We start from the raw sequence: 72,089 nt of genomic DNA on the forward strand, positions 1-72,089 counted from the left end.
ACATTTTCCCACCTATTTGCGGGCTCAGTGTGGCTTACAATACATTGTAAATGATGGGAATACAGTTTCTTACATTACATTACATTTCGATTATGGGTTACATTGTGAGCAGATTAAGAATGACAAGATCAGATCAGTCGCCTTAGGGGCGTGGAAACTAAAGGATGTGGTGTGGGGAGTTACTACGCTGATCGAATAAAAACAAGTGAGCGATGGGGTAGACAGTTTTTATCTGTGGGTAGATATTGAATGGGAGAGTACGGGGACGTGGAGTACGTGGGGTAATATCTTGAGGCATTGTTATGATGTATATGGGATTTATATGTTTTGCTCCTTGCGGTATGTTTTGTCAAAGAGATGGGTCTTCAATCGTTTGCGGAAGTCTGTCAACTCGTAAACCGCTCTCAGGCCGCGTGGTAGTGCGTTCCAGAGTTGCGTGCTCTTGTAGGAGAAGGTTGAAGCATGTAGTCCTTTATATTTTATGCCTTTGCACTTAGGGAAGTGGAGGCTGAGGAAAGTTCTGGATGATTTTTTGGCGTTTCTGGGTGGCAGGTCTACCAAGTCGGACATGTATGCTGGGGCTTCACCGTGAATGATTTTATGCACTAATGTGCATATTTTAAAGGTGACACGTTCCTTAAGTGGGAGCCAGTGTAGTTTCTTGCGTAGTGGTGCTGCACTTTCGTATTTTGGTTTTCCGAAGATGAGTCTGGCCGCTGTATTCTGAGCTGTCTGAAGTTTTCTCATTATTTGTTCTTTGCAGCCTGCGTATAATGAGTTGCAGTAATCCAGATGGCTTAATACGAGTGATTGTACCAAGTTGTGGAAGACAAATCTTGGAAAGAATGGTTTTATTCTTTTCAGCTTCCACATGGAGAAGAACATCTTTTTTACTGTGTTGTTCGCGTGAGTTTCAAGTGTAAGGTGGCGGTCGATTGTTACTCCGAGGATTTTTAAATTTTCTGAAATTGGCAAGTTTAATTTAGGTGTGTTGATAGTAGTAAATTTTGTTGTATTGTATTGGGAGGTTAGTATGAGGCATTGAGTTTTTTCTGCGTTCAATTTCAGTCGGAATGCATCTGCCCAGGTGTTCATAATGTGTAGACTTTGGTTGATTTCATTAGAGATTTCGCTGATGTTTTGTTTAAAAGGGATAGATATCGTTACATCATCGGCATATATGTAAGGGTTAAGGTTGTGGTTTGATAGAAGTTTTGCTAGTGGGGTCATCAGTAGGTTGAAAATTGTTGGTGAGAGGGGAGATCCCTGCGGTACTCCGCACTCAGGTGTCCATGCAGCAGATGTGGTTGAATTTGATGTGACTTGGTATGAGCGTGAAGTTAAGAATCCCTTGAACCAATTTAGGACATTGCCTCCGATGCCGAAATATTCAAGAATGTGTAATAGGATTCCGTGGTCAACCATGTCGAAGGCACTTGACATGTCAAATTGTAGGAGGAGTATATTGGAGCCAGTTGCTATCCGTTGCTTAAATTTGGTCAGTAGGGTAGTTAGTACTGTCTCTGTGCTGTGATTCGAGCGGAATCCTGATTGGGCATCATGCAGTATTGAGAACTTGTCGAGATAACTTGTGAGTTGCTTGGTTACCACTCCTTCTGTTATTTTAGTTATTAGTGGTATGGATGCAACTGGTCTGTAGTTAGTTAATTCACTAGCGTTTTTCTTTGTGTCTTTGGGTATTGGGGTGAGTAAGATTTTTCCTTTTTCCTTTGGGAAAAGACCGTTTTGTAGCATGAAATTCAGGTGGTTCGTTAAGTCTAATATGAATTGATGAGGAGCTGATTTCATGAGGTTACTTGGGCAGATGTCTAGTTTGCATTGGGATTTGGCGAATCTTTTAATCGTTCTAACGATAAGGTCTTCTGACAGTACTTCGAATTCGGTCCAGATCCTGTCTGCTGGGTGTATTCCGTCTTCAGGGTCTAGACAGTTCAGGAGTGTTGAGTATTCGGTGGGGCTGGTGGGTATTCTAAGTCGTAGTTGTGTGATTTTCTCTTTGAAGTATTTCGCGAGGTCATCGACCCCTGGTATTGCTTTGTTATTGTTTGTGACAGGTGAAGCTTATTTACAAGGTGGAAGAGTTTGTGCGTGTCTTTGTAGTTTGGTCCAATCATAGTTTTGTAGTGTAGTCTTTTAGTCTGTTTTATGGTGTATTTGTATTTCCTCCTAAGTGATTTCCATGCATTCAGTGTGTGTTCATCTTTCTTTTTGTTCCATGCGCGTTCTAGTTTTCTGACTTGCGTTTTCAGTACTTTCAGCTCTTCGGTGAACCATGGATTTGATTTTTTCCTGTGCGATGTTCTGGTTTGGATTGGGGCAATTGTGTCTAATGTTGTTTTACATATGTTATCCCATTCTAGGAGGAATTGTACAGTGTCGGTGTTTAGTGGTCGTTCATTTTGGTAGACCTGTTGCCAGAATGATGTAGGGTCTATCTTTCCTCTCGTAGTGTATGTTGTTCGTTCGTTTTTGTTGACTGCGTTTCTGTGTGTTTTTTGCCAGAGGAGGGAGATATGTGCTTTGTAGTGGTCTGTCCATGGTGTGGGTATCCATCTTGTGTCTGTGAGTCGGATAGTTGAATTTTGGTCGAATTTGTGTGTGATGATGTCCAGTGTGTGTCCTTTTTTGTGTGTTGGTTGGGTGTTTGGAGTGTGTAAGTCCCAGAGTTTCAGGAATTCTTTACATTCTAGTGTGTTTTTTGAAGTGTCGTCTTCAAGATGTAGGTTGATGTCTCCTATAATGAAGATATTGGAGGCCGAGACACATGTGTTCGAGATGAAGTCCATGAGTTGCGCTTGGGAGTCTTTCCATTTTCCTGGTGGTCTGTAGAATAAAATTGTGTTGAGGTGTCCTTGTAGGTTCGGATGATTGATTCTTGTCGAGGCTATTTCGAGTTGTGGTGAGGTGGATTCCCCAGTAGTTGTGATGGTGAACTCGGATTTGTAAATTATGGCTATTCCGCCACCTCTTTTTCCATTTCTTGTCCAGTGGGTGATTTTGTAATCTGTTGGGCATATGTTTTTGATGGCGGGGTCTGTGGGGCCGTGAAACCATGTTTCTGTGATGAATAGAATGTCTAGTTTTTCTGTGGTGGTCCAGTCTAGTATGTCTATGGAATTACTTACCGCTGATCTTGCGTTGATGTATCCTATTCGGATTGAGCGGTATGGTTCTGTGGGGAGGTTCGATGTGTTTATTTTTATTAATTGTCTGTTTCCTCGATTGTTGGATTTGTTGTTGTTGGTTTTCTTCTCTTTCTGTTGGTGGTGTTCATAGGTGGAAACGTTGCCTTTTGGTTGGTTATTGGTTTTTTGGTTTGGTGAGTTGTTGGTGGGTTGTATATATAGTTGGTGTGTTGTGGTTGGGTTGCTGTAGAAGTTAGGGGTGGTCCATGCGTAGTGGATTATAGGAATGAGATAGATTACTATCAGTAAATTATTAGTGTTCATGTTGGGTTTATGTGGACGGTGTTCGGGAGAGTGTGGGTAGTGTTGGTGGTGTCAGTAATAATTGTGAGGGTGTTGGTTGATATTGGTGATATTTGTAGCATGTACTGGGAGGTGGGACTTGGGTGTGCCTAACACATGGACGTCCTCGACGAGCACTTGGACGACTTTACCTGGTTGTGTTTTTCTTATGACGAAGGCACAAAAAGGTGGCTGAAATGACCAGATGGCCACTGGAGAGAATCGGGGATGACCTCCTTTTTCTCCCCCAGTGGTCACTAACCCCCTCCCACCCTCAAAAAACATCTGTAAAAATATTTTTTGCCAGCCTCAGAATTCATACTCAGGTCCATCACAGCAGCATGCAGGTCCCTGGAGCAGTTTTAGTGAGTGCAGCGCACTTCAGGCAGGCGGACCCAGGCCCATCCCCCTCCCTACCTGTTACTGTTATGATTCTGTTTAACTCTGCTAGTCAGACAGGGGAATGCCTGGAATCGTTCCTGATTGGCCCATCTGGGCTACTACTACTACTATTTAGCATTTCTATAGCGCTACAAGGCGTACGCAGCGCTGCACAAACATAGAAGAAAGACAGTCCCTGCTTTTCTGTGGTTTTTGAAACTACATTCAAAGTGGTTTTCATAGTATATTCAGGTACTTATTTGTACCTGGGGCAATGAAGGGTTAGGTGACTTGCCCAGAGTCACAAGGAGCTGTAGTGGGAATTGAACCCTCTTCCCAAGGATCAAAGTCCACTGCATTAACCACTAGGCTAAAGGGCTCCTAAGTCTGTATTGTAGACAGTAGAGGGAGAGGTGACTCACCCAAGGTCACAGGGTATGTCAGCAGATTTGAACCTGGTCTCTGGTTCTCACATAGTTGTACTAACCACTAAGCTATTTTGTAATTTGTGTTTGTGAAATTGTATTTCCGTTTGATGGAAGCTGGTCTGAGTTGTTCTATGAAACTAAAAGGGCAGGCAATAGGATTTGATTTTTTTTTCATTATTTTAATAATACATTTTGGGTTTTTTTTTCCAGTGCCTTCCACCTAAACAGCAGTACAAAGTACTTTGCAATGCAGTACTTTCAGACATACCCAGTCAAGCCATCTCTGGTGCGGAATGCGCTGATCTGTGTGGTAACAAAAACTATAAAATCCCTGTGGGGGGAGAAAAAAAAACTATGTCAAAAAGTAAAGGAAGTCAATCTCTATACATCATGGGTACTCTCTATCAATGCCTCCCTAATGCCTCAGCACCCATAGCTTCAAGGGCTGATATCAACAATACATAAGTTCACATATATGTCCTAAGCACCAGAATATTGTTGATATCAGCCCTTAAAGCTACAGGTGCTGCTTTTTTGAGTCCTCTTGAATATACGGATAGCAATTGAATAGCTTTCTATTTTTATTTTTTGTATAAAACAAATATATAAGAAAAGATTTAAAGTAAAACAAGAAATTAATAAAACACAATTTAAAAATGAGGGGGAGGGGGGCATTGCTAGATAGTACCCATGAGGTATAGAGCTTCGTAAGTGAGCTGCCTTTGCGGCTGGTCTGACTGAAATCTAGCTCGGCTGAATGGTCAGCCTATACTGAATTCTCTTTTGACCCCCTGTCTAATTTTTACATTTGAAGGGGTTCTTCACTAGGCATCCGATATATGATTTTGGATTTTTGGGGGATTGACTTCCTTTACTTTTTGACTGATCTGTATGGTAGCTTTCAAAGAGGAGAGTGGAGATGGAGCAGAGTTATTTGCAAACTGTGTCTGATAAACTGAGGCCTAATGAAATAATGTGATTTGACTGTGATCGCACAGGGGTCAGATATATTCACCGGCGTAGCAAGGGCGGGGCAGTCCGCCCCGGGTGCACGCTGCTGGAGGGTGCAGAGAGCAGCCGCGCGCCTGTCGGCTCCGCTGGTTCCCTGCTCCCTCTGCCCCGGAACAGGTTACTTCCTGTTCCGGGGCAGAGGGAGCCAGTGGCGCCGACAGGCGCGCGGCGGCTCTCTGTACCCTCCAGCAGCCAAGAATGCATAGGCGGTCGGTGGCCCAACTGTTTGGGGAGGCTAAAGGGGGTGGGGTTAGGGGTGGGGCCAGGGGTGGAGCTTAAACCATAATTGTATGATAACACACAGAAAAAATAAATAAATAAAAATAAAAGTCACAATTAATACCTTTTATTAAATTTAGATATTAGATATGTATCATATCTATATAAATAAAATCCCCCTCAGACATTCTGAATCCCCCTCAGACATTCTGAAGCTCACCTCTCTCCAACTGTGGCTCCTGACCTAGGCTATTCGGACTCCCGCACTCAGCCACGCCCATCTGCGCCCTAGGCCACGCCCCCATCTGGACATAAAAAGCACTCTCAACGTTCCATTGACCACTGACGTCAATGAAGCCAGTTCGTTTGTTCGAAGCTCTGTAGCAGCAGATGTGGGCCCCGCCCTCGCGTCAAACGTAATGACGTTGAGGGAGGAGCACATTCAAGGAGCCAATCAGTAGCCGAAAGCAGGAGAGAGGCCAGGTTCACACTCTCGCACAGGACGAAGAGGGAGGGCGGCAACACGGCGAGCAAATGGCTGCGGCGAGTGTCCAATGTGGAGGAGGCGGGTGAGGGCTCGGGGTCGAGGACCACTGGCGACTCGGAAGCGGGGGGGGGGGGGGGGGGGGAGGAAACAGCACTGGCTACAACTCCAGCGCAGCCGTCATCCCATTCACTGAAAACAAAAGAAGCAAACCTATGACATGCTTCAGGACGTTTAATACACAGGAGTGGAAGTGACCCAAGCAAGTGTACGGTAAGCAAGGAAGCCCATTGGTTAATCTGTGTTTCAACTCCCCCACGCAGCCCTCATTGCTATACACTCACAAACAAGCAAACCTAGGAGCTGCTGCTTCACATTGTCGTTTTTAAATTGAGGACAAAAGGAGAGGGGACACAGACAGACCCTGCAACTGGGAGAGGGGACCCCCCCTGGAACTGGGAGGGAGGGGGGAATCCCCCCTGCAACTGGGAGACAGACCAGGGGGGGGGGGAGACCCTGGCACATACTCTCATTCTCACACACACACTCGCACCCAGTCTCACTCTCCCTCTGTCACACACACACGCGCGCACATTCACTCTCTCTCACACACTCACTCTCTCAAACATACACACTCCGAGGAAAACTTTGCTAGCGCCCGTTTCATTTCTGTACGAAACGGGCCTTTTTTACTAGTGTCAAAGAATGAAGCGGTTGCTCAAAGCATATTCTAACCACAATCGCTCAACTGCAAAACACTATGCACAACTTTGTCCAAAAACACACTCAGAACCTTACTGTACCATAAATATTACACTGGGCAGACCTAATACACCAATATACCACCCATACGGAAAATGCAGACTGTCAACAATATGAAACAAGGGATCATATCATCACAATTCTCATGTAGAGCCACAAAACACCCTAATTCATGTTTATTGTGGGATAAAATGCCATAAATAAGTAAATAAATATAAACTTTTAATGTTGAGCACCTGATTCTGAAAGTGGACATATTCCAAACACTATAATGAAAATAAAATGATCTTTTTTACCTTTGTTGTCTGGTGACTTTTTCTGATCATGCTGGCTCAGTATCCAATTCTGCTGCTATCTGTCCTCAGTGCAGGTCAGGAAGTCATCCTCCTTAAATATCTCCCTGGCAACCCAGGACACCTCCAGCCAACCCCCTTGCTCTCCCAGCAGTAAGGTAAATAAACCATAAACCAATTTCTACAACTGGTTACACAAGGCTAGAGGGCTTTCACTGCAGCTCCTGCTGTGAGGATGGAGGTAAATCAACAATTTAAACCCCTCAGAGCACAACAGGGGAGGCTTAGCCTCTCCAAGCCTCTTATACCGGGCGCCTATGCAAGAATGCACCCGTGGGTCGGGGGGGGGGGGGGCTTGATGCGCTGGGGAGGGGGGTGTCATTACGCCAGGTGGGGCCTGATGTGCTGGGGAGGGGGTGTCATTGCGCCGGGAGGGGTGTCTTGCTGCACCCTGGGGGGACGGACGCTGCTTGGGGGGGGGGGGGTGCGCAGCGGCAATCCGCCCCGGGTGGCAGCCGACCTAGGATCGCCACTGGATGTATTTACACATTTTTCCCATAGACACAAAATAGGGAAATCCCTTCTAGTGCATCAGGCCTACACAGTCAAAATAAGAGCGTGGTTTGAACTTTTGCCAGCATGGCACACTTTTTTTTTTTTCAGTCTTTTTATTTTTCTTCTCTATGAGAACCTGTCTGAAACAGTTGTGATTATGGCTTTGCTTTCTGGTGTTATTTCCTGTTGACAGATCATTCGTTGATTATGTGGTTTAAGAATGTTATGTATTATACCTTCGTATACCATGGTTAAAAAACCTCACATGCTGTCATTTGGCTTATGAGTATAGCTCAGTATCCAAACAGCAATGGAGCGGAAGAGTAGCCTAATGGTTAGTGCAGTGGCCTGAGAACTGGCTTTGATTCCCACTGCAGCTCTTTGTGACTCTGGGCAAATCACTTAACCCTTCATTACCCCAGGTACAAAATAAGTACTTATATGTAATATGTAGGTGGTATATCAAATCCCATCCCCAGTGGTCAAGAGCTTAGTGCATCTGTGCATGCTAGGTTCAGGCACAATGGGGATTGAAGAGAGGAGAGGTTATATAGAGGGGCATAATCGAGCAGTCCTGAACCGTATTATCGGCTGGCCATCTTTCATTTCGATAATACGGTTGGGGCCGGCCAAATGTCAGAGATGGCTGGGTTTGAGATGGCCGGCATCGGTTTTCGCCGATAATGGAAACTATTGCCAGTGATCTCAAACCCGGCCAAATCCAAGGCATTTGGTCGTGGGAGGAGCCAGCATTTGTAGTGAACTGGTCCCCCTCACATGCCAGGACACCAACTGGGCACCTTAGGGGGCACTGTAGTGGACTTCAGAAATAGCTCCCAGGTGCATAGCTCCCTTACCTTGGGTGCTGAGCCCCCCAACCCCCCCCCCAAAACCCACTCCCCACAACTGTACACCACTACCATAGCCCTTAGGGATGAAGGGGGGCACCTACATGTGGGTACAGTGGGATTTGGGGGGTTTTGGAGGGCTTACCATTTACCACCACGTGTAACAGGTAGGGGGGTGATGGGCCTGGGTCCACCTGCCTGAAGGGCACTGCACCCACTAAATACTGCTCCAGGGACCTGCATACTGCTGTCAGGGAACTGGGTATGACATTTGAGCTGGCATAGAGGCTGGCAAAAAAAAAAAAAAAAATATATATATATATATATATATAAGGGTGGGAGGGGGTTGGTGACCACTGGGGGAGTAAGGGGAGGTGATCCCTGATTCCCTCCGGTGGTCATTTGGTCAGTTGGGGCATTTTTTTGAAGCTTGGTCCTGAAAAAAAAGGGGCCAAGTGAAGCCGGCGAAATGCTAGTCAGGGCCGGCTTTTTTTTTCCATTATCGGGCGAAGCTGGCCATCTCAAACCACGCCCCCGTCCCGCCTTCACTACCCTACCGAAACGCCCCCTTGAAGTTTGGCCGGCTTCGCGATGGAAAGCAGTTGGCGCCGGCCAAAATCAGCTTTCGATTACACCGATTTGGCCAGGTTCAGGAGATCACCGGCCATCTCCCGATTTGTGTTGGAAGATGGCCGGCGATCTCCTTCGAAAATAAGCTGGATAGTGTCAATTACAAGCTTTGGTTTTGCTGTGTTGCAGAGTGTAGGCATTTATGTTGGGTCGGTAGGGTATGCCTTTTGGAACAGGTTAGTTTTTAGTGATTTCCTGAAGTTTAGATGGTCGTAGGTTGTTTTCACAGCTTTTGGCATATTATAAAACGATACATATAACATACATAATAATCACTAGATAAAGAGGGGGAAATTCTATACATGTCACCAAAATTTAGGCACCAAAAAAAATATTCAGCGCTATTCTATAAAGGGCACATGCACTATTCTATATATTTTTTATTTTATTTTTATTTATTGGGACTTATTAACCGCCTTTATGAGGGGATTCACCCAAGGTGGTGTACAACAGATAAAGTTTAACATAAAACTTACAATTTTGTTAACAACATAACAATAGTAAAATAACCAAGAATAAACATAAATACAATAAATGAAGTAAACTTGAAAACAGTAAATTGAAACCTAATAATAGAATTATCGTGAAACAGAGCTGAGAGAGGGAAAGGAAGGCTCCTGAGTCCCGAAGCACCGAGCAGCTCGGACGCTTTTCACTGCTGCTTCTACCTGCCGGCTGCTGTAACCTGACGTCGACAAGGTAAACTTTTAAAAGTCAGAAGGAGGGGGAATTGGAGCTCAGGCAGTCGGGGTGGGGTGAGTTCAGGCGCGCTGCGCGGGGCCCCCTTGAGCGCAAGGCCCTATGCGGTCGCCTCGGTCGTCTCGCCCTAAGACCGGCCCTGCTGGTCACCGGAAACGGCCCGGCATTGAATATCTGGGCTGAGCGCTGACTGCAGAAGGCAGCTCAGCTAACTCCCGCAGTCTGAATTTTGGCCCCAAAATGTTCTGTTGATGCAGAGATGCCAACATCATTTTTCCTCCCGCTCAAGCACTCGATGGTTGAGTCCTGCCCGCAATTGTGCTCAGTAACACAGTCTCTGTAGCGTAACCTCACGTTGTTGCGCTTCAGACACTCAGCTTTGCAGCGCTGGAGGTGATTCTGGACCCAGTGGACTAAGCAGTGGATTGTTTCTGAGGTCAGGGCTCTTCCTTTCACCCTGACTTGCTGGCTTGCCCTGTGACAATGTTAACATGAAGCTGGTCATCTTGGAAGGCAGCTGTCTGCCGTGGACGGGCAGGAGTCTGCTTCTTTCCTCTTTTTTGGCATAATTTAATGTCAAGAAAGAGGTAAATTATAACAAGAAATAGAGCAGATTAGGAGAGACACACACACAGCATGCCTACTCGGCAGCCATCTTGCCCCCTTCTTCCTAAATGTTCTCACTGCAAAGGGGCATTCCCATTGGAGCGGCATGGGCAGATCATGGGCGTTCCCACTATTTTAGCACATGCTGTATAGAATACTTGCATTGGTACGAAAGGAGCAGGTCACACAAGGAAAAGTCCCTTGAGAAATGCTTTATTCATGTGAGGCCTAAAATTACAATGAGCCCGACACCGGCCATATTTCGCCCACGCCGACTAGAACATATGAGTAAACAATATTAAATAATGCTAAATATACCATTATTCATTTAAATAATAAAAACAAACATATCACAAATAAAAGGGTATAAATACTGAAACAGCACAACATGTACAGCAAATGAATCCAAAACTAATATGGGATGAGAAAATGCACAATAAATGAAGAAATAGTAAATAAATAAAATGCACATATCTGTGGACCTTCAGAAATGATAGAAAAGGGATTGTAAAACAAGGACTCCTACCCAAGGGGTCCTTTTACTAAGGTGCGCTGAAAAATGGCCTGCGGTAGTGTGGATGCGTGTTTTTGGGCGCGCGCAGAATCATTTTTCAGCTAACCTGTAAAAAATGCATTTTTAAAAGATTTTTGTCAAATGGACGTGCGGCTAAATGAAAATGGCCGCACGTCCATTTTGGGTCTGAGTCCTTACTGCCAGCCAGTGACCTAGCAGTAAAGACTCACATGGTAACCGGGCAGTAATGACCTACGCACGTCAAATGGCACTTGGCACAGCCAATACACATGTCCAAAAAAAAAAATTTTCAGATGCGTATATGGGATGCACGCCAAAAATGAAATTACCGCAAGAGCCACGCGGTAGCCAGGTGGTAACTCCATTTTGGCGTGCATTGGGTGCGCGTAGATGCTTACGCAGCTTAGTAAAAGGGCCCCCAAGTGATGTAAACACGCCAGAAGGACCCTTGATCTGACTCAGTAAGGCAGCGCACATGTTCTTTGAAAGAAGGCTTGGGGAACTGTGCCTCCTACTGCCTGAACAGGGATTGGATCTTCCCATTAGGACTGGCAGAATACTTCTTCCAGACAATATGGATAGGCTGCTGGGTTCAATAAACTACAGGCCTAGATATTTAAACTAGGAGCTTACATGTGTACATGCTTATAATAATGACATATACATGCATACGTGTCCATGTATGCACGTAAATGCTGATATTCTGCAAATACCCACTTAACTTACATAGGGGGTGAATTCCTTAAATGGTGCCTAAAAAATTGGTGAGAAAAAAACGCTTAAGCATTATTCTACAAGCCGCACCTAAAGTTCAGCGCGGTTTATAAAATAACACTTAAGCGGAGAGGTTGTGCGTAAAACTTAGATGCTGCCATTTGCACCAATAAAAACGTGGTGGATATGCCTGTACCTAAATTTACGTGCGGAGCACTTATGTGTGTAACTCAAAACCACACCCTGATCTGCCCCAAAACACCCATGACTCTCATATTTCTGTGCCCTCCTTTTTCAGACCATGTGTAAATTTTACACGCGATCCTGTATCTAAACTTACACATATAAGTCCCAAGTAAATCTAATTATTGCCAATAATTGCATGTTAAAAAGCCAATTATTGGCACTGATTGGCTCGTTTTTCTATTAAATTACATGCGCAGATCAGGGGAATGCCTAAATTTACACATGCAATTTTTGGCAACTTTTATAGAATCAGGGGGATAGTTCACATTTGCAAGGGAGCACACAGAGGGGTGGAGCATGGGGCGGACATAGGTTATGCTAGTATTTTATAAGGGAATCGGCTTCTACCACATGGTCTTGACTCACCTAGATGGAGGCTCCCGCTTATGGAATTGCCCTTACAGTGTATTGTTGCAGAATTTAGACACTAGACCAGTAATATATTACAAAAACGAAAACTTTATTCACATAGAAAGGTTTCAATACTTTGATGGTCCCGGTCATTTTACATAAATAGATACGTATTTTACATATGTAACAGAATTAATAAAAAAGATTTTTTTTTTTTTACAAACTTAACATTACGATCGAATATTCTAGTGCGCAACCCTGCTGAGTGCTGATTACACACAAATTGTAATACATCCGTGAACACTGGCTTATTGTGCAAGACAAAATTCAAGAAGAAACATGCACATTATACAGTACACTGATGTGCAGTCACAGCTCATGAAATACTACGTACTCAGATTTCATGTATTTTCACAATATGTACCCTGCAATGTGTTTGGATCTAGCACATATCTGTTTAACAGATTCTCATACATTTTGGCAATTTTCAGAAGAATCAGTCTATCAGTGGGATCTGTTTATAAACGATGTATATTAGTGCACCAGTGCATATTTTGAGCAGCTAAAGTTAATCACCTAATAAAACTAGGCAGTGGTTAATTTTCAAAACTGCAAATCTGGTTGCCTAAGTGCATAGTTAGGTGGCTAGATTCCCTTCAGATTGACTCCTTAATCAACGCAGCTAATATTAAACAACCTTCACTTAATACTATCTGGCTATACTCCCCTCCACCCAACGCACGAACATCAGCATGGGACTCTGCTTGATTAGGATGATCAACCACAAACTTAAGTTTTCACCTATGCTTCTGGCTCATAAATTAGCAGACTACTTGCTTTTCCCGCTACTTGAACCTAGCAACTTGTAAATGGAAGAGTAAAGTGACCCTTTGTACAGTGCTGAGTGTTGTGAGGTTAAACTCATTTTTGGAATGATTTCTGGGAGGCGGTTTTAGTGCCTAAATGCTTATCGGAGTAATGCGAAACATTTTTAAAAAAAAAGTGAACATTGCAAATGAATCAAGATATTGGAACTAAGAAAAAAAAAAAGGGGACCTAACAGGGTTATCACTCCAGATTCAGCGTACATCTCAATCACGCCTGCTGGAGACTGGGAGGGTTTGATTGGGGGGGGGGGGGGGGGGGTCCACACTCCATAGGTCCTTCTCCTTTATACACTTCCTCTATGCACCCACTCTCTGCCACTGTTCGCAAAAGGACACTGGATTAAATGGACTCTGGCTCTATGGCTGTTCTCATGCTCTTAAGAAAACATCAGGACCAAAATCCATTATTAAGAACCTAATTCACGTGTGTATGGCAATGAGATATCTAAGATAGGAAAATGGATGCCAACATCTGCAAGTCAGCAAGAAGCCTCACAAGATTCAAAGACATAAGTGTCTGTAAAAGTTGGTGGTTTAGAGGTGGATATTACATATGATGAGGCATATTTTCAAAGCACTTTGGGAGGCTAAGTTCCATATGTTTCTATGGAACTTTGGGAGGCTAAGTGCTTTGAAAATAACATAGTAACATAGTAAATGACGGCAGATAAAGACTTATACGGTCCATCCAATCTACCCAACAAAATAAACTCATTTTACATGGTATATTCTGGGGTAATGTTTAATATGTTAAATGTCTAAATCTAGTATGCATTGGCCATTAAGACCTTCAATATAATGCATCTAGGGGATCTTTTACTAAAGATTAGCTCGAGTTCTCTGCAGCAGGGCCCCACAGGAATAAAATGGGTACTGCTGCAGGTAACCGAAGCTCATCTTTAGTAAAAGACCCCCTTAATTAGGGATCAGGGTGTCTAATGAAACTCAAAACCTATCATGTTTTTGTGCTCATAAAATTCCATTTTCACATACATTTGTTTGCCTTTGAATATTTAGACCACATGCCTATGGCTGGTGCAACCATGGCAAAGGCTCAATAAGAAAAGACCTGTCTCCCAATGCCCTGCTCGTAGCCATAATAGAAGCCCATCAATAAGGTGAGCTCAAGCACGAATTTGCTAAAAATATTCCATGACCAAAAGAAATATTTACCTCTGTACGTGCTTGAACCCAGAAAGTATCAGCCAGTTTGGGACATATACTCAGAAAATGAAATGGTGTTGGAACAGAATCACAAAAAGGTGATCATTTACAATTCTCCTTAAGAATTTTTCAAAAAGGTTTAAAAGTGCCAGAAACAAAATTCTTTTGACAGAACCAAAATCAAGTTGATACTGTAAAGTAAAAGCTCACAGAGGAGCATAATAACATAAGAATAGCCATACTGGGTCAGCCCAATGGTCCATCTAGCCCAGTATCCTGCTTCCAACAGTGGCCAACCCAGGTCATAAGTACCTGACAGAAACCCAGGTAGTAGCAACATTCCATGCTACCGATCCCAGGGCAAGCAGTGGCTTCCCCATGACTATCTCAATAGCAACCTATGGACTTTTCCTCCGAGAACTTGTTCAAACGTTTTTTAAAAATCCAGACATGCTGACCACTATTACCACTTCCTTCAGCAATGAGTTTCAGAGTTTTACTATTCTTTGAGTGAAAAAATATTTCCTCCTATTTGTTTTAAAAGCATCGCCATGTAATTTCTTTGAGTGTCCCCTAGTCTTTGTATTTTTTTGAAAGAAACTCATGAGAATGTGTCATTTCCTAATTATAGCTCACTGCCTTTAAAATAGTAGGAATTTACACAGCAAATAGACTGAAGAGTCTGCTAGAACGAAACCCAATGATACCCTTTACAGTTACAATAAACATCATTTATAGTTCATTTGCCTTAGAACTAAGTTAGAATGATAATGTCTCATCTCCACCTACGTCAAGCCCTATTATAACTGTGCATCACCCAAGTGGAAACACAGACATTCACCACTGGCAACTCCATTATGAAACTTCTGAAGCTACAGTGGAGACCTTCAGCTTCTCAGGTTTTCTGTGGTAACATAGACATTGTTCATGCTTGCTGGGAGCGTATTCTGAATAGATGATACACTGAAAAGAACGATCATGAATGATAATGTCAAGAAAGTCACTTCAGCCAGAGGAAATAGTCAGAATTGTGCATAGCAAGTCAATTTTGCTGCATGAGGCATGAAAACCTTGACATCTTTTTGTTCTGGGAACTGTTTAGTTTACATATGAAAACAGTTGTGGGAAGGGATCTGTCTGCCTTTCACTGTGATCCAGGATGTCCTGAATAACTCTCACTTCTGCATTCGTTAAGTTTCCCTTGATGTACAAGATAGATGCAACATGCTTTTTGCTGTAAGGAGAAAAATATTGAAAAGGTCAAATCAACTGCTGTGTCACAGAAGTGTTTATATGCAATACATTTATTTATTTTAAAACTTCTAACATACATAATTAAAAATAAATAACCCCCCAAATTCTATACATCATGCCTTAATTTCTGCGCTGAAATCGAAGCGTGTGGTTAGGGTGGTGGACTTTGGTCCTGGGAAACTGAGGAACTGAGTTCGATTCCCGGCACAGGCAGCTCCTTGTGACTATGGGCAAGTCACTTAACCCTCCATTGCCCGCCGCATTGAGCCTGCCATGAGTGGGAAAGCGCGGGGTACAAATGTAACAAAAAATAAAAACAATGTGTGTAACTTAATCAGCACTGTCAATTGGATGGTAACAAACAATTATCAGCACTAATGGGCATTAATTAAGATTTACACACACAACTCAATAAGGGACCCTTTTACTAAGGCGTGCCAAAAAATGGCCTGTGCTGGTGTAGGCAGGGCTGCCGAGAGAGGGGGGGGCAGGGGGGGACAAAATTCCCTGGGCCCGGGCCTCCAAGGGGGGCCCGGTGCCAGGGTCTCTCTCCTTCTCCTATTCCCAGGCCGCCTGAGCTGCAGTCCCCGTTCTCACCTGCCCACCCTTGGCTCTGTCGACAGCCCCCCCTCTGTCCGCCATGGGCCCCCTACATTCAAATCAGCAGCACCTGTCCTCTGTGTGAAAGTGGCAGGATCGCCTCCCTTTGGGCCCTTCCTCACTGTGTCCCGCCCTCATCTGATGTAACTTCTTGTTTCCGCGAGGGGAGGATACAGTGAGGGAGGGCCCGAAGGGAGGCGATCCTGATGCTTTCACACGGAGGTGAGGCGCTGCCGATTTGAATGCAGGGGGCCCAGTGGTGGACGGAGGGGGGCTGTCGACGGGGCTGGGGGTGGGTGGGTGGAGACTGGGGACTGTGGCGCCTGTGGCCTGAGAGGAGGAGAGGGAGGCGACAGTGGTAGCAATTGGGGGGGGGGGCAGCACTGGCGGTGACAGGGGCCCCAGGAGCCCCAGGAGCGGCCTTGCCCTGGGCCCGGCTCAGTCTCTCGGCGGCCCTGGGTGTAGGCGCGTGTTTTGGACATGCGCAGGTCCATTTCTCAGCGCATCTGCAAAAAAAGGCCTTTTTTTGCGAGGGCTGAAAATGGACGTATGGCAAAAATAAAACCAGTGTGCATCCATTTTTGGCCTGAGACCTTACCGCCACCCACATTGTTAGCGGTAAGGTCTCACACGTTAACTGGGCAGTAATCATCAGCGCTTGTACACTACCGAGTACCGTCGGGTAAGCACCAAGCGGTAGAAAATTTCTACCGTGCCTTTTGGATACACGCAAAAAATGGAATTACCACCTGGGGCACATGGTAGCTGGGTGGTAGTTCCAATTTGACGCACATTGGACGCGCCTAGGCACCTACGCGCCTTAACAAAAGGGCCCCTAAGTGTATTCTGTCTTATGGTGCATGTAAATTCAAAGTCACGTAGTTGAAAAGGGGGCGTGGGCATGGCTATGGCATGGAATGGGTGGGTCATGGGCATTTTTGCCATCTATATGCATTATTATAGAATACACGCACTCTGTGTCTAATTTAGGTGTCGGGATTTACACCAAGTAAAACATGGCTAAATAGTGCACCTTCCTCTGATGTAATTTCCTTTTCGCGAGGGCGGGACGCTGTGCTGAGAGGGCAGGGAAGCGACAAAGGTGGGCCGCTGTGCTGAGAGAGAGCAGGGAACCGACGAGCAGGCGAGCCTGCCTGCTTGCTGGTTTCACTACAGCCGGTATGCGATGTGCCTTCGGTAAATATTAGATTTGTAGGGGGCAGAACGGCACAAAAAAAAGCGCTGGATATAACACTGGCGGTAGTCAGCAAAATGCTAGTTGTCGTTGGCTGAATATCAAGCCCGTAAAGCCATTTTTGTGAGTATGTGGTCATATACACGTGTAAATAGCCTAATATATGAGTATTGACCAGCACAAAAGTCCATGTTTAGACTGATTGTTACATTTGTACCCCGCGCTTTCCCACTCATGGCAGGCTCAATGCGGCTTACATGGGGCAATGGAGGGTTAAGTGACTTGCCCAGAGTCACAAGGAGCTGCCTGTGCTGGGAATCAAACTCAGTTCCTCAGGACCACAGTCCACCACCCTAACCACTAGGCCACTCCTCATGCTAGGCATGTTGAGGGGCAGATTTAAGGTAGAGCATGGGTGAAGTTTATAAGTATGCACATAGATGACAAAATATGCTAATTTATGCATGCACTTGAATAATCCAGACATGGACATTTACACCTGGTTGAGAGCAGGCATAAATGTCCAGGTCTGCTACTTATGCTAGTATTTTATAAAGACATCGGTATGGAGAGGGTGAAAGCACACAATACAGAAGCAGAAAGAAAACACCACCAAGGACCTTCAAGGCTTGAGAAACAATAGTCCTTTATTCATTGACCCGACACGGGCTGTGTTTCGGTGCAAAGTGACTGTGTCAGGGGTCAAATAAGTGAGTGAGTGTAGATTGTCAAATACCAAAAAGAAGGTGTCCCATTTCTATCAAGTATGGACCAAAATTGCTCCATCTCATAGCTCAGAAAACGCCGCACTCGGGCAATGGCAGCAACCAAAAGCCATTGCCCGAAGATGGCGTTCTACTGAGCTACGAGGTGGAACAATTTTGGACCATACTTGATAGAGTTGGGACCCCTTCTTTTTGGTATTTGAGAATCTGCACTCACTCATTTGACCTCTGATGCAGGTGCTTTGGACTAGAATCTATGTATGGCGCCAAAAAATTTGGCGCCAAAATGAATTTTGCCTAAGCGCATTCTATAAAGTACACCTTAATTTAGGTTGTACTTTATAGAATAAGCCTAAATTTCCACGTGGTTTATAGAATATGCCAAGTGCCAGTCTGCGTGACTAAATTTAGTCGCAGGCAGCTATGCAAGTAAAACCTGGTGTAAATATGGATGCCTAAATTATGCGCAGACCAGGTGTATTCTATAACCATGTGCATAGAAATGTCCACGACCCGCCCATTCCACGCCTATGTCCACGCCCCCTTTTCAACTACGTGACTTAGAATTTACATGCAGTGCGCGTTATAGAATACTCTTAGACAGTTCTATGTGTAAATTCTAATTAATGTGAATTAGCGTCAATAATTGCTTGTTAATTGACAATTATCAGTGCTGATTGGTTTGTTAACCAATTAGGTTATGTGTATTGTTATGGAATAAGGTTCGATTTCCACACAGAAATCTCAGTGCAAAATAGGGAATCTGGGGTTTTGTGCTGAAACACGCCCATGTTGGGTCAATGGATAAAGGACTATTGCTTATCTCAACCTTGAAGGCCCTTGGTGTTGTAGTATTTTATAATGATGAATAGACACATATTCATCTTTATAAAATAGAGCCTAAGTAGGCACTTACTTGCCTTTTTAAACTAGGTGCTCCTCACAAAATGACCCTCCTTCTCTATTTTGCAGCTGAATGTTACATGGACATTTTGTTTTTCACAAGGTTTCCAGTTCTGCTGTCCAAACATATTAGCAGTGGCGTTCCTAGGTCGGCTGCCACCCGGGGGGATCGCCACTGTGCACCCCCCCCGGGTGTAGCGGCATCCGTCCCCCCAGGGTGCAGCACGACACCCCCCCCCGACGCAATGACACCCCCTTCCCCGGCGCATCAAGCCCCCTCCCCAGCGCAATGACACCTGCCTCCCTGGCGCATCGGACTCCCCCGGGTGCATTCTTAGGCTCCCTGCTCCCTCTGCTCCAGAACAGGAAGTAACCTGTTCTGGGGCAGAGGGAGCAGGGAACCAGTGGAGCTGACAGGTGCGCGGCTGCTCTCTGCACCCTCCAGCAGTGTGCACCCGGGGCGAACCGCCCCCACCGCCCCGCCCTTGCTATGCCACTGCATATTAGCTCCAGGGAATACATAGCAGAGGCCAGCCGAGGCCAGCAAATGAAACAATTTGCTCGGTGATACTGTTTGCCTACCGAGCTGTTATCACTTTCAGATGCTATTGAATTATACTCACTTTATATCAGGGTACTTTCTCGCAAGCGAAGCGACTTCAATCTGAATAGAGCTTACGTCCTGAAGTTTAATAATTTCAGCCATCGTGGGGATCACTGGATTCAACCAAACTGCTTTGGATCCCTATTGCAAAAAAAAAAAAACAGTAGTCCAAGTAAATGCTATGCTGCCTGGATTCAGTTAACTTATTGGATGTGAAATGTTTCTTATAGTGAGCCAAGAAATGCCACTGGGACTAAAGCAAAGGCATGGAGGACCCTGAAAGCACTAACTGTACGGGTTTTTCTAGTTTCTGAAACTCTACACTTGATTGCAACTCATCTTTAGAGGAAATAAAGTAAGGAGGAAATTTGGTTGGGCGACATTATGGAGTAATTTCTCCAAAAAAGAAAAAGGGAGATCCATCCTGGAATGCTGAGGGGCTATGGTGGGTCCCTACCTCTTTCCTCTTCTGGTGGTTTGCAAAGAACTAGTGGAAAGCAGACTTTCCCCAAAATAAAAAATCAACACTTGTTTTTATTTCCTTGGATGGTTATGTCTGGATACTCCAGAGGTCTCTTGTCGACCTGTAGTTTTAATGGAATGAAGGACCATGACCGAGCAAAGACAATTTAACATGTGGTGGGCAACCACGGCCCTTGAGGGCCACAATCCAGTTAGGTTTTCAAGACTTCCACAATGAATATTCATGAGATCTATCTGAATACAATGGGAGCAGTACATGCAATTAAATTTCATGCATATTCATTGTGGAAATCTTGAAGACCCGACTGGGTTGTGACACTCAAGGATTTTAGCTGCCCACCCCTGCTTTAACTGATGGCCCACAAGATGAATTGAGTCTAGATTTTTATATTGAGAGAAATGCCAAAATAACATACTTTAATTTCCCTAAGTGTTCAACTAGTAAAGTTTTACACATTTCTTCTTTTTGCAAAAAAGGAAATATGAATGAAAACCGTCCCTTACATGTTAATCGTTTGTTAAACAAGCTGTTCCTCTATCAGAATAAGCAATGGAGATTCTTCGGGAATTAGTTCCTTGTTACATGGTAACATAGTAGATGACGGCAGAGAAAGACCTGCACGGTCCATCCAGTCTGCCCAACAAGATAAACTCATATGTGCTACTTTATGTGTATAGCTGACCTTGATTTGTATCTGCCATTTTCAGGGCACAGACCGAAGAAGTCTGCCCAGCACTAGCCCCACCTCCCACCACCGGCTCTGCCACCCAATCTCAGCTAAGCTCCTGAGGATCCATTCCTTCTGAACAGGATTTCTTTATGTTTATCCCACACATGTTCGAATTCCATTACCGTTTTCATCTTTACCACCTCCTGCGGGAGGGCATTCCAAGTATCCACCACTCTCTCCGTGAAAAAATACTTCCTGACATTTTTCTTGAGTCTGCCCCCCTTCGATCTCATTTCATGTCCTCTAGTTCTACCGCCTTCCCATCTACGGAAAAGGTTCGTTTGCGGATTAATACCTTTCAAATATTTGAACGTCTGTATCATATCACCCCTGTTTCTCCTTTCATATGTGAATTAATGTTCAAGCAATCCTTTAAGAACAATGTGTATTTCATGTGACCGAGGGGCCTTTTTACTAAGACGCGTACAGTGTGCGTCAAATTAGAACTACCGTGTGGCTACTGCGTGCCCCAGGTGGTAATTCTAATTTTGACGCATGTCCAAAAACGCAGCAGAAAATAATTTCTATTTTCTACCGCGTGGCGCTAACCTGGCGGTAATCGGCAGTGTACGTGCGCTGACAATTATCACCCGGCTAACGTATGCGACCTTACAGCTAAGTCAATGGGTGGTGGTAAAGTCTCAGACTCAAAATGGACGTACGCTGATTTTTATTTTGCTACACGTCCACTTTCGGCAAAAAAAACGGCCTTTTTTGCAGGTGCACTGAAAAATGGATCTATACGCGTCCAATACACGCACCTACACGTGCCTTAGTAAAAGGGCCCCTAAATGAAAGCAGTGGCATAGCCACAGGTGGGCCAGGGTAGGCCAGGGCCCACCCACTTAGGACTCAGGCCCACCCAAAAGTAACACAAATTTAGCGGTAGCTGGTGGGGATCCCAAGCTCTGCCAGCTGAAGACTTCCCTCTGATGGTAAAGAAAATGCTACTCTCCACGACACTGGCACCTGCACATGCTCAGTTTTCAGCGCATGGCTGCTACAGACTGCAAAGCTGGAAAGAAGCATTTTCCCGCCAGCCGAGATATTTTTTTGGTGGTGGTGGGATGGGGGGAGAACACTTGGTGCCCACTCACTTCTTGCCTAGGCCCACCCAAAATATGTTGTCTGGCTACGCCCCTGAGTGAAAGATGATGAGAAACTGAACTTACGTGAGAAGAACAGCAGTCCTCTATTAGCTGTGCATTTTTAAGGATCTGATTGGCCATGCTTTGCTGTTCATCTGGGATTTTCTTGCTGACTTTCTTCTTCATCAGTCGTACAATATATTCTTTAACCAGATGAAAATGGATTCTTTCAACAATATCCTGTTAGAATAAGAAGTTATGGGTTACCTTATAGCCATCGAATTACAATTTAGCTCCAACATTTTCTCTAAGCATTCAGGAATCTTCTCTCTACATTTCTGTTGGGGTGGGGAAGGGGAGGGGGCTTGGATACCAAGGCCCAGATGCACAAAACCTAACGAGCCCACAACTTGCGTTTTAAACTGGTTCCAGCCAGTTTAAAACGCAAGTAGTTCACCCCGGGCATGCACTAAGGGCATTTTCCCTGCCACGGTAGCAGGCAACGAAAACGGAATGCAAATGATTCAAAAGCTATTATAATGAGCTGCACTACCGTTGCAGCCCATTATAATGAGCTGCACTAACGTTTTTCCGATTCCCTTACCGTAGGAACCCTAACGAGATGTCTGACCTCTTGTTAGGGCTCCTGTGAGGGAATCGGAAAGGAAAAGGGCCCCCAAAAAAGGTAAAAAAGAAAAAAAAAAGCAGGGAGCGCATGTGAGGGGCGTCCTTTAAGGACGTACTCTCCCTGCGCTTCTGAGAGACGTCTTTTTTTTCGCTTTTTTTTTTTTGCTCTGCCGGTGCTCGTGTTTTTTTTTCCCCCTTCTATTTAGTCTTCGCCGCGCCACTTACCCCTCCACAGCGAAATGTTTCTATTTTCCTGGTTGCCGGAGAATCGGGACGTCCCTTTAGATTAGGCTCCTCTTCCTGGTCTCTTCAGCCAATCAGAGCGCGTTTCGCTGACAACAGCCAGCTAAGCCCGCTTTGATTGGCTGAAGAGACCAGGAAGAGGAGCCTAATCTAAAGGGACGTCCCGATTCTCCGACTCAGGTACCGAAGGACTTGAGAATGCAAGTGAGCTACAACGAGTTGATGCATTCCCGTTCCCTACCGATTCGCTATGGAATCGGTAGGGAATGGGAATCACCAATGTCTTTAATGCATCTGGGCCTAAGTTTTCAATCCTAGACCTGCCTGTCCTTTGCAGTTGAAAACATGATAATGAATCATCCCCACCCCCAACAGCCAGAAGTAATGAAGGTGAAAGACTCACATACAGCTTAGAGGCAACATTGTCTACTTAAACTGAATACTATTAGCATGCAGATTTGAGAATCATTATTCAGCCAATGAACCTTTTACATAGGCATGCTGAAAAATGGCTTGCGGTAGTGTAGGCACGGGTTTTTGGCTTGCGCCGATCCATTTTTCAGCGCGCCTGTAAAAAAGGCCTTTTTAAAATTTTTGCCGAAAATGGACGTGCGGCAAAATCAAACTTGGCACGCGTCCATTTTGGGTCTGAGACCTTACTGCCAGCCATTGACCTAGCGGTAAAGACTCATGCAGTAACCGGGTGGTAATGACCTATACGTGTCAAATGTCACTTGGCATGCATCCAATAAACGCGCCTGAAAATTAAAGTTATTTTTCAGACGTGCGTTTCGGATGTGCGCCAAAAATGAAATTATCGCAAGAGCCATGCGGTAACTCCATTTTGGCGCGTGTAGACGCTTACGTGGCTTAGTAAAAGGGCCCCTCAGGCTCTCTGCTTCTTTTTCTTACCTTATAACAGGTTTCCTTGAGCATTGTCAATTGTGAAAGACGGTTCTGGGTAGTTTTAATGATGTCTTGCATCGTCTTATAACTGCAAAGCCCATTTTTTGAGGAAAACTGTCTGAAATAAAGCTGATGTTGAATAAATCTGGTTAGTCTACTTCTGAAACACAATAACCGCCAAATCCTATATATGGCGCTCAGAATTGCTTGTTCAAATTTTGGCATGTGCCAATTTACCTGTGCAATTTAATTGAATAATTAGCCAATTAGTGCCGATAATTGGATGCTAATAATTATCAGCGCTAATTGACATTAATTAAAATTTTTGCACGCATTTTTAATCATAGGGATCTGTGGATAAATTTTACGCAGGGCTCCAAAAAGGGGGCACGGCCACGGGAGAGTCAGGAGCGGATCAGGGGCGTTCCTACAATTTATGCGCTTGCTGTTATTGAATAAGGGGAATCCACACCTAATTTAAGTGCAAGGATTTCCACCAGGGTTTACTTGGAGTAAATCCTCGTGTCTACAGTTAGGTGCCAATCCCGGGACTAAGCACTATTCTATAAATGATGCCTAACTTTCAGCACCGCTTATAGAATTGCGCTTAGCGTGTTTTCTTTTCCATGCCGATTTTTCAGTGCTGTTTATAGAGTTTGGTCCTAAGTGTGTATTCAGTGAAAAATTAGATACTATTGAGTACTTTTTCTGACAGATGTTCTTTAGCAAATTAAAAATTGCCCTGAGTAAATAGCTCACTTGATTTAAAATCAGCTAGTACTTCGGACTTATGTTAAAGTTGTAGAGGCTCAGCTTCCTCTATATAATAGAAGAAGTAGCATAAATTATTGCTTTCAACAAACAACTGTCTGGGAACAGTTTGGGCTGGATTTGTCTATAGTTCTCTCCCCATACTGCTCTATGGGAAGGACATTTGTAATCTAAAACCTTTATCTACACTCCTAACCTATTCATTCCTTTGTTTCGTGGTCCTTTAGTGATGAAAGCTTATGCACCAAGCTTAAGCTTTCATCACGTATCAGTATAAGGAAATGATTTTTTATAAATAATATGTAGATAATTTTTCAAAGAGATTACAGTCTTGTTAACAAGACCCATTTACTAATAAACCTGCATTGTGTGATGGCTAAAATCTCAGTGGTGTGATGGCAGGAGGAAGGCAGCAGGTAAGATACTTTTTGCCCTGTTTCAGGAATAGGTTTATTGACTCAGATAATTGAGACCACACCAGCAAGCTTTTCACTAGGTGCGTGGTTCCCAAACCTGGTCCTGGAGGCACCCCAGACAGTCAGGTTTTCAGAATACTCAAAATGAATATTCACAAGAGAGATCTGCATGGATGTCCTCCACTACATGCAAATCTATCTCATGAATATTCATCATGGGTACCCTGAAAACCTGACTGGCTGGGGTGCCTCCAGGACCAGGTTTGGGAACCACTGCGCTACATCCTTTTCATGCCCAAATAATTCAGGGGTCCTTTTACTAAGCTGTGGGGAAAGGGCCTACAGTAGCGGCGGGAGTTGTTTTTCCCATGCGCCAGGGCCTTTTTTTACCGCAGTGGGTAACAAGGCCCTAAATAAATGACCCTGCGGCTATGGGGAACTACATAAAGATAGGACTGACTTTTATGTGGTCCTATATGTGGTTAAATTGACCAGTTAAGTGCTGACTCCACCCTAGGAACACCCCCAAAATAGCCGCTGAAAATTAGCGGTTAGCCCCAAACAGGTGATTTAACCAGCCAGAAGCCATTTCTGGCAGGTCAAATCACATTGAATATCGGGCCCAAGACGTTTTGGTATTAGTATTGAAAAGATAGAATGAGATGGCCCAGGATAGTGAACTAGTATTAGATTTTGAATTATTTAAGAAGAAATTGAAAACAAGGCCAGAGAGTTGTGGGGTACTGTGGGACTATTTTTAGAAACTGAGGGTTATGTCCAAGCTTGAGTTATTTGGGGTTGTTGGTGGATCTGTGTTTTGTACTGTGTGACATATGGTTTAAATTGTGAGCTACGGTAAGCAGATAAATAAATAAATGAAGAAATTGTAGACCTTGTTCTTTCTGATTTACAAGGCCCTGATCACACTGAAATGTAATGTATTTATTTGGATTTCACTCTCCTCTTTTACAGTTGTAGATCATTATACTCAGGTGCAGTAAGCATTTATTGCCCATGTTTTTAGACTCACTTCAAATTTTGAAAAGTAGTTTGATATTGTACGAGTCACTGCGATTACAGAATAAACGCACATGTAGGTACCTTTAAATTCTGAAACAGGTCCTCAAGAAGCACTTCAGATCCTGAAATCTCAATTTCCTTTAGTGCGCTCAGACAGTCATTACATATAGGTTTCTGCAATTTTTCAATATTTTCCCTGAAATGTAATTATACAGGATGTGTAAATATTAAGTCCGCAAAGCACAATTATTAAACAAGGGTAACCAAAAACAGATCATTAAACACACCTAAATGTCAGCTTAAATTCTTATATTAGCAATGTTGAAGACTAATGGATGGCTGTCACCTCCTGAACTGACAGTTCAACAAATGTGAAGACGATGATGAAGATGACGGAAACACGTGGGACATTGCGGCACGTGCTATTTAGGGAAGCTCTGTTGGTCCCACACCTTTCTGAATTCTATCACAGTTTTTGTCCCCCACCACTTACCCCCAATAGAGCAGGTTTATTTAATCATTTCCATACGGGCATCCTTACCTGAAAGTCTGACAGCTGTTAATGTTCATCATAATAACGGATTCGAAATAATTGTGCTGGCTGTGTTTCTCTTTGAATTCTTCAAAAGATTCTTTATAACTGAAAAAGGAAATCATAATAATAATAATTATTTTATTTATTGGGATTTATTTACTGCCTTTTTGAAGGAATTCACTCAAGGCGGTGTACAGTAAGAATAGATCAAACATGAGCAATAGGCAATAACAGCAGTAAAAATATTCAAATAACAATACAAAGTATGGCATGGTACACTACTTACAATGTCAACACAATACTTAATAGAACTTTAGAATTGATAGTGAAGGGTAAGGCAAAATTGTAACATATAGATGGGTAAGAAAGTAGGAAGAGTTAGAAAGGTGACTGATTTGAAGAAAGTTGCACATGAGGTCAGAGAGATGGTTAAATATGGTCTCAGCCAGGCAGTGGTGTCGCGAGGGCAGCTGACACCCGGGGCGGGTCACCGCTGCGCACCCCCCCCGGGTGCAGCGCGACGCACTCCCCCCCCCCGCGAGAACATACCTGGAAGGCGGTGAGGGGCGGGACGGCCAATCCGCCGAGTGCACGCCGCTGGGGGGGGTGTCGGCGCCTCGCTGGTTCCTTCCTCTCTCTGCCCCGGAACAGGAAGTAACCTGTTCCGGGGCAGAGAGAGCAAGGAACCGGCGAGGCGCCGACACCCCCCAGCGGCGTGCACCCGGGGCGGACCGCCCCACCGCCCCCCCTTCCTACGCCACTGCAGCCAGGGCAGAAGTGGATAAACATGTCCTGCTGCAGTATGTGTCACTCCTTGAGTGTGTGTGTGGGCGCCACTTCTTCCATTAAAGGCCTGGTTGAAGAGCCAAGCTTTCACCTGCTTCCTGAAGTAGAGGTAGTCTTGTGTTAAATGGAGCCTTTCAGGCGGTGCATTCCAGAGTGTGGGGGCTACTCCGGAGAAGGCTCGCTTGCGGGTATCACATCGTGTAATGTGTTTTGGAGAGGGTGTGGTTAGTGAAATTAGTAAAAGTTTCATCTTTGGTAGATGAAGATATTTGTATTAATGTATGTTTTCAGGTTCTTAAGTATATCAATATTGAATGAGAGAGTCTCCTCATAAGAACGTAAGAATAGCCATCCTGGATCAGACCAATGGTCCATGTAGCCCAGTATCCTGTTTCTAACAGAGACCAATCCAGATCACCTGGCAGAAACACAGATAGTAGCAGCCAGTGGCGTTCCTAGCCTGGATGGCACCCGGGGCGGATCGCCGATGCGCCCCTCCTGGTGCAGCGCGCCCCCCCCCCCCCGGTGAAATGACATCTCCCCCCCCCCCGCTGAAATGACACCCCCCCAGGTGCACGCCGCTGGGCGGGGGGTGCCGCGGCAGAGGGAGCTGCAGCGAATGAGCGAAGTTAGCGAACTCGGAGCCGACAGGCAAGCACCGCGGCACCCCCCAGCGGCGTGCACCCGGGGCGGACCGCCCCCACCGCCCCCCCTTGGTACGCCACTGGTAGCAGCTTTCTCCTTTTAACCATTATTGGGAAAAAAACATGCAAGATAGCACAATACTACTGCTATCGTACCTCTTTAGAAGGTCTGACAACATCGGCAGCAACCTTTGCATCAGCAGCCTGCTCATGTCACCTGATAATCGTTCAGCTTGTTCTTTCGCGCTGTAGATGATCTAAATGGAAATAAATTTCATAGCTGAGTGCAGGATTCCAACCCGGCAGTAAGCAATGCTGAAATGCTGCTAGGCCATCAGAAAAGTGCTGGAACCACGGATATCTGATGGCCTGTTTTCTACTGTTAAAATACGCCTTTCCAATTAATTCCTCATGCCACGCTAGTCCACTTGAACATTTAGAAATAAGATCCCTTCTCCAGATCGGTCAGACTGAGTGGAGGAAGGAAGCAGAGCTCTCAAAAGCAAGTCACCGATGCATTGTTAGTTCAATAAAAAAATGTGTCACCCAGTGGCATAGCCAAGGATGGGCCTGGGTGGGCCCAGGCCCACCCACTTTGGGCTCAGGCCCACCCAGTTGCAGCACACCTATGGTGTGGCTGGCAGGGATTCCCAAGCCCCACCAGCTGAAAACTCCCAACAACTGTCCCTCCTGCATACCCTGTAAATAGTAGATGGCATGCAGGTGAGACAAGGAGAGACCAAATCACCTATGGGACAGGGAGGGGTTCTTCTGCCCACCCATCTTGGGTCCAGGCCCACTCAAAACTGGGTGTCTGGCTACGCCCCTGGTGTCACCTACAACAGGGATGTGCATTCATTTGAAATGATATAAAAAATGTCAACGGCATTACCCATGTCGCTTCATGTCCTTGGCAAACGAAAACGAACAGAAAAAAACACGAGGTTTCATGGTTTTCCTTGTGCTGCTCTTCTGTTATGTTGCTGTATGTAATGTACGGGTTTGTCTTTTTGATGGCTTAGGGGGTTGTGTACTAAAGCTAAGCTCAAGTTATCTGCAGCAGGGCCCATAGGAATAAAACGGACCCTGCTGCAGATCAGGGGCGTAGCCAGACCTCATGGTGGGAGGGGGCCAGAGCCCGAGGTGGGGGGCACATTTTGGTCTGCCGTCCCCCCCCCCCACCACTTCACCACCTCCCCACCTCGACACTGCAAATACCTAACCCCTGCCAGCTGAAGCCTTCATCCAGCGCCAGTCTCCGGCCCTGCTCTCTCTCCCTTTCACAACCTGCACGCTTCTTTTACTTTCACTAGCAGGCAACACGGTGATGCCAGAGACCGGCGTTGAAGGAAGGCTTCAGCTGGCAGGGATTGGGGACTTCCACCAGCAAAACCAGGGACCCAGAAGAAATTTTGGGGGCCCAGGCCCCTGTGGCCCCACGTAGCTATGCCACTGATGCAGATAACTCGAGTTAAGCTTTAGTAAAAGACCCCCCTATATTTTGTATTCTTTGGGTTAAAGCGGAATATAAATTAAATACTGAAAAGGGCACATGCACTTTCGAAAGAGTGCGCCCTGTTCACAAAGAATGCGTGCATGCACATATCTGAAAAGAGTGCACACTCTTTCTGAAAGTATGTGCACTGCTCGCAGAGAGCATGCACCAGTGGTGTAGCCACCGGAGGGGGGGGGGGCCTAGACCTCCCAATTTGAGTTCAGGTCCCCCAATGTTTGCTGGTTTGGCTGATGGGGGTCCCCAAAGCCCTGGCAGCAGAAGCTTTCCTGCAGAGATATTTGTCACCCTGCTGACTGGCCTGCTTCTTCCTTCCTCACATGCGAGTTTTGCGCATGCTTAATTTCACTAAAACCGAGCATGCGCCCCAGGGCGGGAAAGCAGGGCAGGCAGCACCGCACTGAGTATCACCACAGGAAGGCTTCTGCTGGTGGGGTTGCAGTGGGGGCAGAGAGCGGTGGGGTGAGCCCTCCCCATTTTGTGCTCAGTCCCCCCCCCCCCCCCCAAACCAAGTTCTGGCTGCACCTCTGGCATGCACTCTTCATGAATAGTGTATATACCTTTGCAAACAGTGCGTGCTCTCTCCAAATTAGTGCATGCTGTTAGACCCCCGATGCTTAAAACTCTGGGGCTGTTCTAAATAGTGCCATAATAATACCGCTGGAACAGTGCAGAAGAAAAATGCCCTAATGCTCAATGCTAATGAGATACAAATATAGGCGTGCTCACAGCGTTGAGCTTTAGGGAGTTCGGTGGGATGATTGTGCTTGGCGCATGCACAGATGAGTTCCGCAGTAAGCTCGGCTCTTGTGCATATGCGCCTGGCAAAACCTGAACGTGAAGCACACATTGGCGTCTGTTTTCTGCGGTACAAATATAATCATTTAAAATTTTTTTTTTTTTAGCTTGGATGCTTATATTTAGATGCAGGAAACAGACACCAATGTGTGCTTTCGCTTGACTAGGGGGCATGCGATGAAGCTACAAAGTAGTAAATTTAAAACGAATTGGAGAACATTTTTCTTCACTCAACGTGTAATTAAACTCTGGAATTCGTTGCCAGAGAATGTGACCAGATTTCTGGACAAATGGGCGGGCAGGCGAGCGGCGCCATGGGTCTCCCCTCCTCTCCCCTTACTTACTATCTGCCATGGTGGTCTACTGACCTCTTCGGGGCAGGAAGGAGCCCCTTCTTTCCTGCCCGGAGCGCTGCCTTGCCCTGCATCCTTCTCAGTCCCGGCTCAGAATTTAAAATGGCCACCGAGAGTTGAAGCGGCCTCGCGAGACTTCAACTCTCGGCGGCCATTTTGAATCCCGAGCCGAGACCGAGAAGGATGCAGAGCAAGGCAATGCTCTGGGCAGGAAAGAGGGGGCTCTTTCCTGCCCCGAAGAGGTCACTAGACCACCAGGGCAGTAGATAGTAAGGGGAGGGGAGGGGAATATGTGACAAGGGGGAGGGGAGGTGACGGGGGTCAGGGGAGGGGAATATGTGACAGGGGGCAGGGTGAGAGCGAGAAAGGGCGGGGCGAAGATCCAAAAGGGATGTGGTGTGGGCGGGACAGTGGGAGTGATGTGGGCGGGGCAGGGGCGTGACATGTGTGCTCTTTTTCAGAGGACAAAATGTGGTAACCCTATCTAAGTGTACTCCTGCAAAATGTGGAAAAGACATATCTGTACATGAAATTTCATTAAAGATCCTTACCCGGAGAATGTCGATGGGTAACTCGCTGTGGTAGCAATCATTCAACTTTTCTGGCTCTCTCTCTTCTTTCCACTTTTTTACCTCCACCTCTAAACTTTTGTTCATCCACTCTTGGACTCTTGTCTTTATTAGTAGAAACAAAAGGTCAGATTTGAAATGAAATTGTCCAACAACTGTAAAAGGTGTGAGTCAAATTGTTCAACAGTCTACGGCCTCAGAAAGAAAGGCTTTGTAAAAGCTCCAGAAAAAGGAGGACACATTGATCCAGTCCGGGTTTTACTTCCATTGAAAGCAATGGAAGTAAAACCTACCACTGGCTCCATCTTTCCTCCTTTTTCTGGAGCCATATGGTAACCCTATTTGTAATAGAACACAAATTCCTGCTCTCTTGATTCAGACTCTAGCGGGGACGGGTTGGGATGGGTTACATTTTTGCGGGGATGGATGGGGACGGGCAGTGGCGTAGCAGGGGGGGCTGCCACCCGGGGCGGGGCAGTTCACCATTGCACCCCCCTGGGTGCAGCACAATGACACCCCCCCCTCGGCGCATCGACACCCCCCTCCCCCCCGACCAGCTCCCGCACCCTACCTTTAAAAAGAATGTCGGAATCTGAGGCGAGGCGCAGCCCCTCACGCCTGCCCTGCACGTAAAAGAAATGTGGACCTCGTCGGACCTTCTGTCGCTCTGTCTGTCCCGCCCTTGTGGATATAGGAAGTTGCGTCAGCGGAGGGTGGGACAGATAGAGCGAGGGAAGGCCCGACGGTCCTTTTACGTGCAGGGCAGGCACGAGGCGCTGCGCCTTGCCTTGGATTCCGATATTCTTTTTAAAGGTAGGGTGCGGGAGCTGGTCGGGGGGGGTGTCGATGTGCCGAGGGGGGAGCTGGCAGGGATCACCCCCCCTGAGCTGACACCCGGGGCGGACCGCCCCTCCCGCCCCCCTTGCTACGCCACTGGGGATGGGTAAGATTCCAGCAGGGACGGGCGGGGATGGGTAAGATTTCTGTCCCCATGCAACTCTCTATTTCGGAGTCTCTGCAGGGCTAGTGAAAGAGGGATAGCAGAAGGGAGAGGCTGCTGCTGGGGTTGGGAGAAGGGGGGAGCTGATGCAGGGGACTAGGTGGGTGCTGGGGCTGGGGCTGGTACTGACATAGGGAGGTGGGAGAAACAGGGCTGTTGGCCAAGGAGAGGGAGTTTCCCTGCAACACAAATTACTGGCAGCTCTGGGTTTCTGGTATTCCATTGCTCTTGCTACACAACATTCATGTGGGAGTCATAATAGATACTTACACAAACCTACATTTCCGTCCCTTCTGTGGAAGAAAGCCTAGAATTATGTTTTTGCCTAATCCTCACTTTGACCTCTCTAAATTGGACACACCCTGCATTTATCTAGGCATTCTGCCTTTAGTGATGCTAATTTAAAAGCTCATCAAAAGGCATTTAAATCTGTACATATCAGTACATTTTAAAAGTGGTCTCCTCAGTTCTAACTTCTTCCAGTTAACTGTTTACTGTTTTGAAAACACCAGGAAATAAAATAAAAATGGCTTTGAAATAATTTGATACAATGTAATTGCTTGCTGCAAGAGGTGTTTAGCTGTTCATTCCTTCATTAAGCACAGAGCTGGGGGGGGGGGGGGGGGGGGGGGAGGAGCAAACGAGGCAGCTGCCCTGGGCCCAGTGGCGAAGGAAGGGGGGGCGGTGGAGCGGTCCGCCCCGGGTGCACGCCACTGGGGGGGGGGGGGGGGTGTCGGCTCTGCTGGTTCCCTGCCCTCTGCCCCGGAACAGGTTACTTCCTGTTCCGGGGCAGAGAGAGCAGGGAACCAGCAGAGCCGACGCAGCTCCCAGCGACGTGCACTCGGGGGCGGATCGGCCCTCTCGCCCACCCCTCGCTTCCTAATTCAATGTAAGAATGCGCTCCGGGGGGGGGGGGGGGGGGTGCTCCGGAGGGGGGGGCGCCGTGCTGCACCCGGGGGGGGGGGTGCACAGCAGCTACCCGCCCCGAGTGTCAGCCGCCCTCGCTACGGCACTGCCTGGGCCCTACAGCTCCAGGGGGCCTTGTGGTCCAGGCTGCCGGCCATCTCTTACCCTTTCTCCTCACCATGGTCCATCTCCTCTTCCCTTCCCCTCACCTTCCCGGTGTTCTTCAAAATTCATTTTCTCTTCTCAAAGGGGCCACAGCATGGCAGCCATTCTTACAAGCTGCCTGCAGCTGCCATGAGCCTTTTACTGTGCTGCAATCTGCCTCTCTTCCCCCAAATCAACTTCCTGTTTCCACGGGCAGATTGCAGCAGAGGGAAAGGTTCTTGACAGCCGCAGGCAGTTTGAGAGAATGGCTGCCACACTGGGGCCCCCCTGAGAAGAGAGAATTATCTCTCTATATAAAAGGCAACCCCAACGTTCTGAAGCCTCCACGGAAGTTGAGGCGCCCGAGATATCCGGTGTGCCCTGGACTGTCTGCACCGCCCTCACGTCAAAACGTCATGACGTCGAGGGCGGAGCTATGACACTCGAGGGCCGAAACGGAAACGCCACAGGCACGGCCACGGAGGCGCACAAAAAAAAACAAAACCAAAACCCTCCCCACACACAGCGACGCGAACCCCGAACAAGGCAAGTAGCTCGGAGGGACGGAGGGAGGGGGGCCCCTTGCTAGCGCCCGTTTCATTGCGCTCAGAAATGGACATTTTTTCCTAGTTTTTAAAGAAACCAGGAAGGTGAGGGGAAGTGAGGGAGATGGACCGTGATGGGGAGAAGAGGAAGAGCTGCCCGGATTGCGAGGCCCCCTGGACCTGTTGTAAGTTAGCCCAGGGGTGGGGACAGGGAGGGATGAGAGAGAGAGGGGGGGAAATGCCGGGCTGGAGGTGGGGGAGGGGACTAGAAAAAGAGTGAGAGAGAGAGAGAGGCAGAGATGTTGGACCTAGGGGAAGCAGGTTCAGGGGAGGGGAAGATGCCGGATGGAAGGACAGTCAGGAAGAAAGAGAGATGTTGGACCAAGGGATGAGAGGGAGGGAGAGAAGGAGAAATGTTGGACCTGGGGGTGGGCAGCAGGGAGATATAGATGGTGGATCATGGGGTGAGAGGAGAGAAGAACAGCAGTAAAGAGAGTGGAAGCAATGTTGGACCACAAGAGGGAGGAGAGAGAGGAGGTGAGATGATGGACTGTGGGAGGAGGGACAGGAGGGAAAAGAGATGGGACAGGAAGATGGTGGAGGAAAAAAAGACAGGGAGATGTCAGGCCATGAGAGAGAGAGAGGGAGAAGAGATGCTGGGCTACAAGAATGGATGGAGGGAATATACTGGAAATTTGAGGGTGAAATTTGAGTGGACTGAGAAGCAGAGAAGAAAAAAAAAAATAGAGGGAAGAGTTAAATGGAAAGATCAATATATCAGAGACAGGTGTAGTGAGGGAATGAGCAAGACAGGAGAGAGGAGAAAAAACAAATGGACAGTAACCACTGGAAAGGGAATTATCAGAAGACACAGGAAAGCAGAAGAGATAAAATGGGACCAACATGATGGAAAAATAAAATGTCCAGACAACAAAGGTAGAAAAAAGTGTTTTATTTTGAATCTATTAGCTGGACTATGTTAGCTTTGGGATATGTTCATCACAAGTCTGTACTGTATTCGTGACTTAGCCAGTCAGCAGATGGAGGGAGGGAGGGGGCACTGGCCCTGAGCCCAAGGTGTGTAGGCACCTAATTTTCTCCCCACCCTCCCCCATGCCCCCTGCCCAAATACAAAATATAAATACTTAAGCTGGTGGGGATTCCCAAGGCCTGCCAGCTGAAGATCTCTTCCTCCAGTCTGGTGGCCAGAACTCTGCAGCTGGTGGCAGCTCGGGGACACTGCTGCTAGCTGAAGAGCTTCGAGATTTCTGGCTGCCACACCGGAGGAGGTGGTCTTCAGGATCTCCACCAACCACAGCAAGGGTGGTAGCTAATTTTTTTTTTTTTTTGGGGGGGGGGGGGGCTTGTACTGGGACCCCAGTGTGTTCAGTACAGAAAGAAGTGCAAGTCTGTTTTTATTTTGCCAGTGTTGTAGCACTTGCTGAGTTTAATGTCTTAGGGTTCAAGGTGCTGTCTTAGCTGTGGAGTGGGGGGGGGGGGGGGGGGACAGCCTAGTGGTTAAAGCAGGGAAGCCAGGGTTCAAATCCCACTGACACTTCTTGTAGCTTTGGGCAAGTCCATTAGGGCCAGACTCTATAAATCACACTCAGAAATGGGCAGTGGAAAAGATCAGTACTAAGCACAATTCTATAAAAGACCCGCACCCTTTAAAGGATTACACTTAGTACCAATTCATACACCTGTTAAAGTCAATTGTAAATGGTGACACTTGAGTTGAGAACACTGAGCCAGTATTCTATAACTACACATGAATGGAAAAAGAAGAAGCAGACACAACGAAATATGGATTAAAAACCTTTATTGCATAGAGTGGGTAAAAGGGTGCCGACACAGCTGTGTTTCACCCAGCAGGGCTGCTTCAGGCGTGATATAATACCTCAAGGAGTAATCCTGTCACTTCCCCAAGGTAGAGACCTAGAAGTGTGATATTACCTAGGGAAACCAGAGCTCTATATCGCCCCTGAAGTAGCCCTGCCAGGTGAAACACGGCCGTGTCGGGCATCCTTTTACCCATTCTGTACAATAAAGGCTTTTAATCCATCTTTCATCGTGTCTGCTTCTTCATCATCCATTCTACAGTGATTAGTGGACTGCTTACCCATCTATTTCTTAGGACCGTTCTGTAACTACACATGCAGCTTTTTGGGATGCCTATGGCCACACCCTTTTTAAGATACACGCTATGGGAGTTTGGCACACTGCATTATAGAATAGTGCGCAGTCTGATGCCAATTAACTTCAATAATTGATTGTTAGCAACTGACTACTGATGGTTAACAGCTGATTAGCCAATTAATTTGTGTGCGCGTCTAGGGCGCATGCCCAAACTTTGACTCACAAATCTGGGCACCATATATAGAATCCAGGGGTTAGAAGCCTTTTTAGTATGCTGTTCGAGCACTTGTGCTAGCTCAATGGCTCTTGTGAATGCTTGTGCCTAATTGTAGGTCATGAGCTGTGTAAATGCCAGTATTCTATAAAGTGCATGTGCTATTGCTAGGCCCTCCCGTGACCCATCCATGCTCCTCCCCCTTTTTGCAGTTGCACGTGATAGATGTTGCAATGCACAATTTATAGAATATTGACTAGTGGCAGTTACACATGGAATTAGTGCCAATCAACCTCAATTATAGGCAATAATTTAGTTGTTAATGCCAGTTAGCAGCTAATGATTAAATTAACTTACATGCCTAACTGACACTATTGTATAACTTGTGCGCATAACTTTGCATGCTAAGCGTAACATTGGGTGCACAAGTTTATAAAATTAGGGAGCAAGCAGCCCACCGTGGTAAACATTTTCTTTTAGGGCTACTAAACAGTTGAAGATGGGAAATAGTTAAGCTCTGGGACTCGTTACTGGAGGATGTGTTAATAGCGGTTAGAATATCTGGGTTAAAAATGTTTGGACAAGTTCCTGGAGGAAAATTCCATAGTCTGCTATTGAGATAGACACAGGGAAGCCCCTGTCCTAAGCTAAGGTGACTGGGAAAGAGGATCTAGATACATCTGTTTATAACAATAATAGCGAAACTCTTACCTCTTCACTGATAATATAATCATATTCAAGCTCCCGAATGCTGGGGGAGGGCAAAAGATTTCCCAGTTTGTCCACATCCACGCCTGTTTCCAAAGAGAAGTGACTCAGTATCTCACTGCAATAAGAGAGAAATATAATATGGATGGTCTTTCTCTAGGTTATTTTAGACCACTGGCATAAAAGTCTAGAATTTTAATAACTAGAAACCAAGAAGTAAGGTGACAACATCACCCTTAATGTTGGGAAGAGGTGTCCAGAACGGTAAATAGGCCTGTGACATCTGGCACCACATATATACAGGATCTGAAAGGCAGTGCTTATCAATCTTTTTGCACCCGTGACCCCATGATCATGGTCGAATTAAATTGTGTAACCCATCAAAGGTGCAGAATAATGATATTCCTATGGAAAGCCCAACCAAGGTTTGACCCCAAATGTAGATTCTGCGGCTCCATTTGGGGTCCTGACCCCAGTTTGGGATGCATAATTTATTGTTAGCGTGCGCTGTGAAATTTCAGAATTCTGCCTTCAGATGTTTTCACTTCTGGTGCTAATTTACAGGGACATGAAAAAATAGGAGAAATTGGCACACGAAGTCCACAGTGAAACACTACAACCTCTAAATCTGATTGAATAGTTAAATCTGACCCTAATGCACCTCCAGGCAACTAATAAAAAGTACAACCGTATGGTAATATTCAAAGTTGATATTGCAGGATATCGTCTCAGCATCTCCCTGATCTCCCTCAACTCACTGTGTGATATGCTGTCCCAAAGTTATTAATGGCCTCTCTAGAATCCTCTGCCTTATGTTTAAACATCTTTTATTCACCAACACCATGATATATACAACATCTATAGGAAAGTCAAAGAAACCTGTCTGTGTTTGTTTGCGTCTTCCGCACACGAACAGCATATATCAGTTACAAACTCACAGGCAGATGATCGAAAGCCCCACGCTGTTCCAAACAGCGCTCTAAAATAGCGCTGGAACAGCACGGGGCACTATTAGACCTATGATCAGAGATAATGCATGCAAATTTAAGCAGCGCAATTATCTCTGATTATGGGGTAGAAGTGCTGGAGAATTGTGCCTGAGCATGCGCTCAGCACAAACCTCCCGCACTTGTTTGACAGGTCTGGGCTGGAGACCAATGAAAAGAGAAGGACGCCCATCTTTAAGTTGGAAGATGGACGTCCTCAACTGCCCTGTTGCAGGGACGGCCAAATTTCAAGGGGGTGTCGGAGGTATAGCAACGGGGCAGTTGAGGACATCCAAAATTTGGACGTTTCTACAATGGGCAGTTAAGGACATCCAAAATTGGATGTTTCTATGAGAAAGACGTCTTTCCTCAACCCGTCACAGAAACGTCCAAATTTTGGACGTCCTCAACTGCCCTCGTAGGTTTGCTGTAGGGGGGAATGGGGGCCTGCCAGCATGCAAATGCATGCTGGACAGGGCTCACCGTTCCTCCCCAATGATCTGCAAATCCTAACGCCAGCTCGGAGCTGGCGTAGGGTTTGTCGCATCCAATGACCCAATCTTTGGCATGCTGGATGCTGATCATTGGGGATGAATGCGTAAAGCGCTGATTAGCATGCATTTGCAGGCTACTTGCACTAAGAGCCCTGTTTAGCATGCATTTGTATGCTACTTGCACTAAGAGCCCTCGAGCGCGTTGTTTCACACACTCGAGGGCTCTGATCATGGGGCGGTAGCAAATGCCGGTGCTAGTTTGGCACTAACAGCCTCTAGCGCCGGAGTTTGCTTTTGATCATCTGCCTGTCAGCATACAGTGCTGAAAGCCATCGACAACGAACAGTACTGCATTTCCAATTTTCTTCCTTCTCCCCCCCCCCCCCCACCAAAATGATTGCCGTCAACATTCAGCTAACCCCTCTCTGCAGCACACATTCCCATTGTTTATGGTTTTATGCACAGTCAATGCATAAAACCCTATTGGTTTTCTTTATCACCTGTAGCCCGCAGCCGCATTTTGAATTCGTGATTTTTGATATTGTTACTTTTCTTGGGAGACACTGTAATCTGGTTTTGTTAGAATATGGGTGGGGTATTGATATACTGGATTGGTCACTGGTTGTATTGTTTGATACTTATCAGTTGAAATTGTTCTTGCACATGACTATTAGTAATGTGTACCTTTTCTTGTTTTTCTTGACCAATAAAATATATTTAAATATAAATACAATTAAGCTCCAAGGCACTGATTAAACCAATGACTCTAATAAAACTCACGGGAGATAGGGGATGTGATAGAGACGTTTAAATATCTCTGTGGCGTTAATGTACAGGAGGTGAGCCTCTTTCAAATGAAGGAAAACTCTGCAATGAGAGGGCATAGGATGAAGTTAAGAGGTTATAGGCTCAGAAGTAATCTAAGGAAATACTTTTCACAGAAAGGCTGGCGGATGCATGGAATCGCCTCTCAGTGGAGGTGGTGGAGATGAGGACTGTGCCGGAATTTAAGAAAGCATGGGACAGGCACATGGAATCTCTTAGGAAAAGGCGGAGATGTCGGTTGCTGTGGATGGGCAGACTGGATGGGTCATTTGGCTCTTATCTGCCTTCATGTTTCTATGTTTCTATCTCAAATGCAACGTGGGAATCAACCACTGAGGTGGAGGAGCCAGGACCACTACGCACACAAGTCAAACAATGAAGTAACGTGGTCAACAGGACACATCCAAACACACCAGGAAGACGATAGTAGTTGCAAATGGTTTATTTCACAAAATATATTGACTCGACACAGCACCATGTTTTGGCCAGAGTACCTGCCTCAGGAGTCTTTATGTAGATAAGAAGCCCAAGTATGACAACAAAAGCTTCTCAAAGTTGCTAACAGTGGATACAGTCTTTATAAAGACTTCAAATCCTCAGCAATACAATATATTTCTATGAGATGCTTTTGTTGTCATACTTGGGCTTCTTATCTACATAAAGACTCCTGAGGAAGGCACTCTGGTCGAAACATGGTGCCGTGTCGAGCCAATAAATTTTATGGAAGAAACTGTTTGCAACTACTATCAAAGGACTTCATACATTATTAACCAATACAGATACTTCAGCTTTGATGTTGTAAATTCCTGAAATCCGATTCCCCCAAAGAAACATGCTGCTGTGTACTGTAAATACTGCAACTTTGCAAACGCTTTTTTATAGAGGCCAAATCCCAATATATTACAATAATCTAATCGATCAATTTTTCTTATTTCACAGCCTGCATTGCTTTTGCAACCAAATGCTCCATAGAAAACATACAGCTATAAACCAATCAGTTGGTATGAATTAAAGACCTACTTACTTGGGATAAATGCTTTCTACCCAAGAGAGGATAAGATAAGTATCTCGGTCACCTAATTCAAATTCCGTAAATGTTCTAAGGTGACCACAGAAAATCTCAAAGTAGAATTCGGCATAGGTGTTGCACACATCATAGTCTTTTGTGTAATGTTGTCTAAGATGGGTCACCACATGAGTTAAGTCCTCCCGAAATGTTTTTCCCAAGTGCAATAAAAGCTGAGCAATGACTGATAGGTTATTTGAGGAACACTCTCCATTTTTCGTCATTCTTTCTTGGACAGAGCATTTTACTGCATCCTGCCATATTGTCTTCCATTTTCGAGGTCTTGCATTGTTCACCATTGACGGTACTTTCTCTGGCAAATATTTCTGATCCTCATTTTCTTGCTCTGTCATTGCTTCCACTGCTTGTTGCAGTAAGTCTGGGTTATAGTTTGCTATGGATTCTCCTACTATTCTTGAGACATCTTTCTCTAGAAGTTGATAGAGTTCTTCCAGCTCTGTCTGATCCTTCTTAGCTTCAGATTCACTTTTACCATATGTTTTGCTGTAGACTTTATGTTCTAGGTCAATCAGGTCCTTGCTGGCACTGAGTAGTCTGCTATGATTGATGTGCTCTCTGATTTGTGCAACTGCCAACAATTAAGAAAAGATAAAATAATATTTTTTTCAATTAAATCTTCCTTCAGTTGCATTAAAATAACCATTTCCATGTCAACACTATATATCACAAACCAGAAGGTTAATCTTTAATCCAAACAATGCTTAAAATCCTAAACTTTCTCACCACATTTCCCAAAGTTTGGGAAAACTTGTTAAACAGAGGCATCTTCTGGATCATCATTATCGTTCTCAACTCAAGTATTTAGACTCCTGATGTAGGCCCTTTGGCCGAAACACAACGTTGTGTCAAGTCAATATACTGATTAATAAAGTTTGGTTCATCTTCACTCTAGAACTCCTGGTTTTTTACCCACTGCTTTGTTGTACTGTGACTATCCGTGGGATTTCATTGAGTTCTCCACGTTTGTGGATTCTCTACTTCTATGAGAGTATTAAATATCATAGGTGCAAAAGAACAGGTCTTTGAGTTAACACTGGAATTGTTGAGAAAATAAATTTGATAGGAAAACATTATTTTACTTCTGAATGGACTATATGGTCTATAATTATGTAAGTATTTCAAGAGCACTGTCTTTTGGTTGACTATCTGGAACTCTGTGTTACTGAGGGTGGTAACACACAGCATCAGGTTGAATCGGTGTGAAATAGTCACCACTTGGATAGTGACAGTCCCACAACTGGTGTCCTTCAATTGTTTAGAATAGTGGTCTTTACTCCAGTCCTTGAGGGCTGCCAAGTGGTCAGGTTTTCAGGATATCCCTAATGAATATGGATGATACAGGTGTGAATGCCTACTACCTCTATTATATGCAAATCTCTCTCATTTCTATTCATTAGGGATATCCTGAAACACCGGCCTGCTGGAGGCCCTTGAGGATGGAATTGGATATTCATGGTTTCGATGGTTTTCCCAGTGCTATTCTACATTCCCTCCCTATGCTGCTGTATAACATTTCACCAGATTGGGGCTTTAAGACCTGCAGATGCTGACATCTTCTCTGGGGATGTATGTTATACCCCATTAACCGACTTTAAGATATTTCATGGGTGATAAAGACAGCAGCTTCCACAGCCATAGCGTTATGTGTGGGCAGTGCAGCTGCACAGGGTACAAAAGAGGCAAGGTGCTAAAATTGCCCCCTGTCCATTGCTTCCTCTACTTGGCCATGGTGCAGTAGGCAGAGGGAAGCAGCAGTGCTAGGGGCACATTTCCAATGCAGGATGCTCCTGGCTGCTTCCTCCTAGAGACTGTGAACATTGTTCCTGTGATGCTCTGCATGACACCATTAACCACCGGATTACTGGATACAGATAGGAGGAAGACTTGTTACAGAACCCAACATTATGACTGCAGCATGCCCTAGAGCTGAAAGGCCATTCATGTATTAATAGTAATACCAAAAGACAACTTATTTATTTGCTGTACATATTGACATGCTGCTTTTCAAAAATAACAAAGCAGTTCACAACAAATCAGGATAAAATATTACAATAAAATGCAGTAAATTAAAAAAAAAACAACTATTAACTCCCAGAGTCCAAAAAGTCCTATTCTAATCAGCATTACCAGCTCTAGAATTTAAGATTCCAAAAAACTATTTGGACTTAATTTGAGTACGCAATCGAGGGCATTTGTAATGCATTTTACTAAAATACATTACAAATGCATTATTCATATGAAGGTAATTTTAAAAGGCTTTAGGCACCTCAGTTTTGCAGTTAGGAACCTGAATTGGTCCTTTGAAAACTAACCAGGACTGAACTCCTAAATTTAAGGTTCTATTGGGACAGAGTTAAAGGCAAGGGAAAAAGGTAAGAGCTAAGCATTGATGCTCAGCCCCAGGCACCCTAGGAATCCAACTCTAAACAAATGAATGGGAGTCCTGAATTGAGACTCCTACATTCGGTATTCATTTTCAGGGGCCTCTTTATTAAAGTTTGGTAACATTTTGCATTTACTGCCTGCTAGATGCATATTAAGTGCAAAGCCTGCGTGCTAACTGTGGAGACATTCCCAAGGAGTATCCCTAACCACACCCTCTCCAAAAGACACATTACCCACAAGCGAGCCTTCTCCGGAGTAGCCCCCACACTCTGGAATTTTATTTATTTATTTTTGTTACATTTGTACCCCGCGCTTTCCCACTCATGGCAGGCTCAATGCGGCTTACATGGGGCAATGGAGGGTTAAGTGACTTGCCCAGAGTCACAAGGAGCTGCCTGTGCCTGAAGTGGGAATTGAACTCAGTTCCTCAGTTCCCCAGGACCAAAGTCCACCACCCTAACCACTAGGCCACTCCCTGAAAGGCTTCGCTTAACACAAGACTACCTCTACTTCAGGGAGCAGGTGAAAGCTTGGCTCTTCAACCAAGCCTTTACAGGAAGAAGTAACTAACTTGTTAGTTTCACTCACACACACAAAGAGTTACACGGGCTGCACATACTGCAGCAGGACATGTTTATCCACTCCTACGCCAGCTGAGATAATATTTCATCACTTCTCTGTCCTCATGTGCAACTTTCTTTAAATGAGTCCCCTTATTTTCTAACTCCTGTTACTCTCTTACCTATCTATACCTTCCATCTTTGCTTATCCCCTAAACTATCTATGAAAAGGTTTCATTATGTATTGTGTTGACACTGTAAATATGCCATACTTTATATTATCTGAATATTTTTACTGCTATAATTGTCTATTGCTGATGTTTGATTTATTCTTACTGTACACCGCCTTGAGTAAATTCCTTCAAAAAGGTGGTCAAGAAATCCTAATAAATAAATAAATAAATGTTCCCATATGATTAGTGCATAGAAAGGGCTGTTGCTAAATAGCAGGCAGTAAGTTCATTCCACACTAACTGCGTTGGCCACAATCAAAGCAGGAAGAAACTGAGTATTTTTTTTGTTCCATTTGTACCCTGCGCTTTCCCACTCACGGCAGGCTCAATGCGGCTTACATGGGGTAATGGAGGGTTAAGTGACTTGCCCAGAGTCACAAGGAGCTGCCTGTGCCTGAAGTGGGAATCAAACTCAGTTCCTCAGGATCAAAGTCCACTGCACTAACCACTAGGCTACTCCTCCACTAGCAACATTCCATCTAGAAGTCGGCCCTTACAGATCACCATTGTGGCCGCGCAGGCTTCTGCTTCTGTGAGTCTGACGTCAGACTCACAGAAACAGAAGCCTGCGCAGCCTTCTACATGGAATGTTGCTAGTGGAATAGCAACATTCCATGTAGAATCTCCAATAGTATCTATTTTATTTTTGTTACATTTGTACCCTGCGCTTTCCCACTCATGGCAGGCTCAATGCGACTTACATGGGGCAATGGAGGGTTAAGTGACTTGCCCAGAGTCACAAGGAGCTGCCTGTGCCTGAAGTGGGAATCGAACTCAATTCCTCAGGACCAAAGTCCACCACCCTAACCACTAGGCCACTCCTCCACTGTTGCTACTATTTGAGATTCTACATGGAATGTTGCTATTCCACTAGCAACATTCCATGTAGAAGTCAGCCCTTGCAGATCACCAATGTGGCCGCGCAGGCTTCTACATGGAATGTTGCTAGTGGAATAGCAACATTCCATGTAGAATCTCCAATAGTAGCAACATTCCATGTAGAATCTCCAATAGTATCTATTTTATTTTTGTTACATTTGTACCCTGCGCTTTCCCACTCATGGCAGGCTCAATGCGGCTTACATGGGGCAATGGAGGGTTAAGTGACTTGCCCAGAGTCACAAGGAGCTGCCTGTGCTTGAAGTGGGATGCAAAATAAAGACAGAAAAGTGAAAGGATAACGTACAGAAATCCATCCTTCCTTCAAGCAAACAACCTGGAGAAAGTTTCGTAACTATTACACAGACTACAGCTATGTGTGGATTCTTTTAAAATAGTTGTTTACCTTGCACAGCATCAAAAACCTCAGTCGGTCCCCCTGGATCTCTGGACCAGAGGCAGCCAAGTTCTGGTTACATGTAAGAACTCCTGAAAGCTTGCAAACTTGTCAAATGAATTTGCATGCAGTTTGCAGGATTGTTGACTTGTGTAGTAGTTATCTTTCAAATAGTGCACTTCCAAATTAATGAATCACACAAAATCTTCGTCACAAGCGCTGTGAGTGAGGGAGCTGTGCAACTCAGTGGGGAGGGGAAGACTTCTGGACTGTAAGTTGAATACTGTCAGTGATTGGGGATGATTTGTCTCTGCCATTTTCAGGGCACAGACTGTAGAAGTCTGCCCAGCACTAGCCCCCGCCTCCCAACCAATGGCCCCGCTTCCCACCACCGGTGCTGCCACCCAATCTCCGCTAAGCTTCTGAGGATCCATTCCTTTTTTTTTTTTTCCAATTTTAAATCTTTATTGAAGCTTCAACATACAAAGTTTATGCAATAATATAACTGTCATCGCTAAAGTCATTGAACAACCAACAACCGTCAATATGCATTGCAATATCCATTAATCAAAGGGGCAGACGATCTGCAAACTCCAAAGTGGAAACTGTACAAAGCAGATTGTAGATAAACCAAAATATATTTTATTGATACGATAAAGATAAAATATGCATATTTTATCTTTATCGTATCAATAAAATATATTTTGGTTTATCTACGATCTGCTTTGTACAGTTTCCAATATCCATTAATCTACAGAACAAAAACCCCCCACCTTCCCTCCCCAACAGCCCTCCCCCCCACCCAAAACCCTACAGAGTGAGTAAGGAAGAATCTGGATTAGCGGACCATTGCACATAAGGGTCCCAAATGCGAGAGTAGGCTAGTATTTGTCCATTACGCATTGCAGTTAGTTTAGACATTAAGTGAATATAATCTAACTTCCGCAGAACTGCTCTGAGTCCCGGCAAAGTAGGTTTCTTCCAAGCCGCAGCCAATATCAATTTACTTGCCACGAACACATGCGAGACCAACTGATGTACAGCCAACTTCACACCTTGCAGTTTGAAATGCAGAAGACAATGTTCTAGTTTTAGGGGGTATGTAACTTTGGTGAGAGAGGAAACAAATTTCAAAACTTTAGTCCAGAATTCTTGCGCTTGAGGACACAACCACCAAACGTGGCACATGTCCCCCTCTTGCCACACGGACGCCAGCAAGGGGGGGGGGGAACCCGACTGAAATATAGTAGCCAAACGTTTAGGAGTGTAATACCAGCTATACAGAATTTTTGTATCCGTTTTCCATCAGAGCACCAGATACAGACACCTTAAGGAGTGATTTTTTTTATTTATTTATAACATTTGTATCCCACATTTTCCCACCTATTTGCAGGCTCAATGTGGCTTACATAGTTCCGTAAGTGGTGATTACCAGTTCCGGAGAGGAGAAATACGTAGTTGAGGAAGAGAAAACAGAGTGGATTAGGTTACAGGAAGGAAAGTTCGTCTTATGATAAGAACCGAAAGGTATTAGGTTAAACTTCATTCGTGACAGATTAACTTGAACAATTAGAAATAGTAAACTATAAATCAGGGTAATTTAGCATAAACAATTAAGACATAAAGAATATATTTTGTATAGGTGCGTTTTGTTAGTTGGCATTAGGATGAGTAGTTATTGTAAGCTTATTGTAAGATTTGAATACAAGTTCCCACTGCGAAAACTCATGAGACCCCCAGGATAGATTCCCACTTAAGAAGATAATATACAGCTGGTGCTGCATGAGAGAGGAGGGCTCTAGACAGTCGGGAAATCCAAGACTACATCATATTTGTCTGTCTCTATGGTTGGCATGAAGGAGACTTGACAACCAGCGTTTAAGCACGGGTGACTGGATCCTGCATAGATCATTTCTGTACAATTTCTCATTCATAACAGATTTTCTAAATGTTAAACTTCCATAGTTATCCCAGTACGTTTATGATACTGTATTGTAACATTGGATTCTCACAACAAGTTTACTTTCTTCTGCATTATTCTTTGTTATGTATCCTATACTGTTTATTGTAAGCCACATTGTACTCAAACTTGTTTGGGATAATGTGCGATATAAATGTCACAATAAATAAATAAACACACAAACAGAGTGGGGGCTCTCACCATCTTTTTGGGCAAACTGGATAGACCGTGCAGGTCTTTTTCTGCTGTCATCTATCAGAGTTATGTATTTAAATGCCTATTTCTGGGCTTTCCTAATAATGTTGAAAATATATGTGGTTGGGAGGCGGGAAATACTGCTGGGCAGACTTGTACGGTCTGTGCCCTGAAAAAGGCGGGTACAACTCAAGGTAAGGTATACACATATGAGTTTATCTTGTTGGGCAGACTGGATGGACCATGCAGGTCTTTTTCTGCCGTCATCTACTATGTTACCATGTTACTGTGTTCATCAAACATCCCACATCAGGCATACACTCATATTTTGCAATTTTGTTTTGCAGAAAGCCTCTACCACTACAACCCTGATGCTGTTAATTAGGATATATGAATTCGTGTGGGATGTGGGGGTGTTTGCTGAAGATTCTGTGTGATTCACTAATTTGGAAGCGCCTTGTTTCAAAGATAAGCGCACAATTTGTTATTGTAGTTTTGGATCGATGGAGTGCACAGTTATGGAACGCATTGCCGTGTAACTTAAGAACGATCTATGAACAAACTGACTAATTTTCGCAAACTTCTGAAGACCCATCTCTTTAATAAAGCTTACCACAAACATCAACACATGTTGATGTAACACATCTCCAACTGTTTTCATTTACCTGCTTGTCTAGATTTCCTACTTTGCTATTCAAGATCTTGATGTAACACTAATTGTCTATTTTCTAAACCATTTCCATCAAGATCGATACATTGTAAGCCACATTGAGCCTGCAAAAAGGTGGGAAAATGTGGGATACAAATGCAATAAATAAATAAATAAATACATAAATAAATATCACAGTGAAAGTCAAAGCTGTGCAGATGACTTCGTGTATTATGATGGTTCACTTCAAAGAAACAAAAAAAAATGTTTTTAATTATGTTTAAGTAGTTTCAAGTGTAGAAACTGGGTTTTGTATTATTATTATTATTGGGTAAAGATGCAAAACATGGCTGCCATGTTTAGGGATCAAATCACATTTGCCCCAAAACTTAGACAGAAAACACACACATTTTTTTTTTTTTACCAGACATATCTTGGTCAGTTGTACGTCCTAGAAGCTAAAATCTGACATTAGTCTTACCCGTAACTACTGGCTGAATGGACGTATTTTCTCTTTCTGATGGTGACACAGATCGTTTCCCGACACAGGCAAATAATCGCATGAACTTTGTTCCCAGCCCTCTCCTTTTCTTCTGCTTCCCAGTTTTCTTGGAGTCTGGAAGCTGGGCTTTTTTAGTTTGGGCTACCTTTCTGCTCTGATCCGCTGCCGTGTTGCTTAAAGAGGCTTCATTTTCTCCTGGATTTGGAGAATTCTCACTGGTGTCTCCAAACATAGTTGATCCTTTACGCCTTTCTTTCGCCTTGCAAGAAGAAAACAAAAAAAAAGTTGTCAGTCTGAGAAAGGGTTGCGAAAAAATTGCACCCTACAAATGTATCTTATCGTCACTTTCCTTTTCTTTGAACTACTTTACATATGACTTTTGGCAGCGCATGTGAAACTTGCCCTGACAATGAAGCTATCTAAATTTGACTCACCACTTGCAAAAGAAGCTTTCACGTTTGGCAATGCTTGAACAGGCACATTTACCCTGATCTTTTCTGTCTTCTGCTTTCTATCATACTTTTTTTTTTAATGCTGTGATGGCTTTTTAGTTTATAAAGTTGGAAAACACAGGCAGCACGTCAGCTAAGAGATGTTTAAAGTTAAGAGGGTCAATGCACGGTGATTGATGAAATATTCTCCAGCAGAGGAGAGAAAACAGCATGGGGACAAGACAGTTCCCGCTTGCTCTCTTAGGTCTCATCCTTCTCCATAACAAAACATGACAAGGGACTGTTTGGATAATACAGAGTGTTTTTTTTTTATCTGCACGACAGTTGTCACATCGTTAAAGGAAACACTAGAAGTAGGTCGCAGGAGGAGTTTTTCTTAGATTGTAAGCTCTATTGAGCAGGGACTGTCTCTCTATATCAGGTGTTCAGCGCTGCGTGCGTCTGGTAGCGCTATACAAATGTTAATAATAAATGAAGCAGGATGGCACATTTACTCACCCCAGTGCAGACTGCGTTTTCCGGGCGTGGGCTTGCTTGTTCCAGATGTATTTGGGGATCAGGCATTGGAACACTATATTAGAATCGTGCCTATATATTTCTTTTTTTTAACTCCACCCCTCAGCCCTGCCCCCTTTCCTTCTTGCATAATTTGGGGAATTTATGATTTCAGGCTCGTGACGCTCAGCCTGTGAAAAGGCTGCACTCGGCTGGGAAGGTACCTGGCAAAAGACAGGGGATTAAAAGGGATGGAAGGAGCGTTTGGCGGCTCTTTGGGTGCAGTGGATGCTTGAGCACCCCCACTAATGAGAACATTCCTTGTATGTGGCCAAGGAAGTGTTATTTCCACTGGGCTTAGCACCCCCAATAATTGTGAAAAGTTGGCTCCTATGTTGTGATGGGCACCCCCCCAGTCATTTTGCAATGTTGGGACCTGTGGGGGAGACTACAGAATAGGTCAGGCAATCTGAGTAACTAAACTGCTCGGGCACGTTCACGCTAGCATTTTACTAATCTGATGATCAGATCAACACAGTTACACAATGGAGGTTAGAATGGTTGATCATGATTTATTCCAGCTGCCAACCCCCTGCTTTCCTACGATTTGCATCCTTAGGGAAATCCTGCAGTCCCGGTCCATTTACTTTTGGGGTAAAGTATATCCCAGGCTGCTTTGTCTCTTGGGGGATAGGAATCCCTGGCTCATCCGGCGGGGTAAAACGGAATCTCCCTATGGAGAAAGAGAGAGTGGAATCCCCGGCTCCTGTGTCTTGTCTTTAAGGGCTGCAAGGACAAATCCTTTGCTCACTATAGCTAGCTATAGTCTGGAGTGGAGTTGGGGGATTCCCGTCTCTTTGAGCTTCTAGGAGGGAACTCCCAACCCCTGCGTCTTCCTGGTGGGGTGGGGTGGGGCTGAAAATTAATTTATGCATGGACCCTATACAACAGCATCAGAGCCAGGGTTTCTGGCACAACACAAAACAAAGAAAAGAAAAGAAAAGAAAAGAAGATGATGTCTCTTTTATTGGATTAACCCTTTGTTTCAGGGTCTTACCAAAATAGTCAAACCAACAAAAGAAGGTCCAAGTCTCCCACAGAAAGCACATAGAAAACAAAAAGAGCAGAAGAAAACCAAACTAGACCAGATCCACACCACAAAAGAGTAAGAGCACCAAAAAGTGTATTAAGACCCTACACGGTCCTTGTGTCGGCAACCGGCCTTCTTCAGGGGTCTTCAAAATGACGTATACAGATGTGCCTCCAGAATTCTCTTGGAGTGAAAGGCATAAGCACCGGCGTTGAATTGAACTCAGTTCCTCAGTTCCCCCAGGACCAAAGTCCACCACCCTAACCACTAGGTCACGGTGGTGGACTTTGGTCCTGGGGGAACTGAGGAACTGAGTTCAATTCCCACTTCAGGCACAGGCAGCAACTTGTGACTTTGGGCAAGTCACTTAACCCTCCATTGCCTGCCGCATTGAGCCTGCCATGAGTGGGAAAGCACAGGGTACAAATGTAACAAAAATAAAATAGATACTATTGGAGATTCTACATGGAATGTTGCTATTCCACTAGCAACATTCCATTTAGAAGGCTGCGCAGGCTTCTGTTTCTGTGAGTCTGACGTCCTGCACGTATGTGCAGGACGTCAGACTCACAGAAGCAGAAGCCTGCACGGCTACATTGGTGATCTGCAAGGGCCGAGGAGTGGCCTAGTGGTTAGGGTGGTGGACTTTGGTCCTGAGGAACTGAGTTCAATTCCCACTTCAGGCACAGGCAGCTCCTTGTGACTCTGGGCAAGTCACTTAACCCTCCATTGCCTGCCGCATTGAGCCTGCCATGAGTGGGAAAGCACAGGGTACAATGTAACAAAAAAAATGTTATATCTACACTGGCTCTCTGCCAGGATCACATTGAAATTGCTTTGAGTGGTTTATAAAGCTTTCAGGATGAGAGTACCTGAATGCCTAGTGGAAAAGTTGATTAAACAAGAATAGCAACATTCTTTATGGTCCTCATAACGTTGTTTATTACAACTTCCATCATTGAGATTGACCTCCAGGAGGAACAGAGCTTTTGGATGTATTGGACCTTTTCCATGTTACTCTATGCCAACTGTGGTCACCAATTTGTCTAGTTATTTTGGATTTCAACAAACCTTGAAAACTTGGATATTTGAAGAGACTTTCAGCAATTTATAAGCTGCAATAATTTGATGATTGGTGTTAGTTAAAATCAGTGGTGTAGCCACAGGTGGGCTCACCCACTTTGGACTCAGGCCCACCCAAAATTGTGACACTCTTGCTGTGGCTGGTGGGGATCTCCAAACCTTGCCAGCTGAAGATTTTCTCTCTTTGGGCAGCCAGAGCTCTTCCAAATGTCAGCCAGTAGCACTTGCCTTGAGCTGACGCTGAGACCAGCTCTTCTGCTCATTCTCAGTTTTTGCACATGCAAAAGCACTGAGCATGCATGGTCTGCTGGTAGCAGCAGTGGCGTACCAAGGGGGGGGCAGTGGGGGTGGTCCGCCCCGGGTGCACGCCGCTGGGGGAGTGCCGCGCACCGGTCAGCATCATTGGTTTCCATGCTCCCTCTGCCCCAGAACAGGAAGTAACCTGTTCCGGGGTAGAGGGAGCATGGAAACCAACAACGCTGACCGGCGCGTGGCACCCCCCCAGCGGCGTGCACCCGGGGGGGGGGTTCTTTCACCGGGGTGGGGGGGGTGTCTCTTCGCCGGGGGGGCGCTGCACCCGGGGCGGGCGGGGTGCATCGGCGATCCGCCCCGGGTGTCAGTGCCCCTCAGAACGCCACTGGGTAGCAGCATTAGTTTGAGGCAAGTGCTGCCGGCTGCCATTTGGAAGAGTGCTGGCTGCTCAAGGAGGATGAGGAAATCTTCAGCTGGCAGGGTTTGGGGATCCCTGTCAGCTCAAGGATTTAATATTTGGGGTTTGTGGGCAGAGAGGGGTGGAGAGAGGAGCAAACCAGAGGGGGACTATGAGGGGGGGAGAATTCCATGCCACCCACCTTGGGCTCAGGCCCACCCAAAATTGACCATCTGGCTATGCCCCTGGTTAAAATTGTGTTCTTAAGTTGAATGTAAGGGGTGCTTTTTTTTCTTTTCACTTTAATGTTAAATTATATGCTATTTTTTTGTAAGCCATTATAATGCCTTTGTATTGCTCCATGGTGCGACTGCACCGTGAATATTGTGTGCAATCCTGGTCACCGTATCTCAAAAAAGATATATAGTGGAATTAGATAAGGTACAGAGAAGGGTGACAAAAATGATAAAGGGGATGGGACGACTTCCCTAAGAGGAAAGGCTAAAGCGGCTGGGGATCTTCAGCTTGCCAAAAAGATGGCTGAGGGGAGATATGATAGAGGTCTATAAAATAATGAGTGGAATTGAACAGGTAGATGTGAAGCGTCTGTTTACGCTTTCCAAAAATATTAGGACTAGGGGGCATGCGATGAAGCTACAATGTAGTAAATTTAAAATGAATCAGAGAAAAAATTTCTTCATTCAACGTGTAATTAAACTCTGGAATTCGTTGACAGAGAATGTGGTAAAAGCAGTTACTTAGCGGGGTTTATAAAAGGTTTGGATGGTTTGCTAAAGGGAAAGTCCATAGACCATTATTAAAATGGACTTGTGGAAAATCCAGTGCTTATTTCTAGGATAAGCAGCATAAAATGTAAAATACTTTTTTGGGATCTTGCCAGGTACTTGTGACCTGGATTTGCCACTGTTGCAAACAGGATGCTGGGCTTGATGGACCTTTGGTCTGTCTCAGTATGGCAATACTTATGTACTTATGCTTTAAAACTTTTAGTAAGAAGAATATATTAAATCAATAAATCAAATCAGATACATTTTTTGATAAGTTAAGTTAGTGCAATAAAAAAAGATATCTTCTTTTCTTTTCTTTCTTTTGTTTTATTTCACCTTTAAGAGTGGACTATAACACAGCTAACACTTGGTACCTTTCAGCAAACTAGAAATCAGCAACACCCCCCCCCCCCCCCATTCCCTCCAGGCTGCCTTGAGCAACCTACCTCCACTGATGCATGGTGCAGGAAGGAATACTTAAAGTTCCTTCCTGCATAGGTGCCAATTTTTCAAGATGATTGGGGACCAGTGGTGTAGCCAAGGGTGGGTCCGGGTGGGCCCAGGCCCACTCATTTTGGGCACAGGCCCACCCAGTAGCAGCACACCTTTGATGTGGCTGGCAGGGATCCCCAAGCCCCGCCAGCCCAAAACTCCCAACTACTCTCCCTTCATACCTTGTAAATAGCATATCTTCGCCTGCAGTAAGCAGCGACTGATTCATAATGTTTGCACTGTCCCCACAGCCTTCCCTCTGATGTATTCCCACCTATGCGGAAGCAGGAAATTGCATCAGAGGGAAGGCTGTGGGGCTAACATAAGCAGTGTGTATTAGTTGCTGCTCGCTGCCAGTGAAAATCTGCTATTTAAAAGGTATGTGGGGAGGGAGGATGTTTGAGAGACCATATGGCATGTAGGTGAGAGGGGGACAGACCAAATTGCTTGTGGGACAAGATGGTGTTCTACCCACCCATCTTGGGCCCAGGCCAACCCCAAATTGGGTGTCTGGCTACGCCTCTGTTGGGGACACTAAACACCACACAAATTACCCTTTCCTGAGCAAAGTGAAGGAACCTGCTCAGTATTTAGAGGTGCTCAGCATCCCACTGCACCCACAGAGCTGGCTCCTATGCCTTCCTGCACCACACAGCTTAAGGCTACAGAAGCTGAGCTGTGTGCATTATAAGAAGCAGCAGAGCAGTGCTCATCAGGGCCGCTGAGTGTGTGTGTGTGTGTGTGAGGGGGGGGGGGAATTCCCCCTGGCCTCTCCTCCAAGGGCGGGGGGGGGGGGGGGGGGCAGGGCTGAGCGCTGGCAAGCTTCTTCCTGCCTGTCTGCTTTTGGGTCTGTCCTCTCCTGCTCCTGCGTGCCACCCGGGACCCAGATGATCGCATTAGTGCAATATTGTGTTAATGCAATCATCCAGGCACAGCTACAAGTTCCTATATGTTTGTAGTTTTTTTTAGATAAATGGCCCTTTCTGAGTACATGTGCTCTGTTCCTAGTGTCTCATGGGCCTCAGGTATGCTAGGTAAGGAGTTTTCTCCCCCTCCTATTGCGCCTTAATCATCCTGCTCATTAGAGAAACAGAGTGTTCACCAGCTTCTGCTGCAATCTTGCTTCATGAGCTTTTTATGTCCTTGTGATTTCATTGTGCTTTCACTAATATAGTATTTACAACATTACCAGCCAGTTTGCATAGCTACTTTCCAGCCTCTCTTATCTGAGGGGCCGATTCTCAGAATGTCAACACTGTATGGAACAGTGCCTGGAAATACCGTAGGAACAGCGCAGAAAATTAATAGCATGCAAATGATATGGGCATTGTTCGTGTTGAGTATGAGGAAGTTATTTTTCTGACCCCCCCCCTCCCTGGTGCTGATTGGTGGGGTAAATGGGGATGCCTCTGAAAGAGGTTCGGGTGAGAATTTATCCCATGTCACAGAAGTTCCAGCTGCAGCCCATTGGCTTTTTTCCCCACCCATGAGCTGGCCTGCAGGCTGCCAGCCATGGCTGACGCTTGCTGTCCCTCTGCGTTGTGGAGCCGCTACTTCTAGAGCCAGTGACCAGAAACCCTTATATGTGATGAGTGTTTATTCAAATACAGGGCCCCTTTTACCAAGCTGTGGCCAGGGCCGCCGAGAGCTGGAGCCGGGCCTGGGACAAGGCCGCCCCCGGGCCCCCCCACCGAGGTCGCTGCCCACCCGAGGTCGCCGGGCCCCCCTCCACCCGCTATCGGGCCAGGCCCTCGGAACTAACCTTAAGCCTCCTTTCACTTCGCAGCAAGCAGCGGCAGGGCAGACCTCTCCTCCTTCCTTCCATGCTCCGCCTTCATGGACGTTACGTCAGGCAAGGTCGGGACATGGAAGGAAGGAGTGGCCTGACCTGCTGCTGCTTGTTACGAAGTGAAAGGAGGCTTAAGGTTAGTTCTGGGAGTGACGGAGGGCGGGCCAAGCGGCAACGGAGGGCGGGCCAGGCAGCGGCGGCGGCGCCGGGCCCCCCTGGAGGCCCAGGCCCCGGGACTTTTGTCCCTCCTGTCCCCCCTCTCAGCAGCCCTGGCTGTGGCAAAAGGGGGCCAGCGCTGGCGTCAGTGCCGTTTTTGTGCCCACATTCTAGTGTCTAACTTCTTTAGCCACTGCTTCCAAATTTCCCCAGTCTTCCATGAATTTGCGTTAGCCTCGTATGACACAGGAAGTCGCTTAACATTCTTGAAGCAATGGGGCTGTTCGTTCTTTCCAATGACGAGTGGTTCCAACTTCTCACTCCCATCCATATTTCAGCAAAGAAGGATCGTCAGTCGGTCCTTCAACGTTTTACTTCCTGTAGTTTTGGCTTGTTTGAACGCAAGTGTTCCATCAGGAATCACTCGCCAGTAGAGACCATTTTCATCAGTGCTGAAAATGTCACGAGGTGCAAACTCGTTCAAGATGGTAGGAAGAACTGAAACAACCCAATTTTCAGCACCAAAGTCATCAGTGTCTTGTTTTTCACCATGCTGTTTCTTGAATTTTATGTTGTTCCTCTCCTTCCATCTTTCCAACCATCCAACAGTGGTTTTGAATTCAGTTAGTCCAAGACTTTCAGCTAGCTGATTAGATTTCTCCATAAGCAGTGGACCACTGACAGGAAACTGTCTGCTCCTGATTCGAGAAAACCACCGAAGAAGAGCATCTTCTACCTCCTCAGCTTTTCCCCGCACGTTTTCGTTTCCATTGTGGATTTGTATTGTTTTGCCAGTCTTCCAGAAGCTGGTCTTTCTGCTTCAAGATACGTGAAATTTATCTGGGATTGACACCATATTCTTTAGCAATAGATGCTTGACTTTGTTTTCTAATTTTTTAAGAACTTCTATTCATTCAGCCAGTGTTAAAGTCTTACAGTTGCACGATGACGACTCCAGTGCACACTCTAACAACATTCTTTCGCTTATTCTGCCTGTGGCAGTTAGCCAACGAGATTTCAAATTTACCGCCCCTTTGTCTCGTGCCAACTGGCTTCCATATTCCGTGCGTGCGCTTATGCGGAGTACTTCCTGCAGAGGAGCGGTCTTAAACCATGCATATAAGCGAATCTTGCACTTATCAGTGGTGCGCTAAACCGAAGTTTGTCCCCATAGAAATTGATGGCGCCAAAAACGGGACCGAAGTACGGCATGCAGTTAAACAGAGCATGCGCTTATCCAACGTGCATTTAAATGGAGTGCACTGTACTCATATTTCCAGTACATCTCAATAATAGTAAGTGCTTGTTTTCCCATTTCCTATAATTATCTGCATTAAATAATAATTGGATTAAGAGTTTGAGTCTGCCTGCTGATGTCAATAGTTTCAAGCTTCAAGGTTATTCAGAATCTTGTTATACCGCTTAGGGGTGGACCCATCAAAGTGGTTGACAAAGCAAATTAGATAGAAAAGAAAAGAGAAAAACAAAAGATAACAGAAAACAGAACAACAAGCAGAACATCACACATTAAAAACAAACAAAAAGTTGGTTTAGCTCTCTGTCAGACATTGTGAGAGACTCTGTTGGGACAGAAAAGCATGGCTTGTGTAAAACCAAAAATCTTTACACGTGTATTCTTTATTTCAGAAAGGGAATGTACGTGGATGCGTAAATATCTCAACATGAGGATTTGAAGCTGGTCCTGGGCAGCCTTTTAGAGGAGAGATTAAGGTAGATCTCTTTTTTTTAATCCCCTTGTGCTTTTTTTTACCCCTCATAATTGAAAGTGCAGGAAGATTGAGGCCTCTGTATTTAATTAGGAGCATTTACATGTATTGATTTCTAAAATGAAACAGATACAGGTGTAATGGCTGAAATACATGTCAGCACTTACACATGTAAGTTACCTCTATTGATGTTTTCCACATCTAAAGCTACAAAGAACGCTTATTTTTTTTTTGGTTACATTTGTACCCCGCGCTTTTCCACAAAAAAACGGTACAAAAACTAAAGGAAATGATGACCAGGACTCCATTAAAAACTCTATACCTAATAACCAACGACCTCTGAAGTGACTGTCCACTTTCAAAATATCCTGTTTCCAGGAAAGAGTGGCAAATCCACATGGAAGGTTAGAAGAGGCAGATATGGTGGTTTCTTTTTCATCTGAATTTCGACGATACCGTGGAACTGAGACATCATTAGTGGTTATTTTGGCTGGCCTGTGGATGGACTTACTGTGGATAAGAGAATAGATTTATCAGACTCATTTTACATTAGACATAAAACAGTGTGGCTGCCAAAATAAAAGAAAGGAAAATAAGGAGATACGTTTTTTTAAAACTTGAACCAACAAAATATATTTTTGACAAGCTTCAGAATTTTTAGTACACTAGGGGGGCGCTAGGGGGCACTGCAGTAGACTTCATAAACTGCTCCCAGGTACACAGCTCCCTTACCTTGTGTGTTGAGCCCCTCCCCCAAACCCACTACCCCCAACTGTACACCACTACCATAGCCCTTACGGGTGAAGGGGGGCACCTATATGTGGGTACAGAGGGTTTCTGGTGGGTTTTGGAGGGCTTGCTGTTTCCTCCACAAATGTAACAGGTAGGGGGGTGTGGGACTGGGTCCACCTATCTGAAGTGCACTGCACCTACTACTAAACTACTCCAGGGACCTGAACGCACTGTCATGGACCTGAGTATGACATCTGAGGCTGGCATAGAGACTGGCAAGTAATATTTTTAATTATGTTTTTTGAGGGTAGGAGGGGGTTAGTGACCACTGGGGGAGTAATGGGAGGTCATCAGGTTTGGGTGAAAACGTCCAAGTTTTAGTCCTGGACATCTTTGCTTTTTTCCATTATGGCTCAAAGACGTCCAAGTCTTAGGAACGCCCAAGTCCTGCCTCAACCACGCCTCTGATATGCCCCCTTGAGATTTGGACATCCTTGCGATGGACTTCTGAGAATGACGTCCAAAATTGGGGTTCGATTGTACCGATTTGGACGTCTCTGTGAGACGGATACCCAAGTGCCGATTTATGTCACTTTTTGGATGTCCATCTCTTTCGAAAATGAGCCTGAGAGACACATGATGGGAGACAAGCCTTAGGATATCAGGCCCTTTGTGCCCATGGGGAAAATACTTACCTTCTGAGCCTCATTTAAAAAGAACTGGTGATATTGCTTTGTTTCATTTAGTGAGACCCCTTACAGAATCCACTTCCTGAGCCCTAGTGGCACATAGATGCATTTGCTGTTTCCTGCCTGCTTTCTGGTTTATATTTAAAGCTGATGTTAACTGCCAGTAAGGTAAACATTATGGAGCTCATTTTCAAAAGAGAAACATGTCTCAATAGAGGCACAAAGCGGCAGATGGACATTTTTCTCTCAAGAATGTCTAAGTTGTGATTTTCGAAACTCAGAATTGGGATGTTTTACTCTGCAGTTCATCTAAATAGCAAGGGGGCATGTTGGAGGCACGTTTTGGGTGGGACTTGTGTGGGTTTAAAATCTGGATGTTTCCCAGTGATAATGGAAAAGGAAAAAAGGTCCAGGGCAAAAAAGAACATAACAGTAGCCATATTGGGTCAGACTAATGGCCCATCTAGTCCAGTGAAAGTGCAGTGCTTCCAACAGTGGCCAATCCAGGTCACAAGTACCTGGCAGAAACTCAAATAGTAGCAATATTCAATGCTACCAATCCCAGGGCAAGCAATGGCTCCCCCTTGTCTATCCCAACAACAGACTAATGACTTTTCCTCCAGGAACTTGTCCGAACCTTTTTTAAACCCAGATACACTAACCACTGTTTCCACATCCTCTGACAACAAGTTCCACAACTCAACTGTTCCTTGTGTGAAAAAAAATATTTCCTCCTATTTGTTTTAAAAGTATTTCCATGTAATTTCATTGAATGTCTCCTGGTCTTTGTACTTTTTGAGAGAGTGAAAAATCAATTCACTTTTACTCGTTCTACACCACGCAGGATTTTATAGACTCCAATCATATACCCCCTCATCTGTCTCTTTTCCATGCTGAGGAGCTCTAACCTCTTTAGCCTTTCTTCATATGGGGGCAGTTCCATCCCCTTTATCATTTTGGTCGCTTTTCTTTGAACCTTTTCTAATTCTGCTGTATCTTTTTTGAGATATGGCAACCAGAAGTGAAGGTAGTATTCAAGGTGAGGTCGCACCATGGAGCAACAAAGAGGCATTATAATATTCTTGGTCTTATTTTCCATCCATCTCCTAATAATTCCTAGCATTCTGCTTACTTTTTTGGCCACCACCGCACACTGGGCAGAAGACTTCAGCGTTTTGTTTACAATGATACCTAGATCTTTTACTTGACTGCTGACTCCTAAGGTGGACCTTAGCATCAGGTAACTATGATTCAAATTATTCTTCCCAATGTGCATCACTTTGCATTTGTCCACATTAAATTTCATCTGCCATTTGAATGCCCAGTCTTCCAGTTTCCTAAGGTCTTCCTGCAATTTTTCACAATCCGCATTTGTTTTGACAACTTTGAATAGTTTGTGTCATCTGCAAATGTAATCACCTCACTTGTCATTCCGATTTCCAGATCATTTATAAATATGTTAAATAACACCAATCCTAGTACAGATCTGTGCAACACTCCACTATTCACCCTCCTCCATTAAGAAAAATAGCAATTTAACTCTACTCTCTGTTTTCTGTCTAATAACCAATTCCTAATCCACAACAGAGCATTGCCTTCTATCCCATGACTTTTTAATTTTCTCAGGAGTCACTCATAAGGAACTTTGTCAAAAGCTTTCTGAAAATCTAGATACACTACAGCAACTGATTCACATTTATCCATATGTTTATTCATGCCTTCAAAATATGAAGCAGATTGATGAGGCAAGACTTCCCTTGGTTGAACCCATGCTGACTCTGTTTGATTAAACCATGTTTGTCTATGTGTTCCGTAATGTTATTATTTACTAGGAAAGAAGGCCCGTTTCTCAGAGCAATGAAACGGGCGCTAGCTTTTTTGGGTGGGGGGGTGACTCACATACGGAGAACAGTGGCGATTTTCCTGGGCCGCCCCGTGGCTCATCGCCGTTGTAGCTGGTTCGTGCGCCGCCGCTGTTGTTAGTGTTGTCATAGCTCTGTGTGGGTGGCGATTTTCCTGGGCCACCCTCGACGTCATCGTGTTTTGACGCGAGGGCGGAGCACAGGTACAGTAATAAAACTCACCCTCAATGTTTGCTCCGCCCTCGATGTCATGACGTTTGACGCGAGGGCGGGGACCGGTGGCTTCACCACCATGAACCTTCGAACCTGAAGGAACTGAAGTCAGTGGCTTGGCTTCACTGACGTCAGTGTCCTCAGAACGTTGAGGGTGAGTTTTATTATAGTAGATAATAGTTTCCACTATTTTGCCCAGCCTTGAAGTCAGGCTTACCAGTCTGTAATTTTCTGGATCACCCCGGGACTATTTAAAAAAAATCTTTGTTGCATTGGCCACTGTCCAATCTTCCAGTCCTATGGATGATTTTAATGACAGGTTACAGTTCACTAACAGCAGATTGGCAACTTCATGTTTGATTTCTTTCAGTACCCTGGGGTATACCATCCAGTCCAGGTGATTTATCACTCTTTAACTTGTCGATTTGGCTCAATACATCTTCCAGGTTCACTGAGATTTCTTCCAGTTCCTCCACATCATCACTCTTGAAAACCATTTTCAGTACAGGTAGATCTCTTACATCTTCTTCTGTAAAGACCAAAGCAAAGAATTCATTCAATCTCTCCGCTAAGGCCTTGTCCTCCCTGAGTGCCTCTTTTGCTCCTTCAAGATCTAATGGTAAAATGTATTCCCTCACAAGCTTTCTGCTTCTGATGTACCTGAAAAAGGTGAACTATGAGTTTTTGTATCTGTGGCAAATTGTTCTTGAAATTCTCTTTTAGCCTTCTTTATCAGTTCTTTGCATCTAGCTTGTACTTATGTTGCTTCTTATTTCTTCATTCGGATCCTTTCCCCATTCTTTGAAGGATGTTCTTTTGGCTCTAATTGTCTCTTTCACCTCACCTTTAATCATGCTGGCTATCGTTTGCTCTTCTTTCCACTTTTGTTAATATGTGGAATACATCTGGTCTGGGCTTCCAAAGTGGTATTTTTAAACAATGTCCATGCCTGATTTAAAGTCCTAAACTTTGTGGCTGAGCCTTTTAGCTTCTTTTTAACCATTTTCCTCATTTTATCATAGTTGCCCTTTTGAAAATTAAATGTGCTACAGAAGATTTCCTTAGTGACTTCACTACAGATATCAGATCAATTTTTATCATGTTATGATCACTGTTTCCCAGTGGACCCAACACCGTTACTTCTCGTACTTTACCCTGCATTCCACTAAGGACTAGATCTTAAATAGCTTCCCCTCTTGTTGGTCCTTGGACCAGTTGCCCCAAGAAGCAGTCATTTATTATGTCTAAGAATTTTACTTCTCTAGTGCTTCTAGATGCAACATTTATCCAGACAATATTGGGGTAATTGAAATCAACAAACAATATAATTATAGATTCTACCCAATCACCTGTATAGCAAGAACTTAATGAATGACATTAACCCCCCCCCCCCCAAAATATGGAGAAAAAAAGACCTCAGCAAAAAAAAAAAAAAAAAGAGAGACACACCCCTACAACAAGGCAACACCCACAAGTTTTTTATGACCAATGATTAATGTGTGCCACCTTGTTTGAAGGTGTTGCCTTGTTGTAGGTTTATGTATCTTTTTTTTTACTGAGGTCTTTTTTCTCCACATTTTCTTTATGTCATTCATGAAGTTCCTGCTATATGTCACGGAACCCGGGATGGTGAGCCCTTGGGCTGCTGCAGACAAGTCCTCTGGGGAGGCACAGAGCAGAGGTGAACCAGGCACAGAATACAAACAGGATACTAGACATGGCAAATAGACAGAGCACACAAAGACAAGCCACAAGCACCACCAGAAAAGGGAGATAGACCACTCAGGCAGGCCTCACAGCTGATCCAGAACCCACTCGTACAGAGTCCAAGCATACAGGCCTCACGGCCGATCTGGAACCGAATCATACCAGAGGGAAGGGGAAAGAAATAGAACAGAATCTCTTGAGCAAATGCTACTCAAGCAGTGCACACACACTGCACTAAACAGAGCCACAAACAAGGGGTCAAAAAGACCCTACACACAGGCACAAAGAAACTGAAGGGGAAAAGACAACCCCACGGTCGAAAACCACAAGTAAAAGGTAAGAAAACCACACAGGAAAGCAGCACAGGACTGGGCTTAAAACCACAGCTATAAATGAAAGGTCCTAACCAAGTCAAACAGACATCGCACAGAGAGGTAGCATACGGCTGGGCTAGTAGTCCCAGCTAAACAGAAGAACCACCCACTCAAACACAAACAGAACCAAACAGAGAGGACACTCAGGGCTGTGCTAGATCCACAGCTATAAATGAATAATCCTAACCAAGTCAAAGAGAAATCACACAGGAAAAACTCAAGACAAGGCCACACAGAGGAACACTCATGGCTATGCCATACAGAACTCAAGGATAAGGGAAGCCACTCATGAGGGAACACTCTAAGCTGTACCATATAGCACTCAGGGAAAAGGGAAGCCACTCAAAGGAATACTGAAGGGTGTGCCACTAGGCACTCAAAGAAAAAAGGGAAGCCACTCATAGGAATACACTAGGCTGTGCCATACAGCACTCAAGGAAAAGGAAAGCCACTCATAGGAATACACTAGGCTGTGCCACACAGCACTCAAGGGCAGGGCCGCTGAGAGACTGGGTCAGGCCTGGGGCAAGGCCGCCCCCCTGAGGTCGTCGCTCCCTCTCCACCCGCCCCCCTCTGTCCGCCACCAGGCCGGGCTCCCTGCATTGAAATCACAACGCCTCTCACCTCCATGTGAAAGCGCTGCAGGCGGCAGGGCAAGCAGATCGCCTCCCTTCGGCCCTCCTTCCCTCCTTGTATCCCGCCCTTGCGGAAGTTATGTCAGATGAGGGTGGGACACAGGGAGGGAAGGAGGCCCGAAGGGAGGCGATCTGCTGCCCTGCTGCCTGCAGCGCTTTCACACAGAGGTGAGAGGTGCCGTGATTTCAATGCAGGGGGCCTGGCCCGGTGGCAGATGGTTGACGACGGAGGGCGGGTGGGACTGCAGCGCCGGGCCCCCCTTGGAGGTCCAGGCCCGGGGACATTTGTCCCCCCTGCACCCCCCTCTCAGTGGCTATGCTCAAGGGAAAAGGGAAGCCAACTATAGGAATATACTGTAGGCTGTACCATACAGCACTCAGGGAAAAGGGAAGCCACTCATATAGGAATACACAAGGCTGGCCACACAGCACTCAAGGGTAAAGGGGTGCCAACTACAGGAATACACTCTAGGCTGTACCATACAGCACTCAGGGAAAAGGGAAGCCACTCATAGGAATACACTAGGCTGTGCCACAGACAAATAACAGACACTAGAGACAAAGGGAAAAGTAAGCAAACAGGGAAAGCTACATTTACATACACAGATCAGATAAGGAGCAATGCTCACAAGAATCAGGAGACAGACACAGCAGACACAGAGTTAAAGCAGGCTAAATGGAAGGGCTGCTTCTAAAACACATCAGAAAGAAGCAGTGCTTATACTGCAGTCAAATATTTAAAACAAACAAACAAAGGGAAAAACGACAATGTTCTTACCAGAACTCAGCCAGGAAGGGAAGGGAAAGGCAGGCAGAGACAGAGCACACCCAGCTGCATGGGAGCAAGGTAATCAAAGAAAGCAGCTAGGCTGTGGAAGCAAAGTAATCAAGGAAAGCAGCAGGGCTGGCAACCACTGGCTCTCTGAATAGTGAAAGGTAACAAGGGAAACCACACAAGGAAACAGAACAAGATTAAGCTAGAGAGCCTAGACAACAAGAAAAGAATCTATTCTGGTTCAAAGTAGAACCACACACAGAAAAACAGAGCAGGTCTTTGCTTGGAAGCAAAGTTAACAAGCTAGTAATCCATACAGGTTTAAAGCAGAACAACACACACAGAGAAACAGAAGAGGGCTTTGCTTGAGAGCAAACCTTAACAGGTAAGTAATCCATACATATTCAAACCAAAACCACTCACACAGGGTTCAAGGCTGTGCCCAAAGACACAGCATAACAAGAAGACCACTTCCTTCAGAATCACACAACAGTACAACAAGAAAAAGGAAAATAGACCTGTTGCAAAGGCCACGCAGGAAAGCTCCCTGGGTCCTTATAGAGTAATGATGTCACAAGTAGGAAATGAAGCAGAAGCAGGGACATCAAAGCGAGGCTTGGCTTCAGGGACACCAAAGCGAGGCTTGGCTAACAGGAAGAACAAAAGCAGGAAAAAGGGCAGACTGGAGAGGTCACAGAGCTAGATACAGAGAAACAGTAGGTCTGGACATAAGGGCACAGCCACAACTGTGACACTATATAGATGATAATTATATTGTTTGCTGATTTAGTTCTACTGATTCTTTTGAGCGTGGTAATTGAAATCACCCATTATTATACTGTTGCCCAATTTGTCAGTTTTCCTAATTTCTGTAAACATTTCTTCATCTGTCTCTTTGTTCTTTCCTGGTGGATGGTAGTACATCCCTACCAGTATACTCCTTCCCTTCTCACATGGAATTTCTATCCATAAGGATTCCAAGTTGCTATCTGTATCATGTAGAAATGTTTATTTTGTTTGACTCAATTCCCTCTTTAACAAAGAGCACAACCCCCCTTCCAATTTGATCCACTCTATCATTGTGATATAATTTGTACCCTGATAACACAGTGTCCCGTTGGTCTCTGAGATGCCTATTATATCCACCTCTTCATTTAGTGCTATATAATCTAACTCTCTCAACTTATTTTTTAGGCTTCTAGCATTTGTGTATAGACACTTCAAATGGTGTTTTGTAAAGCTGCTTTGAAGTTGGCAGGTATAATTTGCATCCTTTGTACTTCTATTAAACTATCTTGGCTTTCTTTTATCATTATTGAACCTCTCTATTGGGATTCCCTAAAGATCCTGTTTCAATAGTATCCTTGAAGGATACTCCACACTGAACCATGCGCTCCTGGGCAACTGTCGGCTTCCCTCTCCCCCCATTTTAGATTTTATCTAGAGCTATTTCAGTCACAACTAATTCAGAAAAAGGTGCCCTAACTGATCATCTGACCACTGGAGGGATTAAGGCATGACCCCTCTTAATCCCTCAGTGGTCAATGAGCCCCCTCCCACCCCTCAAAGATGTGACAGTGATAGTAGCTACCAGGCTGTATGACCACTCCAGATATTGTGGTCATTCCTAAGAAAGCAGTAAGAAAGTGGGTGGAGTTGCCAGTGGTCAGGACCCAGGATCAAATCCCAGGTTACCAGTTCAGTACAAATATGTGAGCACTCCTGGAACATAAAAATACTTCCTCTACCTAAAGATATAAGTGACCTGCAAACCTGAGGGCTATTGTAATGGTGGACCTTTAGGTACAGTGGGTTTCCTCTATTCCGGGAGGGCTCACCTACAATATGAAGGGGTTTAGGTGGGATTTGTACATCGGTCCCTTTATGTGAAGTCCACTACACTGACCACTAGGCTTCCCCTTTGCACTGCTGGGATGTCTGTGTGACCAGTTCACTAAGAATGCTGCTATAAAGACATTGCTATGGCTTGTTTTTCTTCAGTTTTCCATGGACCTTTTTTTTTTCCAAAAATGATACTTACAGATGGGCGTGTTGAGCATGAAAACATCTAGCTCAAAGCCATAATCAAACCAGAAATTTAGAGATTTTTCTGGTTCGAATATGGCTGTGAGCTAGACGGGGTTTTTTTGAGACATTTTCTGCAAAATGCCTCAATTCGGACTTAGCCAGTCATATTGAAAATGCCCTTCCACGTTTTCAGTCACTTCAGCAAAATTCCAAGTAGAGATATTCCCATGAAAGCCTCACACATCTAAACATGCCCTTTTTACCTCTCTTCATCCTCTGAATATAACTTGCTGTCTCCTCTTCACCTCAGGCTTTTATAAAAAAGACAATTATCCTAGGTCAAATTTTTCTCTCTTTTTTTTTCTTTCTGTCTCTTTCCCTGCACACTCTTTCCCTCTTCTTGCCCTCCCCCTGCTTCCTTGTCTTTGTTTCTATCCCTCATGCTATTTTCTTTACTCTCTGCCCCTCTTTTCTCTTGAACTAGCTCCCTGATTTTTCTCCTCCTGCTGTACCTCCAGGGGGCCCTTTATGGGCAGCAGCTGAAACCTTGAAGCAGATCTCTGAGATCCATACTAAGTAGCTGCAATGAAAAAGAAAGAAAGAAAGAAAGAAAGAAAGAAAGAAAGAAAGAAAGAAAGAAAGAAAGAAAGAAAGAAAGAAAGAAAGAAAGAAAGAAAGAAAGAAAGAGACTGAAGCAAAATAACAAAAGACAGCATTGCAATCTGACATATAAAGAGTGCAACAGAAATGGTTTTAATAGCTCTACTCCAAGTGTTGAGTGGTCTCCTGGGAGCTTCTGAAGCGTTTTGGCCCCAGAAGTACTGAGCCGTGTACCAGGGCCTTCCTACTGTTGTGACCCCTGGCACACAGTTGAAACCAGTAATTTCTCAAAAGCTGGTTTTCCCCTCAAACCTAAAAAGAATAAAATAAATCAAGGAAGGCAGCCGTGCAAATCAATTGTCTGTTTTCAGGAAGAAGTGCACAGGAAAATGATGTAAGCTGTATAGTGGAGGTGACTAGGCTGGAAGGCTGCTGTGAAGGTTCTCAAACCTTGAGGGGAAATTTTGTAAACTGATCTTTTTTTTTTTTTTTTAAAGTTCTGCTGCGTTTTAAATTTCTGATTGTTTCCTTTCTGGAAGTCTGCACAGTGCTTGGATTTTTCAAATATGCAAACTGGATGGAAACATTTGCACGCACCAGGAAGGAAAAACATCTCTGAATTAACATTGTTCTAATAGTTTTGGGTTTGGCAGCAACACTGAGGCACAGTTTGGGCGTGCTTAAACATATCTTTTTCTTAACTCCTTTTTCATCGCAGTACTGGTTTTACTAGTTTGTTACGTTGATCAATTTTAGATCAGTTTAATAGCTAATATATAATATAACATCTTTGTACCGCACTTTATGAACTCAGGGATCTTCCACTAGGATCTCACACTGTCTCTTGGCCTCCACCCCCCCCCCCCCACTCCCCAGGCACTTTGCCACCTTGCCCGCACTTTGCCAACTTGCCCGCAGACAGACAGACACACACACACACACACACACACACACACACACACTTCTAGTGTTATTCCCTTATCTCTTGTTTGTCCTGTTTGTCTGTCCTAATTAGATTGTAAGCTCTGTCGAGCAGGGACTGTCTCTTCATGTTCAAGTGTACAGAGCTGCGTACGTCTAGTAGTGCTATAGAAATGATAAGTAGTAGTAGTAGTGTTCTGCTCCTTTCTGAGGCTCATCCATTCAGTAGTAGATGTAAGAATCAAGATATAATCTGGTTCCCATTCCCACCCTTCCCCAGTCAATTTTTTTCATCCCAACCCCATCTCCATCGTATTGCTATCACCCCTACGGTTTTCTTTCCCATCCCTGTCCCCAACCTGCGTTTAATGATAATGATAATTTATTTACTTTATTTATTTATTTATTAGGATGTATTTATCGCCTTTTTGAAGGAATTCACTCAAGGCGATGTACTGCAAGAATAAGTCAAACATAAGCAATAGACAATTACAGCATTAAAATATTCAAACAAGAATACAAAGTATGGCGTGGAGGGGCATTTTCAAAAAGAATGTCCTCATTTCAATTTGGACGTCCTCGCAAAACGTCCCGATCCAGGGGCAGGGAAACCCATATTTTCAAAACAAGATGGACGTGCATCTTTCGTTTTGATAATACTGTCAGGGACGTCCAAATACTGAAATTTTGTCATCCTTCTAAATGGTTGTTCCTAGACATGGACGTTTCTGATTTTCAGCGATTTTCGAAACCAAGGACATTCATCTCAGAAACGACCAAATGGAAGCCATTTGGTCGTGGGAGGAGCCAGCATTTGTAGTGCACTGGTCCCCCTGACATGCCAGGACAGCAACCGGGCACCCTAGGGGGCACTGCAGTGGACTTCATAAATTGCTCCCAGGTACACAGCTCCCTTACCTTGTGTGCTGAGCCCCCCAAAACCCACTATCCACAACTGTACACCACTACCATAGCCCTTATGGGTGAAGGGGGGCACCTAGATGTGGGTACAGTGGGTTTGTGGTGGGTTTTGGAGGGCTCGCTGTGGAGCTGCTGGACTGGGAGAAATAGGAGGAGGAGACTGGATGGAAGGGAGAGAACTGCTGGAGGAAGAGGAGGGGATCTGGATGGAAGGGAGAGAGCTGCTGGACTTCAGAGGAAGAGGGGACTGGAGGGAAGGAAGACATCTGCAGGACTGGGACAAAGAGGAGGAGGAGACTGGAAGGAAGGGAGAGAGCTGCTTGATGTGGGAGCAAGAGGGGGCTGGATGGAAGGGAGAGAGCTGCTGGACGTGGGAGGAAGAGGGGGAGGAGAACTGGAGGGAAGGGAGAGAACTGCTGGTACAGCACAAGGAGGGAGGGAAGGGAAATAGAGATACTAGACCAAGGAGATGAAGGAAAAGGGAACAAATAATAAACCTACAGTGTGAGGAGTAAGGGACGGTGGGATGGGTGGGTGGGCAGGCAGGGAATCAAGCAACCAAACCAGATGCTGGAAAGGGGAGGGAGTGAGAGGGAGAGAAGCTGGATGGGGTAGGGTCAGAGAGGGTAGAGATATATTGGCACTGGGGATGAAGAGAGGGGAGAAGCTGGATAGAGAAATATAGGGACACAGAGAGAGGGAGATTCTAAACATGGAGGAAGATAGAGGTACAGAGATGGAAGAAGATGGATAGTGGACATGGAGAGAGAGACAGAGAGTGGAACTATCAAATGGACATGAGACCTTGGTGAGTGAGTTAAGAGAAGGATGTAGACACCAGAGCCTGGGACCAACATGACTTGAAAAATAAAATGAGCAGACAACAAAAGGTAGGAAAAAGAATTTTATTTTTCTATTTTGTGACTAGAATATGTCAGATTTCAAAAATGTACATCCTGCTAGATATGGCTGGGGCCCAAGGCATAAATTTGGGAGGGGACACAAAAGTTTACTAACAGGCTGCACCTTCTTCAGCTTCCAGCTGGCCTGGGGTTCTCTCTGGCTAGGGGGCCAAACACAGTTGGCATAGTTGTACCACTACTACTACTACTTCTTAACATTTCTAATGCGCTACTAGGGTTACGCAGAGCTGTACAATTTAACATAGAAGGACAGTCCCTGCTCAACGAGCTTACAATCTAAAAGACAAGTGTACAGACAAAGTGGGGCAGTCTAGATTTCCAAAAGGTTAGGTGCCGAAGGCAGCATTGAAGAGGTGAACTTTGAGCAAAGATTTGAAGATGGGTAGGGAGGGGGCTTGGCGTAGGGGTTCAGGAAGTTTGTTCCAGGCATAGGGTGAAGCAAGGCAGAATGAGCGGAGCCTGGAGTTGGCGGTGGTGGAGAAGGGTATTGAGAGGAGGGATTTGTCCTGCGAGCGGAGGTTATGGGCGGGAACATAGGGGGAGATGAGGGTAGAGAGGTAGTGAGGAGCAGCAGACTGAATGCATTTGTAGGTAAGGAGGAGAAGCTTGAACTGTATACGGTATCTGATCGGAAGCCAGTGAAGTGACCTGAGGAGAGGGGTGATACCCCCCCTAACACTGTCTCTTGCATGTGATTTTGCACAGTATAGGAGAAAATGCATCTCTTTGTAGCTCTCTGTGCTGTGCTAAATGCAAGGTGTGGCCTCTTGGGATTTTGATTTAATTTGTTTATGGTTTGTGGTCACTTATTCTGTATTTGTGTTCTGTGTGTGTGACCAAAGTATTCTGTGAGCATCAATTTTCTATGTAGTATTCTATAGTACTTTGGCTTGTCCAGTTTTCTTGATATATTGATATTTTAGGGCCCCACTGTAATATGTAGGGCATATTTGGGGGAAGCATAAGTGTGTTGGTGGACCGTGACTCAGTGGAGGATGAAGAGTGCACCCTCTTATATTTCCCCTAGCTCTTAATGTGGCCTGCAGCTACTGAGGCCAGCACTGCTACTCCCATTGAAGTTATTGGGAGTGGGGTAGGTGTGCGGTAGGAGTAGGGGCGTGGGCAGGACATATCAGGTGGCAGGTGTTTCTCTAGTGCCCATCCACCCAACCTGTTGGCCCACCCAAAATTGCCTTCTGGCTACGCCACTGGGCTAGGGCAGGAGTGGATAAACATGCCCTGCTATAATATGGCCTGGTTGAAGAGCCAAGCTTTCACCTGCTTCCTGGATAGTCTTGTGTAAAGCAAAGCTTTTGAGGGAGTGCATTCCAGAGTGTGGGAGCTACTCCGGAGAAGGCTTGCGTAATGTCCTTTGGAGAGGGTGTGGTTAGGAAAACTCCTTGGGAGGACCTTAGTGACCTTGAAGTAGTGGCGTTCCTTGGTCGGCTGCCACCCAGGCGGATCACCGCTGCACACCCTCCCCAGGTGCAGCGTTGCCCATCCGCCCATGGGGGCAACACGACCCCCCCCAAGTGCAGTGTCCCCCCCCACGCATCACCTCCAACCCCCCCCCCCCCCCCCCGTGCATTCATCTTACCTGCTGGGGTGCTAGGACCAGCCGCACGGCTGTCGGCTGCGTTGGTTCCCTGCTCCCTCTGCCCCAGAACAGGAAGTAACTGCAGAGGGCGCAGGGAACCAGCAGAGCTGACAGCCGCGCGGCTGCTTCCTGCACCCCTCCTGCAGTGTGCATCCGGGTCGGACAGCCCCCATTGCCCCGTCCTCGGTACGCCACTGCCTTGAAGGTCTGTAGATGGAGATCCTGTTCAAGTACTCTGACCATTTTCTTTAAGGGCCTTGAAGGTCAAACAAAGAGTTTTAAATTTGGCTCTGTATTGTACTGGTAACCAGTACAATACAGATAAACTGGTCTTATATCCCGCTAATGCCTCACAGTTCAAAGCCTACAATAACAAGAGACCAGAGCAGTCATTTGGGAAAGAAACTAAGAAATTACAGAATAGAACCTAATCAAGTATGCGACTGCAAAACATATTTTTGAAACAGACAAATTTTCATTCTTTTACAAAAATTTAAATATAAATGTGAAAAATAAAAACTATTTATTTATTTGTTACATTTGTATCCCACATTTTCCCACCTATTTGCAGGCTTAATGTGGCTTACATTGTACAGTAGAGGCGATCGCCAATACAAATACAAGTTAGGTTAATGGCAGGGTAATGATCAAGTGTGAGAGGCACATTGGGGGTTATAAGGAAATGCAATATCTTTCCAAAAACCTAGTTGCTTGAAAAGTCAGACTTAATTCCAATAACTGTAGTCTCTTTCCCTTCAACGTACAGTAGGTAAGGAGTAACCAACAGCACTTTTACGTCTCGATCTCTGAGCAGAAAAAAATTGGAAGTGATTGTATAAATGGTTAGGAGCTAAGCCATGCATGACCTTATAAAGAAAACAAGCCAGTTTGAACAATATTCTTGCCTCAATAGGCATCCAATGTAATTTTAAATAACTGGGAGAAATACTTTCATATTTAGATAAACCAAAAAACAATATTTTGAATAGTCTGTAATTTTCTAAGGAGACCCTTACTACATCCTAAATATAAAAGAGTACAGTAATCTAGTTGAGAAATCAAAAGCGTCTGAACCATACAGCAAAAAGGCTAAGCTCTGCCAACATGCTTGAAACAAACCGATGAATATTCTCACCAGTTTGTTTATCAATGGTCTCCCTCGTTGCCAGAATTGCTGAACACATGCACCAGTTTTCATCAAGGTGAGCTACTCTTTCAAAAATATATAATTTTTATAGCTGAGGTGCTGTTATCAAGTTTCTGAGTCGAGGTGTGCACGGGGACCTAATCTGATTCCCATTCTCTCCCTTCCCCATTCACTTTCAGTCCATCCTCATTTACTTTTGATTCATCCCCTCTTGTCCCTGCAGTAGTAATGACTTTTTTGTCCCCATAGTTACTATATTACCACCCCCGTGGATTTCTGCAGATTTTCTATCATCCCCACCCCCATGCACAGCTCTGTTAATTAGTGCCACCCCCCCCCCCCCCCCCCCCAACCAGCTCTGCCCACCATCACAT

At 45.2% G+C, this 72,089-nt stretch overlaps 1 protein-coding gene across 1 annotated transcript; it reads right to left on the bottom strand.

Moving 5' to 3' along the window:
- Positions 1–14,676: 14,676 nt before the first annotated feature.
- Positions 14,677–48,894, bottom strand: TNFAIP2 (TNF alpha induced protein 2). The gene is made up of 12 exons (XM_030214731.1): positions 48,821–48,894; positions 47,850–48,129; positions 40,048–40,678; positions 36,722–36,836; positions 31,048–31,170; positions 27,989–28,089; positions 26,409–26,507; positions 25,949–26,063; positions 23,667–23,789; positions 21,969–22,124; positions 19,602–19,723; positions 14,677–15,535 (listed from the first exon to the last, which is right to left on the bottom strand). The coding sequence occupies exons 1-12, from the start codon at positions 48,884–48,886 to the stop codon at positions 15,400–15,402; spliced, it is 2,067 nt and encodes a 688-aa protein (XP_030070591.1). The 5' UTR covers positions 48,887–48,894; the 3' UTR covers positions 14,677–15,399.
- Positions 48,895–72,089: the final 23,195 nt, after the last annotated feature.

Source organism: Microcaecilia unicolor, chromosome 9, assembly GCF_901765095.1.
Source record: "Microcaecilia unicolor chromosome 9, aMicUni1.1, whole genome shotgun sequence".
In the NCBI taxonomy this organism is placed as follows: Eukaryota; Metazoa; Chordata; class Amphibia; order Gymnophiona; family Siphonopidae; genus Microcaecilia; species Microcaecilia unicolor.

What these genes read in the sequence shown, in the direction of transcription:
- TNFAIP2 (XM_030214731.1), bottom strand. Translation starts at nt 48,886, where the DNA reads ATGCCTGATCCCCAAATACATCTGGAACAAGCAAGCCCACGCCCGGAA. An exon ending in CATTCAGCCAGTAGTTACGG is followed by an intron (nt 40,679 to 47,849) that starts GTAAGACTAATG and finishes AATTGTTGGCAG; the next exon opens with TTGCACAAATCAGAGAGCAC. An exon ending in AACAGCTGTCAGACTTTCAG is followed by an intron (nt 26,064 to 26,408) that starts GTAAGGATGCCC and finishes ATTACATTTCAG; the next exon opens with GGAAAATATTGAAAAATTGC.